Here is a 72089-nt window from a genome sequence, read left to right on the forward strand (position 1 = left end):
AGATCGTTGATGAGAGTAGAAGAATGCGTAGCCAGCCAGGGAATCCAAAAGTAGACAGTGGCACTTGAATCAGAAATTGGTGTGAGATAATGGGATAATGGACAAAGGATGACAAGATAGGGATGGCCTTAATAGAAGCAATAAAATCAAAGGTTAGGAATTCTGGAAAAGGAGTAAGGAACTGTACTTATACATCACTGTAAGATTTATTAGGAATAAGGATGCTCATTCAGTCCACAAATCATTGGTGTTAGTAAAAGAACATTAACAGAAGATAATGTATTCACAGGAGTAGAATGTGATGGTTTTAGCATTTTTCAAAAAAGACAGAAAAGATAAAAGGAGGTGGGGTATTTATTACTGATGATTTCAGAAGAGTTATTTCCTTATAGTATGGAACTTGAAGAAAACAGTGACGATAATTGCTTTGAGGCCTTTTGGGTGTGAAGTCGAGGTTAGCACAACTTTTAGATATTCAGTAGGAGATGCTGCTGCAGGCTAGGGAGATGATTCTGAAATGTTCAGACAGATTAGACTGATGCGTGACAGGAAGGTGATAATGATGTGTGACCTGAACAATGGAAGCAGGAATGGATGAGATACATACATACATACATTGTAAGAATCTGTGAAAAAGTTGGCAGTGCTCTTGACTTGGCTCTTCAACAGGTCTGGCAACAGGAACAATCCCAGAAGACTGCTAAATATATGTGGGTAAGGAGAATGAATTCCTTGAACTGCTTAGTGACAACTAGCAAGTAGTCGAAGCAACATGTGGGTCTTAGATTTAATAATATCGTATCATACAATCATAATTGAAGATGCCACCAACTGGGGGAAGAGTTATCATGTGGCAAGTGGACTAGGCAGGTACAAGCTTTATGGAATGAGAGCAAGAGAGAGAGATTAAAGAATAGGGGACTATTGAAAATTAAGGAAACTTGAGCAGTGGCTTTATCAGTTGAAGAGAGAAATCAGCAGTGCCTGGAACTTGGGCTGGAATCATTTGCTTTTGGCATTATCAGATTGTGTTCAAAGGATAAAGTAGGAATGAAATAAATGAAACATGGAATTATGCAGGAGCTTCTGAGAAAGTAGAGTGTTATGGAGGAGATATAAAGAACAAGGTATCCCTTAGCAGCATAAGGAGTATAAGGTGCTAGGAAGATGAGGTGTAATAAAGAAAGAGAAATCGACATATGAAAAGAGATTGGCTGAAGCAGTAAAGTAAAACCATAAAGAATTCCATAGTTGTTGGTGGTAGAAATAAGGATTAATATAGATGACTTACCTTAGTTGCTGGAGATGATGTACAAATCAGATCTGCTGAAGATATAGTGGAAATGTTTAATTATTTTTGTATGGGCACCTTAATGGTGTCCAAAGACTCATCGTGGGATGAGTCTTTGGACTTAATGAGTATTTTGTTAGTATATATCATGTAAGGGAGGCTAAGAGTGGTGTTAATAGGAAAGAAGACAAAAGACTAACAGCTCAAGAATGGGAAGTGTTTAGAGTATTAAGTAACCTTGATGTGAAAAAGGCTGTAGGACTGGATGGGATACATACATACATTGTAGGAATGTGTGAAAAAGCTGACAGTGCTCCTGACTTGGTTCTTAAACAGGTCTACAGATCTGGCAACAGGAACAGTCCCAGAAGACTGCTAAGAAGGAAAAATATTACCATTACATAAGGGAGAGAGAATCCATCAGTAGTATCAAACTATAAGCTAGTGTGTATATCAAGTGTAGTGCCGAAGATGTTAGAGATAGAATACAAACTTGGATTGATGAGAATGGAAATTTCTCTAGAGCAGCATGAGTTTATTAAGGGGCAAAGTCTTGGTTTAGTAATAACTTAGTTACATTTTATAATAGGATGATTAGCGTTTTGGATTGAGAGATACTTATACAGTAATTTATTTGGATTTCCCCAAAGCATATGATTGAGTACTGCATGATAAAGTAAATTACTGTCGAAACAGCTGAAAGGGGGGGGCGCGCTTGGTTATTGGGATGGTTGACTAATAGGAGCTAGCAAGTTGTGTGCGGAAGTGAAGTGTTCAGTATCTACTTTTACACCATGGATTACACAACTTGCTGACTAATAAGAGCCAAGTTGTGTGTGGAAGTGCAGTGTTCAATATCTACTTTTACACCATGAACTATATCATTGATATAGTTCATGGTGTAAAAGTAGATATTTAGTTGTGTGCTGCTAATGCCAAGTTAGGAAGAGTGTCAAGAATGTCTGGCATTTGCTGTTACAAGAGGATTTGAATACATTTGGCTGAAGAATTGGAATATCATTTCAGTGTATAAGGTTTACCATATTGTTAGAACTTTGCTTCAGGAGGGTGAGGATGCAAGGAATATGTTAATCTTGGTGGATAGGGAACTGAACTTCAGACAACACGTTGCAAAAGTTGTAAGGATTACCTACCAACTTGCAGCTTTAATGCAAAGAACACTAACTTAAGGAAAAGGAAGTTCCATCACTTAGGTTCTATTTGGATTTCTGTGCACATATCTGGTCATCAAGCTGTATTAGTGATATGGAAACATTGGAGAGAGTGCAGGGGTAAATAACTAAGACTATCTTATGACTCTGGAATATTAAATTTGAGAACAGATAATGTGATCTTCAGAGCTATAGTTCATCCACAGATCCCTCGACATTTCTGTGCATGGCAAAAGAAGGCGAATCCATTACGATATTAGAGTAATCAGTCCATTTCGTCAGATGAGTATTTATTATTACATGTTGGAAAATTAGCTTTTCTTTTATGAACATTCTACTTTTTAAAGGGGTTAACTATTTTTCATGTATAACAGTTGGAAAATTTTATGCATTAAGCATGTGATTTTGCGTATTGGTGACGAATTTGTATATCCCTTATTCTTTTCTCCCCTTCAATATGAATTGACTCTTCTTGGCACTCTGCCAGCTATGGTTCTCTTAATTGTGGGCAGACTATTGACAGATAGGAAAATGGGTGATATGAGGGAGATGTGTAACTTGGTATGAGGAGTCTATCAAATAGCCACAAGAGAATTGTATAGGATAATGTGACGTGGAAACTGTACGAAGGTTACATGAGTAAGGAAGTGAAAAGGCGATTTTTTTTGCTTTGTGGTTGGTAAATGAGGGGAATTTGCCAGAGTGGATGATGAGTTCTCCAACATTGAATGTCTTCAAGCAAGGGTATGATAGTTATTGTGGTAGGTTACATGAGTAAGGAAGTGAAAAGGCGATTTTTTTTGCTTTGTGGTTGGTAAATGAGGGGAATTTGCCAGAGTGGATGATGAGTTCTCCAACATTGAATGTCTTCAAGCAAGGGTATGATAGTTATTGTGGTATGTGAATGTGTTTCACCTTCCATAATGGCTTTGAACTCTGTGGAGGCTTGGAAATAATTCCAAAATATGGACTAGGCCACTAGACTAGGGAGATCGAATATTGTCATCAACAAAATATGAGAAAGACAGAACATAATTTTAAAAAAGACTATTAATTTTTTAATTAATTTTATTAAATTTTCTAAATTTAATAAAAATAAACAACAACAACAAAACAACAGATTTACTGAAAAGTATGAATTAACATGTTCACTGCCACGGTCCTTGGGCATAGTTTGTTCGCGCACACCAAGTGCTTTCGCTTCACGGTCACTATGAGTAATCTCGTAGCCGGCTTATTAGACAGAATTTTGTTTCATATGCCAACTACGAGTAATCTCGTATCACCCTCACTTATATATTACATGTGCTGACGACTGTGTTTATTGCGTCTAGTCTCTAAAAATCTTTAGTTTCGCCATGACCAGTAAAAGAAAACTTACTGATAATGAATTAGAAGCTTACGCTAATATAAGCAATGATGAATTTAATGAATTCATCATCGCAAATGTAAGGATAAGAGGGAAGTTCTTTCCATTTCAAATATGCACAAATTTGAAATGGTTGAAGCGAAAAATCGGAATGGTAAAATTCAATTAAAACCAAATATTGTTAGGGACTATAATTTAGGTATGTCAGGCATCAATCTTTCTGATCAAATGCTTTCTTACTATTCTGCCTTATGAAAGACAATTAGATGGCCAAAGAAATTGGCAATGCACATTTTTGATATATACATTCAAAATGCACATAAATTTTATAATATAATTACTGGAAACGCAATGACTGCGTTAAAATTTAGAGATCAATTTATCTCAGTTTTTATTGGAATGGATTTGCTTACAGCATCACAGAATATCAGCAGGATTCGGGATCTTCGTTATTTGGAAATTTTACCACCTACAGAAAAAAAGAATTGCCCGACAAAGCCATGCTGAATATGTACACAAAACAAACAATGACGCAAAACATGTTATTATTGTCCTGTTTGCCAGGAAAAACCACCATTGTGTGTGGAAAATTGTTTTTAAGTGTACCATTCGTAATTTGAATAAATTGGTTTTTATTTTATTAATTTCATTATTTTTATTATCATTTTATTATTTTATTGATTTTATTAGTTTTAATTTGATTTACAAATTACGGGTTAACTCGTGCTTGGCATAGGAGGTCAGTAATCGACATACAAGTATATTCGTAGGTAGCTTCTGAGGCACATTTAATATACTATATTTTAGCTGAAATTATTTCCCTTCTACCAAGCCCCCAGACTTGCTCTCCGCTTTATTCACAAGTGAAGGGTCCAAATTAAGGTACTTATACTAAGGGTTAACTAGTGTTTGGTATAGGAGGTCGGTAATCGACATATGAGTATATTCGTAGTTGGCTTGTGAGACTCATATACCAACTACGAGTATACTCATAGTTGGCAGCGAACGTGTTAAGACTTAAAAATTATCCAAGAAAAGCTCTATTGAATAATGTGTGTGAGAGAGAGAGATTGTTGGAATGCAAGAAAACTAACTGAATAAAACCAGAAACCTTCGATACAGAAGAAACAGAGAGAGAGATGAAAAGAAATCTGGACATTATAATATAAGTAGAATTTAATTTTCTGAGCTAGGTGAAGCAATAAGGAAAATAGAATTACACAAATTAAAATTTTTAGAATCAAGAAAATCACACAAAAAAATATTAGTTCTCTAAAAAGATTGAGAGGTGAGTCCACTATATTACAAAATAAATTAATGGCTGTTAAAAATAGAAACTTTCTGTGCCAAATTATATGATTACTCCCAAAACTTAGACTATGCAAGCAAAAATGTAATGTTTCGAATAGAGAAGGACGAAATATGCCTGATAAATCAAAGGAAGATCAGTATGCAATGAGAAACGATATAATATACATATATATACAGGGTGTTCGGGATAAATTTGACATATTTATAATTAATTATATTTTTCCGTAAGTTACATGTATTAACACACACTTCTCTTCATTTAAAAGTTTGGACCCTTCTTCATTCATATACAAGATGTCAGAAAGGATGGATAGCTGGAACCCACCTGAATCATGGAAGAGAATAACTTGTATCATGATGATTCGTGCCCGCCATCAAAATAAGGATATTACGACTGCTGCCCAATGCTCCCTGAATACAGTAAAAACAATCAGGCATGAACTAGAGACTTGCAATGGTGACTACGAGGATGTAGCAAGAAGAAAGATCCCTAGCAGACGATCTGATTGCGTTCGTACAGCAGAATTCCTCGCAAATCTGCAGGAACAGGTGTTGAAGAACCCTGGCATTGGAATTCGGGCTTTGTTCGTGGAGTTGCTAACTGTAGTCAAGCCCTGGATAACAAGGGTAGGCCGTATGTATGGCAGCAGGATTCGGCCCCTTGCCACACCTCTGGGAAAAGTCAAAAATGGTTGTCTGAAAATTTCTACGACTTCACCAGTCCAAATGTTTGGCCTCCAAACTCCCCAGACCTTAACCCCATGGATTATTTTGTATTGGGCGCAGTTGAAAAAGACACCAATCGCACTTCCAGTAATACAAAAGCCCAGTTAATGGATAAAATTAAAACAGTTTTTGCGGCCCTTCCCAGGGAGACTGTAGCATCAGCTTGTTCGAGGTTCCGAAGCAGAATTGAAGCTGTGATCGATGCTAATGGTGGTTATTTTGAGTAAATCTTGTTGATAGTATTGTAATTAACTCTGCCTGTAATGTTTTTTTGTCAATTCATTAAATTTAATAGATACAAAGAAGATTTTCTTTTTCCTTACGAAACTGTCAAATTTATCCCGAACACCCTGTATGTATATATGATGTTCACCAGGTGAAAGTTAAAATCGGATTAATACTCAAAATTTTTGTTTCATATGTTCAGTTAGCTGAATGTCTCAAAGTTTGGAGTGTGTGTAATCCTTATATCCAAATTGTAGCATTGCTATAGAAAATCACTGATGTATAAACTCAATTTCATACTTACAAGGTGTGTATGTTATTGCATGCAGTACTCAGTACTGAAGTTTGTATTAAAATGTAAATAAATAAATGTAAATGTAAACACTCAGAGTGGACATCCCAATCTGCCTTAAAAGAAAGGTATTCAATAGTTGTATATTTCTGATCATGACATTTGGAAGTGAAACATGGACATTGAACAAAAAATTGACCAAAAAAGTTTAATGACTGCCTAGAGAAAAATGGAAAGGTATCATCATTCAAGATAGTCAGTGCAATACTTGGATAGACAAAGACAAGATACATTGTAACAGCCATTAAAAGATCCAAGTGATAATGGGCAGATCATACTGAAAAATACTCCTGCACTCAAAAATGCACAAAGATGATAACTGATTGATATCTCAGAGATCGAAATAGCTACAGGAAGATAAGACATCAGGAGAATGAGATTAAAGAGGTGGTTAGATTCAGTTGCAAAGTATAGTTCAAGATAGGACAGAATGGAGGAATTTGGGAGACGCCTTTGTCCTGGGATGGATGGAAAATGGCTGATAGTTTTAGTATCAATAATGTAATCAATACAACTTATTTCTTGTATCTTTGTGAATTTGTGCACACTTGTATGTTGGAGCATTGTGTTGTAAATGATTGATCTTTTTCTTTTAAATCTAGTAGATATTTAACTATTATTGGCTTCAAATTTTCTGCAGTTGTCTGACTAATTTCTTTCTCTGTTGTTTCAGATCTTCAGCAAGAACCAATTATGACAATTGCTGCTCTTAATGACACAAAAATTTCTCTTCATGTTAATGCTATAATTTTTGGGGGCACAAATAAGTCGCATTTTCATTTCCAATTTAAAAAAATGTTCCTACATCTTAGGCCATTGCGTCTCGGGAACATCAATTTGTTTCATATATTATTCTGTGAATATAAATATTGATAATATTCATATCTCCAGTTAAAAGATTAGATTTCTCTTTTTAGATCAGCTTATATCATAACTTTTTTTTTGACACAAATCAAAAGTCTCCAAAATGTATTGTCCTCACCTGGACAACTCTTAACACTATATAAATCTGCCCAACTTTAGAATACCATTCACACATTACAGGTTCTCTGCTAAAATCCTCCATTTGAATGGTGGATTCTATCTGGAAGAGAGCAGTCTGTTTAACAGAGGATACCTTCAAAAATTCACTCCTGTCACTTTCTTATTAAATTATTGTTATTATTATATTGGCATCTCCATGGAGTCATAAGGCTCATCATAGGAGACCTACACTAACCTACACACACACAATACTTATCATACCTCTCCTTAAGCTCATTCACTATCAGGGCCAATGGGGATAAAAGTAAATATTAAATAGATAGAAAGTCATCTCGACAATCTGAGTACAGTCATATCTCACTTAATGAGTCTCTGAAAATAAAACCTTGTTTTGATTATAACAAGGTTTTAATCAACTTTCATACAGTATATATATATGTAAATAAATTTTTTTACCTTGGGAATAATGTATATTAGTGTTACCAAGTAATTTTATAAACTTAGTTATTGACTCCTAATCCCAAGTAAGCAAACAGTTAAGTTTGCACCTGAAACGTAGTTAAGTCTAAAGGTGGTGCAACACCAGAGCAACTCATTGTAAAGGTGGGTAAAGCTCTGATCACTATTCTTAGTATTTTCTATAATGTAAAGCACATCTCACTAAGAGGTGTATACTGCAATACATTATGGGTGGGGTCACTACCCAGACTGGTTTCAACCTTTTTTGAGGTCTCCTCAGTGAATAGCTAGACCCTAAATACCAAGGTTTTAGTAATACAGAGCCTTATCAACTTTACCTATGCAGGTTACTAAAAGGTGTTTTTGTTTTTATTTTGAATAATCTCTGGAGGAGATATAGATGTAAATAAATTTTTTTACCTTGGGAATAATGTATATTAGGGTTACCAAGTAATTTTATAAACTTGGTTATTTACTCCTAATCCCAAGTAAGCAAACAGTTAAGTTTGTGCCTGAAACGTAGTTCAAGTCTAAAGGTGGTGCAACACCAGGGCAACTCATTGTAAAGGTGGGTAAAGCTCTGATCACTATTCTTAGTATTTTCCATTATTCCCAAGATAAAAAAATTTATTTACATGTATATCTCCTCCAGAGATATAGATGTAAATTATTCAAAATAAAAACACCTTTTAGTAACCTGCATAGGTAAAGTTGATAAGGCTGTGTATTACTAAAACCCTGGTGTTTAGGGTCTAGCTACTCACTGAAGAGACCTCAAAAAAGGTTGAAACTGGTCTGGGTAGTGACCCCACCCATAATGTATTGCAGTGTACATCTCTGTAATGTAAAGTACATCCTTAGTGAGATGTGCTTTACATTATGGAAAATACTAAGAATAGTGATCAGAGCTTTACCCACCTTTACAATGAGTTTCCCTGTGTTACACCATCTTTAGACTTGAACTGTGTTTCAGGCACAAACTTAACTGTTTGCTTACTTGGGATTAGGAGTAAATAACCAAGTTTATAAAATTACTTGGTAACCCTAATATATATATATATATATATATATATATATATATATATATATATATATATATGTGTGTGTGTGTGTGTGTGTGTCTTAATTCCTTTCCTCCTTGTCATACCTACTTCTCATCCCCTTGCTCACAGCCTCCTTATACAGCTTCCAGAGATGGCCTATCATTCCTTCATCAATGCTATTAAAAATTCTCATCCACATGAATCTGGTAATATAACCCTTTACCAACTTATATATGTCAATCATGTCTCTCCCTCCTTTATATTCACTAGACTGCAAATTCCTTTCCCCAATCTGTCTTCATACTCAACATTTCAGAGACCAGAAACCAACTTAGCCAATTGTCTCAGAACCCTTTCCAGCATCTCTTCATCTTTTGGAAAACCAGGCAAACAAATCTCTGCACATTAATCTATACAGTGGAATCATAATATCCTTAATTCTGCATATTAGTGTTCTCATCATTGCCTGGTTTTCCATAAGAATCTGAAATTTCAGATCCTTACCACCATCATTCCAAATCCCTCATCTCTTTTACCTCCTCTGAGATATTTTCAGTAGTCTTATACATTGCATCCCATGTTTGCTTAACAAATTTTTAAACCTTACACTTTGCTACATGGAAAGGCCTACTCCACTCATTCATCCATTCAATCAATTTGTTCAGGTCATATTGCAAGGCACATCTCTTTGTAGTTCTTTTCAATTTCACACTATCTGCAAACAACTGCATATTGCCATTCAAACTTTTACCAGTATCATCAATTACAAAGTTACGAATTTAGCTAAACAAATTAAACAGCAACAGTGCTAAAAAAAGACCCTTGAGGCACACAACTAGTGACTTTCCTCTTTTTGGATGTTGTACCCCCCCACCCCACCCATTATGTGAAAGACTATATTGTCAAAAATAGCACAACACAATTTTAGAATCTGAAATTTCCAGTTTTAAGAAGGACAACCTATAAATGGTGCAAGAAGTTAACTCTCTAATAATAAATTTAGTTTAATCCCTTATCCAAGTGTAAGCAAGCAAAGTTTGCACCTGAAGTATCTTCAGGACTGAGGCAACTCATAGTAAAGGTGGTACAAGCTCTCATCACTCCTTGTCTCAGTATCTCCCATAATGCAAAGCACATCTCATTGCAGACATTTATAATGCTATGCATTAAGGGACGGGCCACTACCCAGACCGGTTTCAACCTTTATTAAGGTCTTGTCAATGGGAGCCAGACCCACAAGTGGTGATATTAAGGCATAAGCAATGGAGAGGTCATATTTACCTATACGAGTTGCCAAAAGGTGTACCACCTTATTATTAAATTACTCTGGATTTAGAGAAAGATGTTGGAAGTTTATTTTCCACTTGGTTAGACTATAATAAATTTAGTTTAATCCCTATCCAAATGTAAGCAAACAAAGTTTGCTCCTGAAGTATGTTCAGGACTGAGGCAACTCGTAGTAAAAGTGGACCAAGCTCTCATCACTCCTTGTCTCAGTATTTGTTTGCTTACACTTGAATAAAGGATTAAACTAAATTTATTATAGTCTAACCAAGTGGAAAATAAACTTCCAACATCTTTCTCTAAATCCAGAATAATTTAATAATAAGGTGAAACACCTTTTGGCAACTCGTACAGGTAAATATGACCTCTCCATTGCTTCTCCCTTAATATCACCACTTCTGGATCTCACTGATGAGACCTCAATAAAGGTCGAAACTGATCTGGGTAGTGGCCCTTCCCTTAATGCATAGCATTATACATGTCTGCAAGGAGATGTGCTTTTCATTATGAGAGATACTGAGACCAGGAGTGATGAGAGCTTGGTCCACCTTTACTATGAGTTGTCTCAGTGCTGAAGATAGTTCAGGTGCAAAGTTTGTTTGCTTACACTTGGATAAAGGATTAAACTAAATTTATTATAGTCTAACCAAGTGGAAAATAAACTTCCAACACCAAGTTAACTCTCATAAGGTTGATATATGTGGCATGAAAATTTTTGGATGGCAGTGGGGCGCCTTCCTCTTTTTTTGGACTGACTCTTACCCAAATCTTTCTGGGCACAATTACATCACTTCTATAGTATCAGCAGCTTTGAAAAAAACTTGGTATCCTTTTCTGGTCAAGACAGTACTTCTCTGCTCAACAATTACTTACTCTGTTCAGATCCCAAATCTTGACTAACATTTGAATACCGCTATCATGTATGGGATGGTTCACCAAAGACCTCCCTAAAAATTCTTCATGCTGTTCAAAAAAAAAAAGGGTAGTCCAGTTGATAAATGACACTTCTCTTACAGACTCACCTCAGCCACTGTCCCATAAATGATCAATTTGTGCATTGTCTCTTCAACAGATATTTCCATGGTTATTATTCAGCAGAACTAGCATCCATTATGCCTGAAAAAAAGTGTATTAATATTATTACAATGGATCTCATGTGAGAGTAGGGTCAGGAATACTGTTCTACAGAATTGAGGTGGAAGAAATGAAAGATGACTGGGAGTAGCAGGTTCGGTGATTATGCAGTTTGGCTGTAAAAAGGATGCTGAGCAAGTGCTAGATCTACAAGAACTCATACTACAGTTGCTCAGCATCCTTTTACAGCCAGACTGCATACTTACTGAACTTGCTACTCCCACTCATCTTTCATTTTCCACCTCAATTCTGTGGAACAGTATTCCTGACTCTGCTCTCACATGAGATCCATTTGCTATAGACTCTATAGCAGATAGACTTGCAACTCTTTGCTATTGTCTTTCATGTGTGAGATAAATTGATTTAAAAAAAAAAAAAAAAGAATATTGAACTACAAGAGTTCATAGAAAGTCATGGATTCAACAGAAAATAAATAAAAGGAAGACTGGAATCAGATAAAGCATGTGTTGGAACAGTTTTTTTTTCAAATGCAGGTCATGACTAGCATTCCCCCCCCCCATGAAATAAAACAGAAAACATCAGTGGGTCTCATAGATTTCATAGCTATAAAACATAGATGCCTTACTTGCAAAAAATTTTGTTTATTTATGCTTACCCTAACAACTATTTCCCAACACTGTTGCAACATATTGAAGAAACATTACCTACCCAAATGGCTATATGGATGAAATCTGTTAAAAATATAAGTTTTGTATCCATGTTATTTCAATGGTATCCTAATGTTATATTAACTTTCAACAACCATCTTTAATTCAGAGTATTTTAATTTTAATTCAGAGTAGCAGGTGTCACACCTTTTGGCTACTCGTATATGAAAATATGACTTCTGTATTACTTCAACCTTAGAATCACCTCTGGATCTGCTCCCACTGATGAGACCTCAATAAGTCAAGTGATGCGAGATCATTATCTTCTATATATGAGTTGCTCAGTCCTGAAAATACTTCAGGTGTAAACTTTGCTTACACTTGGATAAAGAATTAAACTAAGTATATAATTTAAATACAGATCTGTTATATTCCAATGATTTCTCAACTGTTTGTCATAAAGTGAAAACCTGATCCAGACAGCCTCTATTTGGCATGAATCCAGCTTGTTTTTCACCAAGCTTTTCTTCCACAATCCTACTTCACCGTTTCTCAAGTATACTTGCATAAATCTTGCCAGGAAAGCTCATCTTTAATTCTCACATTCAGTTTTATTTCTCTTTTTATATATGGGTACTATGAGAGCTCTACTCCAATTATCTGGAATTTGTCCCTCTGTCCAGGCCTTCTGAACTATGCAGTGCAACCACTGTAAGACTTTACCTCGATACTTGAGGATTTCTGGTCGAATATCATCTACTCCTGGTGCCTTTCCACATTTGGGTCTGGCTCCTGCTGATGAGACCTCAATAAAGGTCAAAACCGGTCTGGATAGTGACCCTTCCTTTAATGTAGTGATGAGAACTTATACCACCTTTTCCACGAGTTGCCCCAGTCCTGAAAATACTTCAGGTGCAAACTTTGTTTGCTTACATTTGGATAAAGGATTAAACTAAATATATAATTGGTAGCATAGCCAAGTGAAAAAACATCCATCAACTCATCTCTAATCCAGAGAATTTTAATAATAAGGTGTGACACCTTTTAGAAACTGGTATATGGAAATATGACTTCTCCATTACTTCCACCTCAGTATCAGCAGCTCTGGGTCTGGCTCTCACTGATGAGACCTCACCTCAATAAAGGTCGAAACTGTCTGGGTAGTCGGTCCTTTCCTTAATGCATAGCATTATACATGTCCGCAAGGATATGTGCTTGCATTATGGGATACTAAGACAAGTGATGAGAACTTATACCACCTTTGCAACGAGTTGCTCCAGTCCTGAAAATACTTCAGGTGCAAACTTTGTTTGCTTACACTTGAATAAAGGATTAAGCCAAATATATAACTGATAGCATAGCCAAGTTTAAAAACTTCCTCATACAGGTAAAAAGGTAGTTCATGCTTAGCTTTTGGGCACAGGGTATTTCCTAATTTCTGTGTTTGTATTTAAATATATTCAGTGTATGTATTTAAACATTAATAAAGTCATATTTGATAATTTTTGTTATATTTTGTTTTTACTTTGTTATATATAGTAAAGGCATGTGTTGTTTTGTGAAACTTGTTTCGGTTTAGGATGTGTGTGTATATGTATGTACTGAGTCATCATGTAAAATGTATTTCTTATTGTTGGTTAATTATTGTTATTACCCATGACCCCCATGGAGTCAGACTCATCTAGGAGGTCCTTTTATTATACTGCACTTTAAACACACTCAATTTCTCTGCAGACACCACACTCTCAGGGAAGGCATTCCAATCAGTCACAACTCTGCATGCAAAAAAACCTGCTTCTCACTCCTCTGCTCACACTCTCTTTATACAGTTTCCAGGGATGACCTCTGGATCTCCCACTGTTTTCTGTAGAACCTCTCCAACACTGATCCTATAACAACCCCTTACTAACTTGTAGGTCTCTATTATATCTCCCATCTTCCTCTTATCAACTAGATTCTGTAAATTGCATCTTATTAATCTTTCTTCATATTCGACATTCCAGAGGTCAGAAACTACCTTAGTCAGTCACCTCTGGACCCTTTCCAACATCTCCTCATCCTTTTGAAAACCATGTGACCAAATCTGGGCACAGTAGTCCATGTGCGGCCTAATCAAAGCCTTATACGGTGGAACAAGAATCTCCCTACTGTTAAATCTGGAATGAACACTTAAATTGTCTTTAAGTGTTTCATTCGGGATTTAACTGAAATGCAACATCTTCCTGAAAAAAAAAATTGGCTTGTAAATAGATAACAGTTGAATCTTTGTAAGTCTTTGTGTTGTCTTCACAATTTGGCAATGTGTCCCCTAAATTTCAGATCCTTATCCGCTATCACCCAAAGGTTAACACTGTTAACAAGATTAACACTTAAAGTTTAACACCGTATCACAGAATCAACAGAAAATTATACGAACTTGGGCAAAGTAGTTTTGTGAAAAGAAATCTAGATAGCATTCAGTTGCTATGAAGACAGGTTATATGAGCAGTTGAAAATTAAACACTTTATGATAAATTTATTTTTGAGAATGGGGAATGGCGGTATACAAACAGAATAGTAACTTAAGGTGTTTGTCCTGCAGTAAGTGTTCTTTATTGGGCAACAAGTAGGGCTAGCATCTTGCTTGTATGCAGTAAAAATTAAATTTTCAAAGAAACAAGTACAAAATGTACTTGAATTGTCCAGATAAATTTGACCAGGAAAGAACAGCAGAAAGGCATTGGAAATGAAACATTAAGAATTGCATGTTGGAATGTTCTTTCCTTAAATTAGAACCAATTGACGAATTAGATAAGAAAAATATTAAAATAGCACACATACTATTTCATATACAACATCAATATGCTTAGATTTAGTTTTATTGATGTTGACCAGCAGTTTTTGTTTTTACAGGTGTAAATTTGCAGGAAATTGGCTAGTTTTGTGAACTAGCACTCATAAAAATGACTATAAGAAAGTGATTTGTGTGAGAGAAGTAAGGATGATCATTTATTCCCCTGTTTCTTTCACATGGTATAAAAAGATTAGTAAAGATAACATCAATATCTATCCAGTTAGTTTGTTATTACAACTGTACAAAATTTCTATATCCATTATTGTAAATAGAATCAAGATTTTGGGACGATGCATAGCCACTTGAACAAGCAAGATTCTGTGTATTCATTATATCCGCACTATTACCTTTATATTGGCCTTTTTTTTCCTCTTATATTTCTAGCCAAGATTCTTTGATCTAGTGGTGAAGATATTTTGTTTTCTCTCCAACTTTTTTTCTTTGTCTGCTATATCCTATAAAAATGAATAATTCAGAAACAGAATGCTGTGAGAAAGTGACTGGTGAGAGTGGAGAGTTACCTATTAGGCAAATTGCTTTTTCAGAATATAATCAATAATTTTGAGGAAGGTTTTTGGTAAATCACCCCAAATGTGAGAATATCTAGGGTTGGTTAGATTTCAGATTTATGAGGTTTTAGGAGTTGGGTGAAAGAGTACTTTGACGAAAAAAAAAAAAAAAGAGTACTAAGTTTTTAGAGGCTGAGGAGGGTTGGGTGTGAAAGGCAGTTCCCCCAAGGTGGGGGTGGGAACTGATCTTAAAAAGGATATTGAAAGATTATGAAAAGTAAGAGAGAAGTAGGATTTCTCTTGTGGTTGTAATAGCATTGTTAATGAAAAGGAGGACGAGTGGGTGAGAGTACAGAATCCTTGGATAATACTCCAGTAATGATGAAGAAATCTGATGAGAAGAATTCATCCATTGTGACATACAGTGGACAACCATGAGGAAGCTGACAATCCAGTAACAAAAAGAGAAGCCCATAAGATATTAGTTTGTTGAGAAGGCCTCAATGCCAAATGTTCCTAGATGGTCAAGGAAGACCATATGGTTTTCTTCAAGTTTTTTACAGCCTGTGTGCAAGTGGGTAAAATTAGCTAAAAGTGTGCTGTAGAACAAGAATGATGGAATCCATATTGATGATTGCTAATTAATTGATACCTATTTGGTTAGGGAACAAGCAGGTTGTTGATGACTTCATCACTTTTGGGACTACTAAAGAGAGTAATGGGATATGGGATGATAGTTTGGCTGACTTTTATCCCCCCTTAAGGTGGTTAAAGACTTGCTTCTGTGCTGTTAGGTACATGACAGCTTGTTTAGGAGGTTCTGGATGGATGTTAATTCCAGAGCAAAAACTTTGAGCATAGTTGAAGGGATGCTCTCTGAAACCAGAGACATTAGCATCAAGACTAATTATACTTAAGACTTTTAATAAAGCAGTGTCGTTTGCACCAAACAATGAAATTCATCTTCTCTAAAGAAATATCTGTCTAGAACAAGGTTTGAACCAAATGAGGAAGAGGGAATTAATTGTCCATTTAATTTTAATTTTATTTTTATTTTTACTTCAGAATGGAAGTTATTTTCAATTAGTAGATCCTCATGTCTTTCCTCCATATTTCATATGAAACTTTCATAGTTTCTGCATTCGGATTTGAAATAATGCTGGATTTAATATCCACTTGATTTATATAATTTTACATTGCTGAAATGAAGCCTTTTGGCTCTTTATTTTAGTAAATACATGTTTTTTTTTTTCTTATATAGTGAAACCTGTGCAGTATCCATAACTATAGAATCACATGTATGCCACAATTATCAAACAACAATAGGAATTGAATTAAAAAAAACAGTAGTGCACATACTTAAATTGGAATCCCTCTACATATCTATGTATACAGTCACTTGTTCATGGATTAAACCTAATGGGCTGAAATTAAAACTAGCTAACTTAACATATAGCAGATGATTCTGTAGTTATATATAATAATAATGATAATAATATAAGCTAATGCCTTTTTATTCCCTTATAGGGAGTAGGCAAGGCCTTTTAACCCTATCTAGCTTTTAGAGACTGAGTGGACAGTTCAATCTCCAAGTAGCGATCAGAGATAGCTGGCCTGTGACTATCACTAATTATAAGCTGTCACCAATGAAGAGACTGGCAAGCAAGTGCTGCCATCTCTTGGTACCTAACCATAACATGATATGTTACTGTCCGAATTAATGTGGGTTCTACAGTCGATTTTCTTCAGTTTCTTGCAAAAAAAAACCCAGCTTGCCCATGTCAGAGATCAGCTAACTCGGGAACTGGTTGAAAATAGGCTTAGAAAAAGTTCCTCCATCGGTGACTAGACTTGAACTGAAGTCTCTCTTTGGGCAGGCTAGTGCAGAAGATGCAAGTGTCACTTCCAGTGAGCTACACAGGCCTATAGTTATAACTCGGGAACTGGTTGAAAATAGGCTTAGAAAAAGTTCCTCCATCGGTGACTAGACTTGAACTGAAGTCTCTCTTTGGGCAGGCTAGTGCAGAAGATGCAAGTGTCACTTCCAGTGAGCTACACAGGCCTATAGTTATAACTCGGGAACTGGTTGAAAATAGGCTTAGAAAAAGTTCCTCCATCGGTGACTAGACTTGAACTGAAGTCTCTCTTTGGGCAGGCTAGTGCAGAAGATGCAAGCGTCACTTCCAGTGAGCTACACAGGCCTATAGTTATATATGTATTTTGTATTTGTTTAGTTTCTTAAATTGTCATTATTGTAACACTTTCGCCTTACTTATCTTCTGATGTGTCGTAATTTTGTAGCAAGCTAAAAATATCTCTAGAAACTTTTGTTTCTGCCCTGCAGTTTAGAAAACTTTTACTGCTGATAATTCATGTCAAATAATGATAAGTTGATAATCAAATCTGATAATTTTGAGATAAGAATGCATGTTTATGATTCCTTGCTAGATTTGATTGCGAATGAATCCAACTGCTGAGAGATATACGTTTCTTGAGTGGAAGTCTTCATGAAGGAAGGTTGTAGTATTAAACTTTGTTTCTTGACACACATAATTGTCCGCTATGTTTCTTATTCATGTGAGTTTTATTTTCCAGTAGTAGAAGTAACAATCTTCTCTTCCAACTTCAGTATTTTAGTCTACTAAGATTTTCATGAATTATTAATGTTATTCTCTATATATAATCCTCAAGAATACTTTCAGGGCTCTTTATGCAGAAAATATAAATTGTTGAGACACTCTGGAAAGATGTATTCTCATACATCTCTCAGATTTCCTCTTTTCTTACAGTAATTGTCTTGTGACTCTCAACTACTTCCGTCTCAACTGTTCCATTTTCATTCACATCACTTTATAACCTTATAATCTTGTGTAGAAAGTTTTACCACTGCTAAAAAGTACATTGTACTTGACAAGAAATTATATATTATTGTTTTAATCTTCCAAGTTTGCATAAAATTGAAGTACCTCATGACTTCTATACGTTTACTTATATATAGAACCTGCAACCTTATTTCAGTTGCTAACTTAATGCAAAAACATGATGGAAAGGCCATTGCTCAGATTATTTCACTATAAATACAGAAATAGCCACCTCAGACTCTGATTGTTCAGATATCAGAGTTACCTGAAAGCATCATTCTGGTTCATTATTTTCAATATGAATCAATCCTGCATGCTCACCAGTGTTTTCCCAGAAATCTGCCAAAATGTTGGTCCCACCTGGCGACAGGCAAAACCTACCACCAAGCGAAACACCAGCCTCTGCAAGCAGCCACTAAGAACTGGTTATCTTACCAGAGAAAACCCACTGAAGAGCCCTAATTGTGTGGAAGCCATGCCATAATCAGTCATCTAATGGAATGCAGTGATCAAGATCACATCAGTTGTAGCCAGATGCAGGAGCATTAAATCAATACAAAACTCGTTTAATTAATACGGTGCTACACCATTAAAATTATAAGATGGTGTCTCACCATGCCATTAATTCTCTTGATCAGAGATACATTTTACTGATCAAAAAGAAAAAAAAATCAGCTAACGCCTTTTTATTCCTGTATAGAGAGTAGGCAAGGCCATTTTAGCCCTATCTAACATTTTGGAGACTTGAGTGGGCAGTTCGATCTCCATGGGTAGGCAATCAGAGATAGCTTCCCCAAGGCTATCACTAATTATAAGCCACCACCGATGAAGAGACTGGCAAGCAAGTGATGCCATCTCTTGGTACCTAATCCTAACAGGATGTGTTATTGTCTGAATTAATGTGGATTCTACGGTCAATTTTCGTGAGATTACGGAATGAAAAACCAGTGTTCTCTTTCCACCTTCCATATAACAAAACATTTCATCAAACCCTATCCTATAATATTCATTCAAAAGTTTATAGACCTGTCATTTCACCTCACTTTCTCCTGTTATATCGCAGAGCTTTTTTGCCCATAGTTGACAATACCTCTAATCACTTGTCCACTCAATATATTCACTTCCAGAAGTCTCCAGTGGGCACGCTAAAGCCATTTATTTACAATTCACTTTTATGCAATTCCATTTATCCCTTGAATGCCATACATTGACAAGCTTTCTCGGTTTACCCTTGCTGAATTCTTCCAACATGCCCTTCTTAATTTCAACTACCTATCCTTCCATATTATCTCTCTCTCAAAAGATATATATATATATATATATATATCAGGGTGTGTGGTGCTCATCCACGTAATAGCAATATCACTGATTATATTTTTCCATTTATTCCTGTTAAAAGCTCCCTCCCCTAATTGTTTCCAGATTTCGCATGATTCCTAAAAGTAAACATAGACTAATGGTAAAAAAAGATGTAGAAAGGTAAAAAACTTTCTAGATCTATCCCTCATCCTGAGATTTTTATTTAATAAGGTCAAAGCACCTTATGGTAACTTGTGTTGGTAAAATATTTATAAGCTCTGTATTACTTAAAACTTAGTATTTCTTAGCTGGCTCCCACTGATGAGACCTCAGTAAAAGTCGAAACCTCAATAAAGGCAAGGGGCCACTACCACTGGGTAATGGCCCCTTGCCTTTAATACATAGCATCATACATCTCCTCCAGATGTGCTTTGCATTAAGGGTAAATATTTAAGAATAGTGATCAGAGCTTATTCTACCTTTACCACGAGTTGCCTTGGGCTTGCACTGCATACAGGATCAGCTAGACTTGCAACACTTGCAGGTGCAAACTTGATTGACTTGTCTGCTTGCTTACTTGGGAAATGGAGTAAATAAAACGAGGTTTATAATTAAAATAACTTGGTATCTTTAACACACACACACACACACACACACACACACACACATATATATATATATATATATATATATATATATATATGGAAAAAATTTCAAGAGAATGGAGGAAAAACAAAATCATAGGAATTAAAATAGGAAATGAAATATTAACCAGCATTCTGTGTGCTGACGATCAAGTTATTTTTGCTGAAAATAAGACCAATTACAGAAAAATCTACACGTATTGAACAAAATATAACAGTATGACATGAAAATCTCAATAAATAAAACGAAATCAATAGCATTTCAAGGTAAAGAAATTAAAAGATGCAAACTAGTCATCCACAACAAAATCATATCATACAAGTAAACAAATTTAAATATCTAGGAAATGACATAAGCCCCAATGGAGAAATCGACATTGCATATAAAAAGCAAAAATTCCTAGCAATCACGGGAACTTTGAATAGACACTTCAGTAAACACATGTCTAGAACATACCAAATAAAAACTATATAAAATAATAGCCAAACCAATTCTGAAATATGGACTTGGTGAGAATGAAATAAAAGACAAGTGGATGAATGAAGTTCCTAAGATCCCTCGCAGGCTATAAAAGAATAGACAAGATAAGAAATGAAGAAATAAGAAAATAGTTAACCATAATTAACATAACAGAACACATCCCAAATTATAGAATGACATGGATAAACCACATAGAAAGAATAAACGAGGACAGATTGCCAAATATTGCTTCAAGAGGAAGACCCAGGAGGAGATAAGCAGAAGCCTTTTTAAACCCTTGAAAACGTTATAGGCAAACAATTGACTAATACGGAAGGGAAGCCAAGAAATATATATATATATATATATATATATATATATATATATATATATGATTACTATTGACATGGAGGTTGGATATGTTCATTTTAATATAGACTGGCTAAAAATCCGAGAATTATAACAAATTGAGATTTATTTGAAAACGCAACATGTTTCGTCGGGTTTGACTTCAACAGGCGTTAAGAACATAGAAAGTTATTAAAAGACACAGCAAAAAAAAAAAAAAACATTGAGACACTCTAAAGCTGTATAATTATAAAGCTATAATATTCGACTGTAAATTACAGTTAAGAACTTGAGCTATAGTCCGTGTTAAAGTTCTATTGTTGTGCGTATGTGGAACCACGCGATCTCCAGTATCTGATAGTAGAGCTGAAAGCGTCAGCCAAATTATAGCTGAGATTATTGTTCATATGAAGAGGGTACAAGGTGATTTCTTTTGACTCGACAATGCGGCTTCCCGATGAAGAGAAAATTCTCGAAAAAAGGTCTAAATTTTGTATCGGCACCAAAATGCATTCCTAAAGAACTACTTTTAACTAAGATGGAGAAAGCAGCTTTGCTTCTTCCTACCGCAGACGCGAGTTTGCTTCGCATCAGGGTGACCACTCAGCAAAAATATTTCGTACTAACTTATGCAGGAAAAAGGTACTAGATCTCAAAAAAAAGTACTAAATTTTTATATGCTTTCGTTTCATTCACTCTATTTAGGACATTTTACGGTATTGTTACCTTATTATCATAGATGAACTCAATGTAAAAACCGCAAAATTAACACATGTATAACAAATATGAAAAGAAAAAAAGTCAAAACTAACCTCACTGTAGTCATCTATGAGTTATGATGATTGACAACTCCAAGAGCTGCAGTTGTCAATCATCATAATAGAAGTCTCAATTGTAACTCTAGCACTTCACGTGTGTATTAATTTGCCATATATAATTTTTAGTCTCATTTTAGTGTTTTTAAAATAATGTAACATTAAATTTTCAGTTATTTATTATTCTATTTACATATATACTGGGATTCCCACCCACAAGGAAAACACGAAGTATTTATTCATTATTTTTTATCAGATTTTGCTAAATTAACTCTTCAGAAACAGTAAAATCAATGGCTGTTGAATGTTTTAATTTTTCTTTTGTCAAAAGGAGTCCATTCATGAAAGCAGTTTTTTTTTTTTTTTTTTGAGATTTCATTGCGTGAATCTACAGCCAACGCATTTTTTATAAGATAGTTACATTCTGCGTCCACACTGTATTTTCTTAGCAATTTCACTATTAGGTGCAATTGTTTTCAATAGAGTTGGAAGAGCATCCATAAGCCACTAAAGCAAATTGTGTTCAACATCCAGGGTCGTTCCGTCGGTTTACGACTCCTGAGTGCAAAATTTTTGTGTCTCCCTTTCCGTTAAAAATTAAAGGATCGCGAAGTACAATAACACTTTACGAATCATTTTATTATATTGCACATTAAGAGGAATGCATATTAAAATAAAGAAAGACACAAATTGTAAAAAAAAAAAAAACTTATATTGTATATATAATCAACAAACATACTCCTGTAATATAACATGGAACACGACAAGAAAAGAAGAAGAGACTCCCAGAAAAACTCAGCGTGCAATGGAACGTAGGATTTGTAGCATCAACAAAATGGAACATGCTAGAATCAATCACGGAACTAAGAAAGAGATCAGGGATAAAAGATATGGTAACTGCAGTATATGAAAGCAGGATGAGATAGGCAGGTCACATCGCCAGATTCAGGAATAACAGAGGGACATATAGAATATTCCACTGGCAACAAGAATAAAGAGAAAACCAGGAAGACCACCTACAAGATGAGAAGATCTACTAGTGAAATCTAACTAGTGAAATATAACCTGGAACAGAGAGGCTCAAGATCGAGATCGTTGGAGGCATCTTTGTGACCTGCACTCATGGAGAAATCCTGAGTGAAACACACGTTCATCAAGAAGAAAACTCAAGAAATTCCTAGAATATTTGTTCACTGTGCTGAGAGCAGCGATTAAAGTAAGTTGTGTTGAAGCTCGTACCATTTATTTAACTACCCAGCGACTCAGCCCTTCACTGAGTCTCTCACATTCGAAGGTGACAAATATGCACAAATAGTTCAGTGTATTATTTATTCCCTATTTTTTTATGAACGTGTTCGATTATATCACCCCTAAATTGTGCCGCCCGGGTTCTTTGCACCACTGTATGGATGGGACCTGTCTGCATCATATGCACATAATCTTAATTCTTCCTCTTTCATTTATTTTTCCGACTGATATTTGGAACTGGATTTAAACAACGACATTATAGCTGGTGAACTTCTTTTAGATTCTATATTCTGTTAGTGTTTTGGAGTGTTTGCATAACGAATCAATAGACAGTTGCTACCATTAATGCTTATATCACAAAATTTACAATAAGCATTGTGTTCTTTACTTTTACCTGAATAAATCCAGGATTTAAGAAAGGGATCATCCAACTATTCTTCTTTGAATTTTTGCTTATATGGTTTTTTTTTCATCTTTTTAGATGAACCTTGTACACCTGAATTTGAATCATAACTAGTATGTCTCTTTTATCTGAATTACGAGTGTGAGAAGTGGTTTCTTGGAGTGGGAAGGGCTGGCATTGATATCTTCACTTTCAATGGCTCGTTTATGCACATTTTCTCCTGATATTTAGAATCAAATTTAAATTTAGAACGTTTTTCTTGTCACTTGTCCATGTTTAAAAGTAAAATCTAAATAATAATATTTTCGATGAAGAATTAAACAAGTTTTTGTTAATGAAAACACTCGACTTCTTATAATGCGCGAGAAGTGTTTGAACAACGAAGAATATATTTTCATTGGCTGATGCCAGTCGTATTGCCTGAGTACGGGATCGTGGGGAGGGGACAGAGAAGACTAGAAACAGTGAGAGGGGTAGGAAAAAAAGAGAAATCATATTCTTGTGTCACTGAATGTGACATATGGGGAGGTAGGAGAAGATAAAAATATTCAACTCATATGTCTAACTCTCATGTTGTTAGTATTATTCGGAAGGGAAAAAGTACTACATCTATTGGTGAACGTACTAGAACACTAAAACTTTATAAAACGTACCAGATCTAGTACGAAAGTACTAGATGTGGTCACCCTGCTTCGCATAGAAGCAATTCGTGCAATCAACAATGCAAAACCTTCTTCTGATAATATATCCCCGGGTGAGAGATTTGCAATTAAGAATCTAAGAATTAACAAGGACATCGTCATCTTAAAAGTTGATAAGGGGAATGCAACTGTAGTTCTAGATAAAATAGACTACCGAGAAAAAATCATAACATTGTTAGAGTCAGATAGTTATTCGGAAATTGAGAGGGATCCGACAAGAGAAATACACAATAAAACCAATAATCTCCTACAAAAGACCACAGAAATTCCACGAAATATACGGCTTTCCATCCGTTCTTTACACCCACTCATTCCAAGGTTATATTGGTCTCCCTAAGGTACAAAGAAAACTATCCACTGAGACCTATAGTAGACAGCATTGACTCACCCACATACAGGTTATCCAAATATCTGGCGTCATCGTTAAAAGCTTATGCTGGAAAATCATCTTATATTAAAAACTCAACAGATTTTCTCTCTAAAATCAAGGACTTAAATCTCAAATCTTCTGACATCATGGTGGGCTTTGACGTCGTATCACTCTTTACCAACATTCCGACACAAAAAGTTCTCCATATTTTAAATAACAAGATTTCAAATAAAATGTTATCTCTGCTATCTCACTCTGTAAACTCTTGCTATTTTGAATTCGAAAGTAAACTTTATAAATAGGTCAAAGGATTAGCTATGGGAACTCCCGATCTCCTATATTAGCGAACATCTTTTTCGAGGATTTAGAACAAAAGGCAATCTCCTCTTTTAGTTCAAAACCAAGAATTTGTCTTAGATATGTGGACGATATATTCCTCATATGGCAACACGGTATTGAGAATCTTCACAGGATTTTCAGCCACTTAAACAACCTCCATCAGGATATCAAATTGACCATGGAGATTGAAGAAAATAGTTCCCTCTGTTTCCTAGATGGTAAACTCACCAAGACGCCACCTGAATCAATAAAAGTCTCTATATTTAGAAAGCCAACACACACGGACAGATATTTTCATGCCTTCATCCAGCGCAAAAGTTGGGTATTATATCAACTCTTGCGAATCGTGCAAAATCTGTACTGTAAGTTGGAGAACAACAACAACAACAAAAAAGAAGTACAAATCTTAAATGGACCTTTAAAAGCAATGGCTACTCTTTAAAAAGTGTTAACAAACAATTATCCCACCATCAACGTAGCAACGTAGAGACACTGGACGACTGCAAAGGTTATATCTCCTTGCCATATATCAGCACACTATCCAAAAAACTGAGTAGAATCTTAAAGAAATTAACCATACAAACGTGCTTCTCGACTCTTCCAAAAATACGATTAAGTCTCAGCAACTACAAACAATCTCACAACCTTCTACAAATCTCAGGTATATACAAAGTCACATGTGAGTGCGGAAAACCTTACTATGGCCAAACGGAGAAATCTATCCTCCTACGTCTCGAGGAACACCAGACAGACAGTTCTTAGAAGAGAACCAGAGCTACTCCAGAGCTACAAGCCATGACCTGTTTTCAATAAACACGAACAACGAAAGCCGCCAACTCGAAATAAATTGGACAACAACTTCAAACCTTCACATTTCCCACGATGAACTAGAACGCCGCATTGTCGAGTCAAAAGACATCACCTTGTACCCTCTTCATATGAACAATAATCTCAGCTATAATTTGCCTGACTCTTTCAGCTCTACTATCAGTTACTGGAGATCGCGTGGTTCCACACACCCACAAGCGTACAACAATAGAACTTTAACACGGACTATAGCTCAAGTTAATAATAACTGTAATTTACAGTCGAATATTATAGCTTTATAATTGTATAGCTTTAGAGTGTCTCAATGTTTTTTCCAGTGTCTTTTAATAGCTTTCTATGTTCTTAAGGCCTGATGAAGTCAATCCCGACGAAACATGTTGCGTTTTCAAATAAATCTCAATTTGTTATAATTCTCGAATTTTTAGTCAGTTTATATTAAAACGAATATATATATGTATATATATATACAGTATATTCCTTTATGTTCATTTTTCTAAATTAACTGACTTAAAACCCTAGAATTATAACACAATGACATTTATTTAAAAAAACGCAACATGTTTCGTCAAGAATGACTTCATCAGGCGATAAGAACATAGAAAGATATTAAAAGACACTGAAATTAACATTGACACACTCTAAAGCTATACAATTATAAAGCCATAATATTCGACTGTAAATTACAGTTATTATGAGCTTGAACTACAGTCCGAGTTAATGTTCTATTGTTGTACACCTGTGTGTGTGTGGAATCACGCGATCTCCAGTATCTAATAGTAGAGTTGAAAGAGTCAGGCAAATTATACCTAAGATTGTTATTCATGTGAAAGGGGTCAAAGGTGATTTCCTTTGACTCAACAATGCGGCGCTCTACCTCATCATAGCAGATGTGTAGGTTTGAAGTTGATGTCCAATTTATTTCATGTTGGTGGCTTTCGTTGTTCGTGTTTATTGAAAACAGGACATGGCTTGACAAAGCAGTTGCTCTGGTTCTTTTATAAGCATGTCGCGATGGTGCTCTTCGAGACGTAGTAAGATAGATTTCTCTGTCTGCCCATAGTAAGGCTTTCCGCATTCACAAGTGACCTTGTCTACACCTGGGAATTGTAGAAGGTTGTGAGGTTGTTTATAGTTGTTGAAGCGTGATCTTATTTTTGGCATAGTCGAGAAGCACGTTTTTATGTTAAACTTCTTTAGAATTCTACTCAGCTTTTTGGATAGTGTGCCGATATATGGCAAGACGATATGACCTTTGGAGTCGTCCTGTGTCTCTACGTTGCTACGTTGACGGTGGGATAATTGGTTGTTAATATTTTTTAGAGAGTAGCCATTGTTTTTAAAGGTCCATTTAAGATGTTGTAATTCCTTTTTCAGTTCTTCTTCATCCGACAGTACAGATCTTGCACGATTCGCTAGAGTTGATATAATACCCAACTTTTGAGCTGGATGGTGATGGGATGACGCATGCAAATATCTGTCTGTATGAGTTGGCGTTCTAAATATAGAGACTTTAATTGATTCAGGCTTCTTGGTGAGTTTAACATCTAGGAAACAGATGGAACTATTTTCTTCAATCTCCATAGTCAATTTTATATTTTGATGGCGGTTGTTTAAGTGGTCTAGAAACTTGTGAAGATTCTCAGTACCATGCTCCCATATGAGGAATATATCGTCCACATATCTAAGCCAAATTTTCGGTTTTAAAGTAAAAGAGGAGATTGCTTTTTGTTCAAAGTCCTCGAAAAAATTGTTGGCTAACACAGGAGAGAAGGGGCTTCCCATAGCTAATCCTTTGACCTGTTTGTATAATTTACCTTCGAATTCAAAATAGCCAGAGTTTGCACAGTGAGATAACAGAGAGAACATTTTATTTGAAATCTTGTTTTTTAAAATATGGAGAACGTCCTGTGTCGGAACGTTGGTAAAGAGTGCTACCACGTCAAAGTTCACCATGATGTCAGAAGATTTTAGTTTTAGGTCCTTTATTTTAGAGACAAAATCTGTTGAGTTTTTAATATAAGAATAAGATTTTCCCGCATAAGCTTTTAACGATGACACCAAATATTTCGATAACCTGTATGTGGGTGAGTCAATGCTGTCTACTGTAGGTCTCAGTGGATAGTTTTCTTTGTGTACCTTCGGGAGACTATATAACCTTGGAATGAGTGGGTGTAAAGAGCGTATGGAGAGTCGTGTATTCTCTGGAATTTCTGTGGTCTTTTGTAGGAGATTATTTGTTCTATTGTGTATTTCTCTTGTTGGATCTCTCTCAATTTCCGAATAACTATCTGAATCTAACAGTGCTAAGATTTTTTCTCGGTAGTCTATTTTATCTAGAACTGCAGTTGCATTCCCCTTATCAGCCTTTAAGATGATAATGTCCTTGTTAATCCTTATATTTTTAATTGCAAGTCTCTCACTAGGGGATATATTATCAGAAGGAAGTTTTGCGTTGTTGATTGCAAGAATTGCTTCGATGCGAAGTAAACTCGCGTCTGCGGTAGGAAGTAGCGAAGCTGCCTTCTCCATCTTAGTTAAAAGTAGTTCTTTAGGGATGCAGTTTGGTGCCAACACAAAGTTTAGGCCTTTTTCGAGAATTTTCTCTTCATTGGGACTTAGCACGTATGACGATTTGTTAATCACCAAATTTTTAAGTCTGCTATGACAATTATTTAAGGTAGATCTTTCTTGTTTTGTCTCGAGAAAGTTGAATTTCCTGATTAGCTTCTGTTTGTTTAAGTTTTGATATTGTAATGCACGGTGTGTACTTAAATCTCTAATGTGATTCAAAGAATCCAGATCTAAGCAGGCTGCTAATTGGTTTTCTAAAGATGTTTTTTCTGTGAAAAGCAAAGATAAATTGCGTTTTGTATCGCAAATCCTCTCTGTTAAAAGTTCAAGTTTAGCTCTAGTGTAAATACGGTACGCCCTTTCTGTAGTAATGATTTCTTTAAATTGTAGGAACTTTGGAATAATTGAGGAAAACTTACATTTCTTCAAGAAGATAAGTCTGTTGATATTAATTCCAATGCTCTTTAGTGTCTTCTGATATGCTTTCGTAAGTGCACAATTACCCTCGTCAGAAGGGAAATAATGATTAGTACTATTAACTCGGGGTTGGGATATGTTCATTTTTCTAAATTAACTGACTTAAAACCCGAGAATTATAACACAATGACATTTATTTGAAAAAACGCAACATGTTTCGAGAAGAATGACTTCATCAGGCGAAAAGAACATAGAAAGATATTAAGATACACTGAAATTAACATTGACACACTCTAAAGCTATACAATTATAAAGCCATAATATTCGACTGTAAATTACAGTTATTATGAGCTTGAACTACAGTCCGAGTTAAAGTTCTATTGTTGTACACCTGTGCGTGTGTGGAATCACGCGATCTCCAGTATCTAATAGTAGAGTTGAAAGAGTCAGACAAATACACATCTGCCATGATGAGGTAGAGCGCCGCATTGTTATCTCACTGTGTAAACTCTGGCTATTTTGAATTTGAAGGTAAACTATACAAACAGGTCAAAGGATTAGTTATGGGAAGCCCGCTCTCTCCTGTGTTAGCCAACATTTTTTTCGAGGACTTTGAGCAAAAAGCAATCTCCTCTTTTACTTTAAAACCGAAAATTTGGCTTAGATATGTGGACGATATATTCCTCATATGGGAGCATGGTACTGAGAATCTTCACAAGTTTCTCGACCACTTAAACAACCGCCATCAAGATATAAAATTGACTATGGAGATTGAAGAAAATTGTTCCATCTGTTTCCTAGATGTTAAACTCACCAAGACGCCTGAATCAATTAAAGTCTCTATATTTAGAAAGCCAACTCATACAGACAGATATTTGCATGCGTCATCCCATCACCATCCAGCGCAAAAGTTGGGTATTATATCAACTCTAGCGAATCGTGCAAGATCTGTACTGTCGGATGAAGAAGAACTGAAAAAGGAACTACAACATCTTAAATGGATCTTTAAAAACAATGGCTACTCTCTAAAAAAATATTAACAACCAATTATCCCACCGTCAACGTAGCAACGTAGAGACACAGGACGACTCCAAAGGTCATATCGTCTTGCCATATATCGGCACACTATCCAAAAAGCTGAGTAGAATTCTAAAGAAGTTTAACATAAAAACCTGCTTTTCGACTATGCCAAAAATAAGATCAGGCTTCAACAACTATAAACAACCTCACAACCTTCTACAATTCCCAGGTGTATACAAGGTCACTTGTTAATGCGGAAAGCCTTACTATGGGCAGACAGAGAAATCTATCTTACTACGTCTCGAAGAGCACCATCGCGACATGCTTATAAAAGAACCAGAGCAACTGCTCTGTCAAGCCATGTCCTGTTTTCAATAAACACGAACAACGAAAGCCACCAACATGAAATAAATTGGACATCAACTTCAAACCTACACATCTGCCATGATGAGGTAGAGCGCCGCATTGTCGAGTCAAAGGAAATCACCTTGGACCCCTTTCACATGAATAACAATCTTAGGTATAATTTGCTTGACTCTTTCAACTCTACTATTAGATACTGGAGATCACGTGATTCCACACACACACAGGTGTACAACAATAGAACTTTAACTCGGACTGTAGTTCAAGCTCATAATAACTGTAATTTACAGTCGAATATTATGGCTTTATGATTGTACAGCTTTAGAGTGTGTCAATGTTAATTTCAGTGTCTTTTAATATCTTTCTATGTTCTTATCGCCTGATGAAGTCATTCTTGACGAAACATGTTGCGTTTTTTCAAATAAATGTCATTGTGTTATAATTCTAGGGTTTTAAATCAGTTAATTTAGAAAAATGAACATATCCCAACCCCGAGTTAATATAGTACTAATCATATTTGTTTATATATATATAAAAGAATATATATATTCGTTATATATATATATATATATATATATATATATATATATATTCGTATATATCCTGCATATATGTATCCAAAATACCATAAAAGAACCTCCTTAGCTCACTTGATTTAACATCGCCTTTTAATTGCAAAGACCTGGGTTAAAATCCCATGTACTCTCTATGTCTTTTTCTGACTTCTCTTTTAGCTATGCTCTTGTTCTTTTATATTCTATTTCATCTTCTAATATTTTACTGCTTAACCATTTATGATAGGCTTTTTTTTTTTCATTTTGATTATTTCTTTGATTGTATCATCCCATTTTTCTTTTTATTGAATTTTTCGGTATTTTCTTTCCTAAACTTTCAGTTCCTGCTAAGCGCACATCTTTTGCTTGCTTACATGTTTGGCTAGGAAGTATACCTACAAATTGATACTGTTGTTTATATTTTGGTGTATTGGAACCAATGCCATTTCTAAATTCCTAAATATTAAGCTTCGCGTGTGTGTACACACATCGGAATAAGATATAAATACCTTAATGAAAAAAAAAACTTCATAGTAATTACATAAGACCTTCAGATGTAAACACGAAAAGTAGACATACAAAAAAAGACTAACAAAGATAACAAACCACTGTGTGGTTGTACAATCTCTTGATTTAAAAAATATTTTTAATTATTCGCTGAATTGTTGAGCACGTTGTGCCTGCTAACGCGTTCAAGTTCATGCATTTGACTAGCTATGGCTAGGATAAAATCCTGGGTTAAAATCCCGACAAGTTGATATTAGGGTTTATATTTAAGCAATTTTGAATCAATGCCATTTCTAAAGATTCCCAAAACTTCTCTTGGTTATATTATAGTAAAGGTGTATTAGTTCTCACTCATTTCATAACACTTCATGTTTCACTGCTGAGGTATCTTGTGGGTCAGCTGAAGAGAATGCATGTGGTGAGAAAGCAGAGCTCACTTCCTTGGTATTCGTTATGTTTGATGTATTCTTCAGTGAATTGCTCAATAGATTTTTTGTAGTTTCATAGTCCAAACGCGTAAATATTTTATTGGGTTATGTTCAGGTTTTATGAATCGGAGTAATGATTTCATCCTGTTAAAATGAGTGAATATCATTTTGATTTTATGTTCTCTAAGTATTTTTGCAAGTTTTATGGAAATAGAACCAATATATGGACAGGTAATAAAGCTTTTGATTCTTCATTAGGAGTTTCGCTAATCACCTGGTGGCTAAGACATTAAATGCTACTACAATGAATGCATTGTCTTGAGACAATGCATTCATTGTAGTAGCCCCTTTTAAAAAGTGTTTTTTTTTATTTTTTTAAATGGAGTGCTTAATTAGTTCATCTAGTAATGAGGGGGCCCTTGTTCCTACTCTTGAAATAACGCCCAATTTTTGAGATTAGAAGAAGCATTTAGATATCTGGCAGTATGTTTTCCTTAGTTGAAGATGGTCCACATGGGATTGAACCACTAGATTCTAACTAGTAAGTAAATTTTATGTTATGATGTTGGCGATTGCGGTGCTCTTGGAAATTCAAAAGTAAAGGTAGTCCATAGTTAGAGAGTAAAAAAAAAAAAAAAAAAAAAAAAAAAAAGCTAACTTCTTTTTATTCCCGTATATATAGGAAGTAGACGAGGCCGTTTTTAGTCCTATCTAACTTTTGAAGTGGGAAGTTCAATCTCCACTGGTACCCAATCAAAGATAGCTGGCCCAAGGCTATCGCTAATTAGGCGTCACGCAGTGAAGAGTGACGGCTAAACAAGTGCCCCCATCTCGTGGTCCCTAACACTCGTATTTAATGTGTGAGATACTGTGGGTTCTACGGTCGATTTTGTTGAGTTTACGGGACGAAAAACCCGAGTTTCCGGGAGAAAAAACCCGCTTGCCCGTGCCAGAGATCGACTAACTCGGGAACCGGTCGAAAAAAGGCTTAGCAAAATTTCCTGTAGTCGCCGACTAGACTCGAAATCAAGTTTTCCTTCGTGCAGCCAAGCGCCATGGTGTGTGCAAACGCCACACCACGGCGTTTGCACACCACGCTACGCAGACTACTCAAGTTCCAGAGTAAGAATATATCGACATACATTTTCCACAATTTAGGTTTAGGGTGGTATTCTTCTAATACCCCTCTTTTAAATGTTTCCATATCAAGATTAAAAAAAAAAAATGGCGAAGGAAAATTGCTCATGGCTAAACCAGAGATCTGTTTGTATGTTGAGTTATTGCTCTTGAAATACGCAGAGGAGATGCAATGTTTGAGGAGTGTCATGATTTTTTTTTAAATTTATTTTGTATCCGGGACAAGGACTTACTTGGTTGGAACTTTCGTGAACAGATTTACTATACCGATGCATGCTAAACTGTCATGTTCATCAAGGATGATGTTGTTGATGCTGGAAAGAAACAAATTGCTCAGAGATTTTCCCTCCTGTCAGGCCTTTTAGTAGCTATAACTAACTGCAACTTCAGTAACGTCATCAACCGCCCACCACCACCACTAGTATTTCCACAGACAATCACAAACATCCATTCTCACGACGGGATTCGAACCCGCAGCCTTTTGACTGGAGAGCGGATACACAAACCATATACTAAAACTATGTGCTAAAAATCACAAATTTAAGTTAAAATTTTCTTTAATCCACTGGATTGCATCCAGGGTAGCCTGGAATAGGTCCATCAATGTGCCCTGAAAACTCCCCAGTGGGCAGTCCTGAATAATATGATTGACATTCTGTTGATCAGCACCACAGTCACATGTTGGGGATTGATGTAGACGCCACTTGTACCTCATGGCACATCTGGCATTGGAGCACACTCAACCGCCTGAGGACGGACCATGGTCAGAGCTAGGGGCCTCTATTGTGGGATCTGTAATGAGGTGTCCATTTTTTACTGTTGAAGTAAGCCAGCGATTCTTCCATTCAGTTTCAGGAGTCATCCTGTAAACTCAAGAAAATCGACCGTAGAACCCAGATTAATTCAAACAGTAACATATCCAGTTAGGTATACCAAAAGATGACATCACTTGCTTGGGTCTCTTCATTGGCAGGGGCTTATAATTAGTGATAGGCACTGGCCAGCTATCTCTGATTGGCTACCGGTAGAGATTGAACTGCCCACTCAGTCTCCAAAAGCTAGATAGGGTTCAAAGTCTTCGCCTACTCCCGATAAGTGAATTAAAAGGCATTAGCTTAGCTGCCAGCTTTCCTCCTTATGTCTGGTGGTATGATGTTAGAGAAGGTTGGTAGCCACTCAACAGGTATAGATTTTATGCAACCTGTGATGATTCTCATGGTATCGTTGCACGTCAACCTTGCTGACATGGTGACTCGAATACCACACTAGAGCACAGTACTGTGCACAAAAGTATACTAGGGCGTGGGCAGCAGTTTTCAAAGTTTTGGCTCATGCCCCACCAGCCCGAACACACGAGCTTCCTGATTGTATTATTCCTAGTTTTATGCTTTTGGCAGACATTTTTCAGGTGTTTCTTGAAGGTTAAAGACCGATCCAAGGTGACCCCGAGATATTTAGGCATAAGACCAGCATATTCTAAAATTATTGTTATGAAAACTAATCTTATTATCTTATTTAAAATATCATCCAAAATTATTGGGCATTAAAGGTCTGTGAATGCCACTTTTATTATAATTATTATTATTATTGATGTATTATAAAATGTATTCATTCTTCTTCTTCATTTCCTTTATGAGCATTCATAATATCAAAAATTTGTCTAAAATATTGGATTTGTTTTAATTATTTATTTTTATCCTAATATAACAGATTGTTGTAACTTGTGCCACCGTAAATAAACAAAAAACAAAGTTCTCATCTCCGAAAAATTCTATCTCCGAGTTGCCTTACTTCTTGCAGCATACGAAGTTTCAAGCTTGTACTATTGCATTTTTTAAAAATCTTCTGCAGCTTGTCCCACTAAAGTAGGGTCGCTGTTTTTAGTGAGTCTCCTTCACATACTCTTGTCTTGGGCTATAACCACATCCATGTTCTTCATCCTCAAGTCCTCCTCCACCAGCTCCCTCCATCTCCCGCGCTTCGTCATATTGACCTAATAGCCCTGCACATCCATCTGCATGACCTTTCTTCCCACATACTCGTCCTCCTTCCTCATCACATGACCAGACCATCTCAACCTTGCTTCCTGTATCTTCGCTCCTAAATTCGTAACTTTCACCCTTTCCCTTACATAGTCATTTCTCAGACGATCCTTTTTGGTCACACCGCATATCCACCGAAGCTTCTCATCTCTATTACCTCCATCCTGCTGATGTTATTTTTCCTCAGGGTCACAGTTGTCATAGACTACTGTCCTATAGATTTTGCTTTTTACATTGATCGGTACCCTCTTATCGCCCAGCACTCCAGCCATCTCTCTCTCTCTCTCCAGTTCCTCCATCCCGCTTGTATCCAGCATCACCACTTCCTTCCCGGTCTCTCGATCCTCTTTCACTGTTGATCCTAAGTATCTAAAGTATTTTGTTATTATGAATGCTCATACAGAAAATGAAGAAGAAGAAATAATACATTTTATAATACATCAATAAGTATATATATATATATATATATATATATATATATATCCCGTTATAATAGATAACTATTTGCCTAATATAGGGGTCGTGGTATCGTTTAAAGCTATCCAAATTAAATTAGAGGTAACGATTCGATTTTACTGGTTGTCAGTGTGATTAGCATTATACGTTTAATGTGCAGGGTTGGAAAAGATAAATGAAATATAATCTGAATTAAAATGTTGATGAAAATAATTAAAAGAATTTCATTTAAAGGGAAGATTGTTATAGTGTGTTGACTGTTCAGTAGAAGATAAAGAATTTGTGTGCGTTTAAGAAAATGAATGAATCGTAAGTAGTCGAGTGTTTAATAATCATTTAATTAGTGTAATAAACATTAGTTGTTATTTGCGTGCTTGTGTTTTTGCTCAAGTATATGCCCTGATGGTGGTCGTTTCAGACATAACTACAAAAGGACACTAGTGTTACGAAAATTATTAGCATTCAAAAGAACTATGTTACAAGATTACTTTTAATTTCTCTCAGAGACCATATACAGACCTGTTGTTTTTTCTGGTGACCAGGCGGAATCAAAACTACCACGTTAGCTCTCATCTTTGTAAGATGTGTTTTTTTGTAAGTGAAACCTTGGCATCTGTGGATGCCCAATGAACATATATAGACATTGAAGGAAAAAAGAAAAAAATCGGCTCTGGCTTTCCATTGAAGATTATTAAAGGAAAAGACAATCAAATATCCAGTATTTATTATTTTATAGTCTAGTCAAACAAGCTTTGCCTATTGAAACTTTAAAAACCTTTCAAAAGTAATCAAGCTTACAAGAATACAAACTGGAAAAATGTTACTTTGATATTGAAAAACTGTAAATGAATATGGACTCTATATGTGAAGTGCATATTGACCTAATAGCCATACAGAGGTGGTAGGATATTCCCTCTGAAACTCATTTTCTGGAGGGAATATCCTGTTTTTGAATCTTGTGAAACTGGGTGGAGAACACACACACACAGTTAACAGATGTCATGTACTGACCTTATTGACCTGTTTGCTTTGGTTTTCATTCCAACAAATGATAGCTATTTTGAAATGCTGAACCTGAAATCTGTAATAAAAAGATTCATGTATTTCACTATGTGCATGTACAGGTCACTGGGTAGAGCCTAGTGAAATAATACTAATACCACCTAATCCTAAATGTTACTTATAAGACACCAAATTAAACATATTAAAATTCTTGTATGAACTAAATTGTTGGCTTTCATGTCAAGAATCATGCTTAACTGAATATTTAATGATATAAACATTGTGAATACAAATCATATCACTGTACAATGTTATCCATGTATAACCAAATACCAGTTATTATTATTATTACATCACACCTCCAGGGAATCCAAAGACTCATCGAGGGAAGGCATCTACTCTACAACTCTTTGTCTCACTACTCCACCAACCTTCAGCATCTAACACCAACGCCATCTACCGCTGACTACCACCACCACTAGTATTTTCACAGACAATCACAAACATCCATGCCTATGGCAGGATTTGAACCTACAGCCTTTTGGCTGGAGAGCGGATACATTAACCACTCGGCCAACCAGGCCAATAATGTCATATACCAGGGAAGAAATGTAAGTATTATCAGCTTCTTGCATAGATTATATTAACATACAGGCACCACTAAATATATATACAACAGAAGTCATCAAATGCAAAGTAGTACACCATTACTTCACAGATCTAAACTGTGGAAAAAATGCTAAGACATTGCATACTAAGACAGACTCTTTGCAATGTTCTGCATCTGAAAAGCAACAGGAAAAAAAATAATAGATGAAGAATAGTCAACCAAGAAATCAGAAAAAGTGACTGAAACGTATGGTATTACTGGATTTGTTGATATTTTATACAGCAACATTAAACTCACTTTGGCAGATATATAAGAAAACTACAAAGGAAATCAAAATCAATTCAGAAACATGCCAAAATCCTTGGATTACACAAATGTTAGAAATACATAGAAAGGATACTTTGGGATCAATTAAAGTGATATCCAAATAACGCAGTTTCAAAAACCATTTATCAAATTAACCTTTGCAAATTAATCAGCAAGAAGCTAGAAACCACTGCTTTTGAAACCATAACACATTCTTGAAAAGTGCTAAATCTTGTCAACAGTCAGCAGATGATTTCAACAAGTACTTAATAAATGCCATCCTGAAATTGCAGGGAAAGATTCTTGCACTCACAAAGTGCAATTCCCTACTCAGACCACAAGTAAAGCAGACATGCATCTCAACCATAAGAGAAGCCGAACTATTGTTTGTAATCCATCAAGCTAAACAAAACAAAGGTCCATTAATTGATGGTATCAGACCCAAAGATATTAAATAACACACAGCTAACCTAGGTTCCATGTTACCGAAATTAATAAATAAAATCTTTCAGTAATTACACACTGAAAGAGCTTCATTACCAGGTATCTACCAAATTATGGAACAGATCATTCTTAGCAAATTTGAAACACATGCAAAAAAACTTTCATATAATTTCGAAAACACAGTGTAGTTTTCAGAAGAATAAAGGAACATCTGTCTCTCAGAAAATTTTACAGATACGATTAACACTCTTGGATAAAAAAACAAAATTGTCATAGTTGCCTTTATTAACATTACTGAAGCATTCAACACACTCATATGTAAAGCATGTTGGAATAGATGGGCCTCTGTACACATGGTTTAGAGATTACTTTCAAAGAACAAATCATATGCATTGGATCAATTGGTAGACAGTTACCAATAACCTGTGGAGTTCTTACCGGTAGGTATCGCTCTCCATCTCTCTTCATCTATATGCATGATAATAACCAGCTGCTTCTCTAAGACATTATCTTCCAATACTCACATGAAACAGCTGTGGTATCCATCCATAATAATATGAGTATTGCCAAAGAAAACATGCAACCTGACATAAATCTCCTCACTCACCAAAAACTCCATACACTTAAAAAACTCTGATAAGACAGAATTAACGATATTCAAAAATCCACTGAGCGAAAGAGTTGATAATAGTTATATAACAATCTACCAACTGCTGTCCAACATCCAGCACATATGCAGCATTGAAATAACCACTCATTCAGGTTGAAACAATACAATGCCTTGAATTTACTTTGCTGCAGATATGAATTGGAACGCTACATGAATCATCTACAAAACAAACTCCAGACATAACTATCAAACTCTACAGCGGGGGGTCTCAAACTTTTTCAAACTGCAGCACACTTGATAATGCAAATTTCTGTTACAGAACACCTGTATTCTTTGCTGGACTTTCTTCTAATTAACCGTAAGTTCATTGTATTTTACAGTTCACATAACATTGACTACAGTGCAGTCCTTGGTACTTGATGAAATCACTGTTGTATTGCTGGTGGTTGATTGTTGTAACTTTAGTTCAGCATTTGGAGCAAAATATAGCAATGTTACATAAATATTATTATTGTTATTAACATCTGATTTCCATGGAGTCAGAGACTCATCGTGGAAGGTACACACTATCACACACAATGCTCATCTACCCATGCCTTAAACTGATTCAATGTTTCTACATTCACAAAACACTCAGGCAATGCATTCCACTCACCAACCACTCTCCATGCAAAAAACCTTCTCCTCACTCCTCTGCTCACACCCTCCTTATACAATTTCCAGTGATGGCCTCTTGTTCTATGAAAAACCCTTCTCTATGTCAACCTGATAACAACCCCTGTCTAGCTTATATGTCTCAGTCACCTTCCCATTCACCCTCCTCCTCCTGTTCATAAGGCTTTCCAATTTACATTCTCTCAATCTGTCCTCATGCTCCACTTTCCAAGCACCACTGACCAACTTTGTGAATCTTCTCTGGACCCTTTTCTAATATATTCTCATCACCATGAAAACCTGGAGACCAAATCTATGCACAATAATTCATGAGGCCTGATCAAGGCTTTATACAATGACATCATAACCGCTTTGTTTCTGCATATCAGAGTCCTTAGCATCATTGCCGTTATCTGATGTGACGTCTTCACAACTTGTGCAATGTGGCAAGTAAATTTCAGGTCCTTGTCCACCACCATTCCTATATCTCTTATCTCCTCTACTTTAAAGTTTAGTCACCAAGTGCATACTTTGCATCCCATTGCTGATTACCAAATTTAAAAACCTTACACTTTGCAACATTGGACTGATAGTTCCACTTACCTGCCCATTCATGCAATTTATTAAGTCCTGTAAGGTCATAACATCTGCTTGACTCTGCATTGCTCTCCCCAATTTTCATCATATGCAAACACCTGCATATCACTAGTTAAACTCCTCCCAATATTATTAATATGCAAAATGAACAACAATGGTCGCAAAACTTGGTTGAACAGCGGGAAGGAGTCATGACAAGGGGCCATCCCTGGAAGTTACGAAAGGAAACTGTGAGAAAGAGGATGAGGAGTGGTTTCTTTGCATGGAGGGTAAGTTGAGCCATGGAATACATTGCCTGATGGAGTGGTGAGAGTGAGAACGGTCAATGCATTTAAGGAGTGGTATGATAGACTTTGTGTTTCCTAGGAGGGACCTCCCCCGATGAGTCTTAATAGACTTGTGTTTCTTAGAAAGGACCTCCCATGATGAGTCTTTTGACTCCATGGAGGCTGAATAATAATAATAAAAACTGACCCATGCGGTACACCACTAGTGACTTTCCTCTTTCAGGATACTGTACTGCCATATACAACTTTCTGATACTAATCTGACAGGCAGTCACTGATCCAACTCAGAACTCTATTATCCAATCCCATCTGTTTCAATTTATTTAACAGCTTGTCATATGGCAGTATCAAAAGCTTTTGTAAAATCCAAGTACACCACTGTATATGCATCTCCCCTGTCCAAGGTATTTGTTACCTTGTTATAATACATAAGTTAGTAAAACATTTCCCTTTTAACAAACCCATGTTGATAACCACAGAGAATACTGCAGTTATCAATCCATTTCTGTATCTTACTTCTCACCAATCTCTCTCTCTCTCTCTCTCTAGTACTTTCACCGCTTTTTTTGCTGGTAAGCTGCCGAGTGGCAGATTACCAGCAAAAAAATCAAAGATAATAGCCATCCTGAAACCTGGAAAGCCTGCTGATAAACCCGAAAGCTTTAGTCCTACAGCACTGTTCAGTGTCTGACTTAAGCTATTAGAAAGACTTATTTACAATAGAATTAGTTCTATTATTATTGACACTCTTCCTCATGAACAGGCTGGGTTCAGGCAACTGTGAAGATAAATTTTGTCCCTAACAACTCGTGTAGAATCTGGTTTCGAAAAATGCCTTAAAACTGCTGCAGTCTTTATAGACTTGATGGCCGCATATGATATTGTATGGATGAATGGCATGATCTACAAGTTCCTTAAAAATACTGAAATGTAAAAAAATAACCCATCTAATCAATGCTATTCTGTCTAATAGAACAATATGGGTAATTATAGATGATGATATCAGCAAGCCAAGAACATTTAACAATAGACTCTCACAAGGGTCAGTTCTGGTCCTTCTTCTGTTCAATTTGTATATTTCTGACCTTTCAAGGACAACATCTAGAAAATTTGTGTATGCTGATGAACTATGCTTTACATTCCAACACCAGAACTTCTGTACTATAGAGCACATACTAACTGGTGACCCAGAGGAGCTAAACCACTTCTTTGAAGTGGCATCTTATTCCAAGCACTACCAAGACTGAAACATGCTGTTTCCATTTGAACAATAGCACATGACATCTTAAGAGTGCCACTAAATGGGAACATACTACGGCATAACCCTAGACAGAACCCTCTCCTTTAATAGACATCTCTCCAATATTGCTGCCAACAGGACTACAAATAACACTGCATTAACTTGCCGGAACAACCTGGTGGTGGTGTGGGGGGGAAGAGCTTTTGCTTCCACATTAAGGACATCTGCTCTGGACCTCGTTTACTCAACTGTTGAATACTGCTCAGCTGTCTGGCTATACAGTGTACACATTAAATTAATTAATTAATACTGTCCAGAATCAGACAACATGTATCATTTCTGGAACAATAAAGACTACTCCATCATATTGGCTACTAGTTCTGAGCCACATACAACTGCCATAACTAACCAAGACAATCTGATTCGCAAATATAACAAAATTTACTGAAATTCACTGCTTCCCATACACTTTGATATTGACAGCTTTAATTCACAGAGGCTCAAGTCAAGACACCCACCTATTATAATGGCACAACAACTTGTCACTGAGGGCTATGATGCAACAATAGCATGGCAGATGGAATGGACTGCCCAAGCCCCTGTTATCTGGCAGACTGTGTTTAACATAAACAGCCCTCCATCAGGGTTTGACCTACCTCAAAAAATATGGACCTCCCTAAATAGGGTTGGTACCAACCATGGTAGATGTGGAGCTTCCTTATTTACTTGGGGAATAAGGCCAAACTCATCTTGTGACTGTGGTGAGGATAACCAAATTATACAACATATGATGTTTGACTGCTTGGGAAATAGATGCTGCTTGGGAACTGACAAAGAAATACACAACAACATCAATGTGTGAACTGACTTTATAGCAGTTTCTACAGATGCTATTGATTGACTGTTGAACTTAGACTGGCTTGTTCTTTATATTCTTCATGTAACATTATTACCATTATTCTTCTTGTACCACCTTCAAAGTACCTTCTTCCAGATTTCATGCTTAAGCCCCTCATTCATCTATTTTACACCTACCTTATTCAGCCTTTTGGCCTTTGGAATACATTCACACATTGATGTTGTTGTGTATTTCTTTGTCAGTTCCCAAGCAGCATCTATTTCCTTACCACTCAACTCCTCATTTCATGCTCTAGCTCCAAGCTGTCTCCTAAGCTTGTCATAATCGCCAGCCTTGTACTTCCACATATATCTTTTCCTCACATAAGTCTGCATATGGCTAGCCATTCGATATTAGCTGGTGAAAGTTTACAAAAATATAATCTTATAAATAGACAAAAGTGCTCCAATATATATAGACAAAAGTTCTCAGTGTTATCAGAAGATGCCCTATATACACTACTACATTTTTCGACAACCTATTTGTGCGAGCAGGGATTTTTCACATTGGCCAACATTAACAGTAAGAAAAGGGAGTGATTTCTTTTTCTTCATCAAGAATTAATCACTATATGTTTATCTGAAATTTGATCCCGTATTAAACAATTGTGCAAAAGTAAACATGCCAATATTTCTCATTAAATAATAAAAATGATATAATTATTAACTCATTAATTTTAATCATTCCAGTTTGTACAGTTTGCTTGTTCCTCTTGTATTAATAAATAACACTGTTGAAAATATTTAATACTTGTTTTATATTTCCTGTTATTTTCCTGTTTTAATAAAAATACTTTTTGTTGTTTTTTCTCATGTCATACTATTTGAGAAACACTGCTTTACAAGATAAAGACAGTTCCTGCATGCATAAAAACACTAATATACGAAGCACTATGCCATAACATACACAATAAAAACATGTGTTTTGTGCAGACTATAAACTAAATAGATTAATATCGTTATGCTATAAAATGATGAAACTGATCTTTTGGAAACAAAGAGAAGATACCAGCTTTTAGACATATGTCACTCTGCATCTATGCTAAAATATTACTTTGATGCCAAACTACAGGACAGCTAGAACTATACATTGTATGGCACGACCCCCACACAACCCACTTTATCACATATGAATATAACAATCACTATGGAAAAGTCATGCAGAGCTTCCATATCCAGAAATGTGAAACAACCTTTTTAAACTATAATATCCTAAAAAATGGTCCTCTGGGTCTTATGAACAAGAAATACATGCCCTACATGTCGTATAGACTTAACCACCCAACCGGCCATAACGTATATATATGTCCAAATTGCCATGGATGCGAAGTGCATATTAAAATTGTAATATCATTGATATTACATTAAAATATATGATGGATACGAAGTGTAGAGGAGTGATGTATTTTATCCATATTGACGTGACGTGGTTAATGAGATCATTATACTAGTTTGGGCTTTCCAGTTCAGTATTGCATTATGTTATTCCCTGGGAATTTGTGCTTGTATATCATAAGTGGTGTAGCAAATATCAAATCTATTACCCCCCCCCCCCCCAACCAGCCATGACATCTATAGATGTCCACAATCGTATTGTGTATCACCTATTGAATAACATGGATAAGAAGTGCAATTTGGTCTCACTATTTCATCCACCTCGATCGGTAGGGAGGTTAAATGCCAGTCTACTTCCAACACTGCAACAAACCCATCAATAACTAGCCAGTGTCATCCTCAGATAAGCTTAACACAATCTTTGAGGTTGCAGACATGTATTACACCTCAACTGGGATCAATATAAATAAAAAAAAATTCCTTTATTATAACTATAGTATTGTAAATTTAAAAAATGCAATATATATATATATATATATATATATATATATATGAAGAACATGAAAAACTAATTATTATTGTATATGTTCAAATTACTGCAAAATATAATACTTTAAATTCTGAAAATCATGAAAGTTATGACAGTTTTATTCAACTGTAACAGTAATTTATAATTATTAATGTGTGTGTGTGTATTAATTCTACCCACTCTAGCAAAATGGAAGCCATACTCAGCACTGAAACTTGTATTACAGTATTATGTTCATGTTTATCTTCTTTCTGTTGTAGTCAAAAGCAAAATACTTCCAAGGAGTCAGGAACTCATCAAGAAAGGCCACATATCACTCACACCATCTGTCATACCATTTCATGAATTCTTTCCTTCTGTATCTTTTCATGAAACTTGCCCAAAAGGATCATAAACCTATAACACATTATTAGAACCTGGACAGGCTAAGCAGGTTGGGAAAGCCTGCTCTAGACACTAGACATTGAATTTTATTTTATTTTATTTTTAAACCACTTTAGACCTCTGATAAGTAGGATGGTGTTCTTGCACCGGATGATGATAAATCTTCTATCGTTTGCCTAAAAATATTCACAAACTTAGAATTTAGATTCACAACCCATAAGTTAGAGAGCAGAGACAACCAAGTAGACTCTCAGTTTTGCCAGGCATATGGTTTTGCATATTGGACTGAGGAGATTGCATACTGTGTATCATACTGATCAGATTGTGTTTAGGTGATTGAGATAGCTAGAAACCTGGCATGATAGATGACTGCATGGTATTCTGTGGACATATTGTAATGGTAGTATTAACAGTGCAGAGTATAACTGCTATGATTGATGTGTCTGCATCTAGATTGCTGTGTGCATTACTGATCACCTGGGTTTTCGGGAAGATGTGGATAGTCGAGGTGAGTACAGAAGCAGATAACTAAGATGATATTAGGATGTAGCAGATACAATGAATGCATTTACACTAACAAATAGGTAGAAAAGAGGACAGTTCACAAACAAATAAACTTGAGATTTTTCTTGTGAGTTTATTATTTTTTCTAGGGAAGTGGCAGTTGCACTGACGGCAATTGACATTGTTAATAATATTATTATTGTTATCATCCAGGCATCTCCATGGAGTCCAGAGGAAGCTCATGCTAACTTTTATTTACACAGTGCCTGTCATGCTTCTTAAACACATTCACTGACAAAACTCATGACTACTTTTGGTAACTAATTTTACTTTGCAAGCAAAAATCTTGTTCCTCTTGCTACTGCTACCACATCCAGACTGTAGTGCACTACTTCCTGTGCACAAAGCTTTGATGTGGCAGAGTCCATGCTTATGAATTTCTTGTAGACCAGTTCCATCAGTGTAATACACAGTGTGTATATCATCCTGCAGGAGATTTACATCATCTTTCCTATATAGTGAAACCTGTGGAGTATTCATAGCTAACAATTCACACATATGTTACAGTAATTAACTTTTTAATATGTAAATATTTTGTCTTAAGTATCATAAGACATTATCAGTACAGTTATTAAACAACAATAGGAATTACATTCAAAAAAACATTAGTGCACATGCTTACATTGGAATCCTTTATGTATACAGGAACATGTTTAAAGATTAAAAACTATTGGTCTGTAATTAAATTAAATTAAAACATAACTGATAAATTTATTTTATAGATTGAGGATTACAATTTCCTGGACTTTTGGAATAGTGGGACAGTCATTCCAGTTAAGATTGGGTCTATGATGTAAGGCTTCAGCACTTTCTTTGTACAAATGCTCATGTTTATATATGGATCTATGTAGTAACTTGGTGTTTTGCCATTGGATTCTCAAACATCAAGACCATATCTGTCTTATCAAAGCTCACAAATCTGGCCTCACACAACATGGATTTGATAACACTAACTACAGGAACTAACATCATACTGGGCAATGAAATTCATCTCCCACCTAAAGACAATCACAACATCCTAATCTAACATCCTACTGTTAGTTTGGAGAGTGAGTATGCTAACTACTCAGCTATCCAGGCTGGTAAATCAAGAATGGCTAAACAACTAATATATGACAAATCTTGAAATAGTTTGTCATACCAGTGACAAACCATATAGTACATCTATTCATTGGACATCATCAAATGCTGTATGGTCACTCCATTCCTTGGTGATGTGCCACCCCTGGTGGACCTGTTTCAACTTTCTGAAGATCAGTCATTCTAGACACACCATCCATCCATCTCATTGAGGGTCTACCCTTCTTCTTTTCCAGGAAGTTTACTTCTGTTATTGTTTTTAGAAGTCCTCCCTTCCATACTTTTAATGTGTCCAAAGTGTTTCAGCTTTCTTTCTGTCAATATCTTTAAGGAGCCTTAAAGTTCTACCAATCCTTTCTAGCACCCATCCATTTAACTTCCTTTCAATATATGATATCCTCAACAGCCTTCTGTAACACCACATCTCAGAGGTGGCTATCCTTTTCCTATGAGACTACTTTAGGTTCCAAGTCTCAGTTGGAAAAACAGCTGTATCCAGAATCATCAGCTTTGTTCCTGTGCAGATAGATTCCTCCATCTAGGTTTTAGACGAGTCTTGAACTGCTGTTTTAGCCATTCCTAATCTTCTTCTGAATAGCAGTGCTTCACAGTAATAGATCCCAGGTACTCAAACTTGCTGACTTCCTTGATTCTTTCTCCATTACTTGTTTCTCGGGTGCTTCACTGTCCATATTTCCTTTGAGAACCATGACTTTGTCTTTCTGGGATTGATTTGAAGTCTTCTGTTCTTACTGACTCAGATTACTGATCAATCTACCACCTATCCTAATTTCTGTGTTAAGCTCATCCAATGCTATGTGCATGATGTCCTCACCATAGATAATAAACAGGTGAGGCAACCTTGTCTAATTCCCTAGCCAACCAAAAGCCAGTTATTTAATCCAACACCTGTTCTTACCATGGGTTCTTGCTCATTGTACTAGTTAGCTATCAAACTAATAATGTGTAGAGGAAAACATACTATTTTCATTACCTTCTGCAGTTTCATATGTTGAACACAGTCAAAAGCTTTGGAGTAGTCTATGAAACACTTCATCATAGGGAATCTGAATTCTTTATAATTTTCAATGATCTGCCTAAGGCAAAGGATCTACTTTCTGGTACCTTGCCTTTTGTAAAACCTGCTTGTTCATCCTGTATCTCTGCCTGAACTTTGGCTCCAATCCTATTTAGAATGATCTTTAACAAAATCTGGCTTGCATGAGAGATTAAACCCTCATGCAAGTTCTATAGTTCATATAGCACAGCATGGTATAAAGACAAATGAATGCATGCTTAAATATTGTAATAACTGTATTTGTGTGCATTACTGGAAATGGAGCATGATTTATGATGAACTGACTTCCACTGAAAATAAAGGTTTCATAGGCTGGTGTATTAATAATCACTTTGTGTGATTGCAGCAGAGTTCAAATATTCAATATTAACTGTATGATTAGATGATGGAAACATTCATCCAGCTCTCAAGGACACATTCTGATATTTTTTAATAGATATTTATATGACATAGTATACAATTAATGTAATTTTGTCTTTTAGATGTGTACTGTGAAGTGTATTTAAATTAGTTATATTTAATATCAATCACTTTTTCTTTTTTTTTTTTAGAGCACAGCTTATTGATCCAGTAAAGCAGACCATACCCATTTGTAATCAATGGACAACATTTCTTTTATTAGTATAGTCGGTTGTGTGAGTTTTATCATGAGATAGATACTGCACAAAAATTATTGCTGAGTGAAATGATTTGATTTCAAACAACTATTCAGCTAAAGAAAGAAGTACAAGACCTGAAGTCAAGTCTGTGAAACAAAAAATCCATATGAAACTTTAGAGAACTAAGCTGAACATTTTCAATCTCAAAAATAGCACACACATATTACTGATCCCATCAGAGAAACTTCTCACCTGTAACAAATGTGCCACATCAAATCATTTTCTTGCGTTATAGGTTTTAAACTATATGTAGAATTCACACTGATAAGGAATTGTTTATATATGCTACTTCTGGATAATTCTTCATACAAATGGGAGGTTGTAAGTTGTATATGAGAATTCACACACTGATGACAAAAATTAAATGTGAAACATGTGGTAAATTATTTTTAAGACATGAAGATCTTCTCCAACACACAAAAATTCACGCCAATGAGAAGTCTTTCAGCTGCGGGATATGTGGTGAAAAATTTGCACAACTAGAATATCTTAATGTACACATAAGAATTCATACTAGTGAGAAGAAATTTACATGTGGAACTTGTGCAAAGTCGTTTTTAACAAATGAGCATCTTTCACAGCATGCAAGAATTCACACTAACAAGAAACCTTTTACTTGTCGAATGTGTGGTAAGTCATTTTTATACAGTTATAATCTGAAGCGTCATACAAGAATTCACACAAATGAGAAACCATTTGGCTGTGAAATTTGTGGTAAACACTTTGCACAACTGGGACACCTTAAGGTACACACAAGAATTCACACTAACGAGAAACCATTTACATGCGAAACTTGTGCAAAATCATTTTTAACCAAAGTACATTTAAAACAGCATGCAGTAATTCACACTAATGTGAAACCTTTTACATGTGGAACTTGCGGTAAATCATTTCTAAGAAATAATGATCTTAAGCGACACACAAGAATTCACAATGGTATAAAACCCTTTCACACCAAAGAGAGACGTTTTTTATGTGTAACTTGTGGTAAATCATTTTTTCAAAGTTATGATCTTAAGCGACATACAAGAATTCACACTAATGAGAAACCTTTTATTTGTGAAACCTGTGGTAAATCATTTATACAAAATATTGATCTTCAGAGACACACGAAAATTCACACTAACGAGAAACCTTTTATGTGTGAAACATGTGGAAAATCATTTTTAAGAAATCATGATCTTAGGAGCCATACAAGAATTCATGTTATCGAGAAGCCATTTCTGTGTGAAACTTGTGGTAAATCATTTTCACATCCGGGAAGTTTCAAAACACACATAAGAGTTCACACTAATCATAAGCCTTTTACCTGTGAAACATGTGGGAAATCGTTTTCACAAATTGGAACTCTTAAAAGACATACTAGACTTCATACTAATGAAAAACCTTTTCCATGTGAAACTTGCGGTAAATCATTTTTAAATAATGATAATCTGAAGCGGCACATAAGAATTCATACTAACGAGAAACCATTTACCTGTAAGATTTGTGGTAAACAATTTGCACAGTTGGGACATCTTAATGTACATGCAAGGATTCATGCTGATGAGAAACCATTTGCATGCAAAACTTGTGGAAAATCATTTTTAAGAAATAAAGATCTCATTAAACACACACGAATTCATATCAGTGGCAAACCTTTTCTGTGTCACACTTGTGGTAAATCATTTTCACAACTGGCATCTCTTACAAGACATAATGGAATTCACACCAATGAGAAACCTTTTGCATGTGAGACTTGTCATAAATCATTTTTAACAAATTCTGATCTTAAGCGACACATAAGAACTCATACTAATGAGAAACCGTTTACCTGTGAAATCTGTAATAAATCATTTTCTGAACAAGGAAGTCTTAAAGTACACATTCGAATTCACACTAATGAGAAACCCTTTGTCTGTGAAACCTGTGGTAAGTCTTTTTCAGTACAATCGTATCTCAATGTACACACAAAAACTCACACTAATAAGAAACCTTTTGCATGTAAAACATGTGGGAAATCATTTTCACAATTAGCAAATCTTAAAACACATGAGAATTCACATCAGTGAGAAACCTTTAACTCTGAAATTTGTTGTAAATGACAAATCATAACTCACTCTAAAAATTATTTTCACTAAGGAAAAATGTTTTACTGCAAATTGTATGATATATCTTCATCTCACTAGGAATCATAAGTCATACATAATTTCATATTAATATAAATTTAATCTGTGAATTGTATATAAATCGCATTCTACCAGAAAATCATCTTCACATTCAGAACATTTTATTACATACAAGAAGTTACACTAATGAAATAATATGAATTTTGAACACATGGGAATATGTTACCTTTGAAACTATTTTAAAAGAATATGTGTATACATCATCTTAAATTGAAATAGCCAAGTTTTTTTGTTTTTTTTTTGCATAAACTGTGATGGATCATTTACACTGAATTCATAAGTGACTCAAGATTTCATTTATTCATGAGGACATTTAACCCATGCAAAGTATTATTTTTACTAACTTATCATAAAGTACAATATCTTAATTCACAATTATGCAGAAAGAAATTTTGTAGTTGGTGATCAAAAAAAGTTCAGTTTTTTAAGATAAAGTAAAAACTTTTGTGGAAAATGACAAAACCACTGTGGATAAAAAAATAAACACCTTCAACATATAACTTTATAAACTTTCTTTTGTAAATAAAGTAGTATTTATTTCCAATTTTGCTTCCAAATTTGTTTACAATTTTTAGAAGAAGGATAAAAGAAAAAAATTCAGTTTTCAGATCCTCTTCATTTTGAAATTGTTGTTGGTGTGTATGATTGTCCATTCATATGTAATCAGATGGGAAGAAGTCTAGAAAAAATGATAAATTCGGGTGGAATAGAATTTCTTAACCAAATCTGAACTTGGTTAAGCAATTCTTAACCAGTCACTCATATTATGTGAAGTTCTTGGAACACAGCACTTTTGCGGTTGACCAGTGCAAAATATCATGAAACCAATTGTAGGTTGTGCATGAGTAGACATATATCACATACATTATTGGATAATGAGCAATAACATAATCGTTTGGATTGCCTATACGTAACCTATATTTTGTCGTACATCGACAACCAGTCGAAAAATGATTCATTATTGTGATGCATAAGCAGTAACAAATAAACTAATAGTCTGAAGTTTCTTGTCGTGTATGAGTTTATATGAAATCCGTTTAACTAAGTTTATACATCTTTCCCAGTCAGTGCAAATGAATAATTTTATCACTTGCATTAAATCTTTCTTTTCTTTTCTTTTTCTTTTTTTGAAATTAAAGTACCTATGTATGTTAGTCTTGCTGACTCAGTGGCTTCCTTTAGTTTGTCATCAGTGATCATCAGTCATCTCTCACAAAGCGCATATCCTTGACTCATCACCTGACAAATTTTTGAACCATTTATGGGCTATTCTTTCATTCACTGCATATCTTCTTTGAATGCCATGCATATTCTTACTGGTTTATTGTTCAGCATTCATCATAAAAGAAAGATACTTATATATTTGGATAGATATATTTGGAGAAGCTATTTTTGGTCACTCTTTACTGGTTTACCAAACTACTCTTTATGAAGTATGAGCTAGCTACCTTAGTGTTGTAGGTTACTTTCAAGTACATTGATGGATATACACCATCTTATGTGTTCAAATCACATGGTAGAAGTGTGTGCGTGCGTGATGTATTAATGAATAGTGAGATACCAGTGAATGAAAGTTGAAGGTAGTGTGAATGCATCTGTGGTGAAGAAGTATTAGAAAGAATGAGTGCTTATTTTTGAGTAAGTAAAAATTAATAAAGAGCAGTGTGCAAGTAGTAAAAAAAAAGTGAATTACTGATCTTGTTATGAAGAAGTCCAGAAGAAATATCATTCACCTTGTCAATGATATCGTAATTGGCTGAGTGATTAGCTTGTCCACTCTCCAACCAATAGGCTATAGGTTCAAATCCTACTGTGGGCATGGATGTTTGTGATTATCTTCAGGGGATGATGAATTCATCACCTAGTGTGAGACCATTACCTTGCTTATTGCAGGCTTGAATGAGTTTCATGTTTTGGTTCTAGAGCACGGTTCCTGAACCAGATAAGTAAAAATGAATAAGAAATACACAAAAAATATAAAATTAATAAAAATTAGAAAAAAAAAATCCTTAGTCCACCAGTCTTCTGTAGATGAGAGTGATAAAAAATGAAACAGCCAGAACAAAAATAGATATCTTGGCTGATTGGTTGCTTGGATTTATATCAAAGCAACTAAGGCTATGAGACAGGATATTGTCTTTAAATTGTGTGTTCTTCTGGCCTGTTTTGTAGGAGGAAAAATCCTGATTTTTCCTCTTCACCTTCAGCTAGCAAAAGTGGAACAGAATAATGTGGTTGATGGTGGTGAATGATATAGAAGATTGAGGAATAGTAAGAAAGAGTAGCAAAGAAAATAAATTGGAACACTGGAGAGATGATTGAGGTGTGATCATAAAATTGGTATAAAAAATATGAAAATAGGTGAGGATATCTGTAAATAAAGAAATATTGGGAGTGAATTGATGAATTAAGGTGAGTGCAGAAAGATAAAGTATTAGAGGACATTGGCTATTGAAAGTGAAAGGGTAAAAAAGAGAGAGTATACTTTTGTGTGGGGCTTTTTTTATTTATTTTTTCTTTATATTTTTATTTTTATTAAAATAAATTTTTATTTCTTTTTTTATTATATTTTGAAAGATGTTTAGTTGTTGAGAGTGCATTTGTGTGTGGGTGGTAGTAAAAATTTAGGAGAAGAGCAGCTATACATCCTGGCTGTTATGGCATAACAATAAATTTGAAAATTAGGAGAGCTCCATGCAGGAAGTGGTTTTTATTTTGAATGAGAGTGGTGGTGGGGTGAAACTTGTTAGATTGTTATTGAGAAGAGAAGAAGAATGCATTTTCAACTAGGGAAACAGGTGATATAAGATGATATAAGATATGGTATGAAAGATAAGTCTTTTGGAATGGTTTCAGTGGGAGCTGGTGGTGAATAATTGTGATAAGCAAAGAGAGATAAAAAGCAAGCTTTTATGTGAAGCAATCTATGCAGGAATTCCAGATTTTTCCTGATTAACTCAATGCCACTATTACCTTATCTCTGCCAAATCCTTACTAAATATTTAAAATTACTTCTCACCTTACACAAAACCATATCACTGCTGCTTTCTTAATCCTCAAGACCACACAGATCAGTAATGTACCCCCACCCCCCCTTTTATCGCTGATCTTTTTGAAAAATACTGAATCCTTCATATTCTGTTCCATCAGTATATCAATCTGTCAAATGTTAGAAGATAATATACTGGCATCAGAATGACACCAGTGATAATTCCTAATACATTAGTGTATACTAGCACAAGGAGTATTACATCAAGAAAGCAATAGTGATAGTGGATTTCAGGCTGTTTAGTGTAAGGTTGAAGTAAGCAGGAATTTTAGATATTTAGTAGGCTAAGAAGACATTATCAGATCATATCTGAATTTATGTGCACAGACGTGTAAATCTGTGCACATTGATAAGGTATTAGAGAGTGCAGGAGCAAGTGACCATCTCGAGACTGCAATGGTGAGTGCAAGGACATATTTAGGCAATGTATTTACAGTAATATTTACCGAACTTGAGCTGCAAGAGTTATGTAGTAAACCAACAACTCCAGTAACAGAAAATCATCAGGAGGTAGCTGCATCAAACTTTGGATTTCAACTCGGTAAACATCAAGCTAACGACATACCTCAGAATGTTTTGACAGAAAGGCAGTGTAAAATGAAGTCAGGGATATTGGAACATATGAACTCCATAAATGACCGTATAAGACTACTACCATTAAAAGCTTCACAACAATCTAAGCTAAAACAGCTCCTCTTAGACGCAAATGCTGTAATTGAAACCATCACAACCAACAGTATAAAGGAAACAAATCAGCCCCTATACAGCACAGCCTATATCATTTCAGTGAAGCTTGGCTGCAGACCGAAATAGCAAAAGCCGAGGATGAAACAATCTGCACCATGGAAAATCTGGTTTGAAAGAAAGGACAACAGTCTTCGAGCTGATCTAAGCAACTTAAAGAGTTTTAAAGAAGGACAGTTGAAAAATAATAACATCAAAAACAAACTGATTAACACACATAAATATGGCCAACAAAACAATTACTGAAGTTACCGAAGAGCTAAAACAGAGAATTACAGCGACTGCACAGAAAATTAAAAGAGATGAAGCGAGGAAAAAACCAATATGTACAAAATATGTAATTTCGACAGAACCAACGTCAGTTCTTTCAGTCTCTCCAGAGAAATACAAATGCAAACCATCATTCACCTGGAAAAGAAGAAACGCTCAAATTTTGTAAGTCAATCTGGGATAATCCTATTGAACACAATAAAGATGCTTCATGGATTAAGGAAATAGAATCAGAAATGAAACAAAAACAAATGCAAAATGTTATTATCACTAAAGAAATGGTCAGTGCTCAAGCTAGAAAATTACACTGGAGTGCGCCTGGCAAAGACGAACTACATGGATTTTGGTTAAAACATCTAACCAGTCTACATGATCGAATGGCAGAACAATTTAATTATTTTTTGCAGTCAGGCTCAGTGGAAGACGATGATATCTGGGCGCACTTTTCTCTTCATGACAGATAAAGATAAGGGTGCAGACCCAAGTAACTATCTTCCAAAAACATGCCTACCAACTATGCTTACGCTGTTTGCTGCAATCATAGCAAATTCCATATACCTCTACTTATCAGATTTATCGGATTGAACAAAAAGGCAATTTTCAAAAATCTAGAGGAACAAAAGACCAGATCCTTATTAATAAAATGATTCTCAGAAACTCAAAAAGACGAAAAACTAATTTAAACATGGCATGGATAGACTACAAGAAAGCATTCGATTCCCACCCACACTCCTGGATCCTAAAATCACTAAAAATATTTGGAATTAACAAAAACATGTTCGATTCTGGCTACTGCTATGAAATCACGGAAAACAACATTAATAATGAATAATGAACGATTTGGAGATATCAGCATTAAACGTGGAATTTTTCAAGGTGATTCCTTGTCACCAGTGCTCTTCAACATTTCTTTGATACCTTTGTCTATGATTCTGAAGTAAACAAAACTTGAATATGAAATTCCTAAATGTAATATTAAAATTTCCCATCTGTTGTATATGGATGACTTGAAGCTATATGGAAAATCGGCCCAGCAAATAGATTCTTTATTGAACACAGTTCGTATTTTTAGTCAGGACATCAAAATGGAATTTGGTTTAGATAAATGCACAATTTTATCTATTAAACGAAGAAAAATTAATGACACTAGCAATTTTAATTTTGATCAAGAGAAATATATAAAAGCAATTTCAGCTGACCAACACTATAAATACCTAGGAATATTAGAAGCCAATGATATTCTCCACTCGAAAGTTAAACAACAGGCAGCATCAGAATACATTAAAAGAGTTAGAAATATTTTGAAAACAAAACTAAATGGATTAAACACAATTAGTGCAATGAATTCTTGGGCTATTCTAGTGATCCAGTACACACTGGCATAATAAATTGGAAAAAAGGAAGACCTAAACAAACTAGACCGCAAAACTAGAGAACTAATGACTATTCATGATGCATTACATCCACGAAGTGATGTTGACTGGTTGTACCTACCGAGGAGGATAGGTGAACGAGGTCTGCTGCAAGTAAGACAGGCTGTGGAAGAAGAAGAAATTGGTCTAAGAAATTACATCGACAATAGCTCTGAGCCAGTGCTTCAACAAGAGGGCCTTTTCAAAGTAACAGGAAACAAATCCGATTACAAAAAGGAAATATCCGTTATGTGCGCTGGAAAAATAAACCCTTGCAAGGCCAATTTCTTCGAGATACTGAGGACAAAATTGACGTGAACAAGACATGGCAATGGCTTCAATACGGATACATTAAAAAAGAAACAGAAGGATTTATTCTAGCTCAAGAACAGGCCTTACAAATTAATGCAATCAAAGCAAAAATTTTCAACATCAATAATAACAGCAAATGCAGATTATGGAATCAAAAAGATGAGACTGTGGAACATCTAATCAGTCCCTGCAGCAAAATAGCTCAACCTGACTATAAATACCGCCATGATCAAGGAGCCAAAATAGTTCATTGGCATGTATGCAAAAAATATAGCTTTCCTACTTCTGATAACTGGTGGCAGCATAAAATAGAGACTATTGGAAAACGAAGCAGCAAAAATTCTCTGGGACTTTAGAATACAAACCGATCTGCATTTGGAACACAATAGACCTGACATCACAATTATCGAACATCGACAGGTTTGGATTATCGATATTGCAGTACCCAGTGATAACAACATTAACAACAAAGAACTGGAAAAAATTACTAAATATCGAGATCTGGCAATCGAAGTTGGCCGACTGTTGCGTAAACACACCAAAGTCATTCCAATAGTTATCGGTGCACTTGGTGCAACTTCAAAGAAGCTGGCCAACTATTTACAGCAATTAAAAATCAATGAAGCAAACCAATATGACCTACAAAAAAACAGCATTACTTGGAACAGTCCATATTTTACGACGCTACCTGACGGACTATTCTTAGATTCTTGGGTAGAATCTGAATTGTTCTGAATCACCAGTCATATTTTTATTTATATGATATCTTGTTTTGACTGTATATCAATTATATAATAATAATAAATCTCAGCTAACGGCTTTTATTCCCATATAGGGGGTAACGAGGCCGTTTTAGCCTTATCTAACTTTTGGAAACTGAGGGAGAAGTTCAAACTCCACTGGTATCGAATTAGAGATTTACGCATGGCATTGGTGAAGAGAGGCTGCTGACAACTGCCGCCATCCCGTGATCCCTAATCCTAACGCTATGTTTACTATCTGAAAATATTGTGGGCTCTATGTTCGATTTTGTTGAGTTTTCCGGGAGAAAAAACTCGCTTGCCTGTGCTAGAGACTAACTCAGGAACCGGTAGAAAAAAGACTTTGTAAAAGATCCTCTAGTCGGCGACTAGAAATGAATTTACGAAGCTCTTTCTTTCGGTGATCTATCGCTATGGCCGGTACACACCTCTACTCTGCTACACAGATGCTTGCATCATTCTTCTAAGTTTTTATTGATGACACTTAGCACATTCTTTTTGGTATCAACTGCCAGGTATCCAACTTGAAAGCATATCATTTGAACATTTTTTGGCTTACGCCTTGTCCTCGTTCTGTATCATCTACCTCTTCATGCCACTGACCAGTCAATATTTTACTTCATTTCATTAATGAAAATAATATACTGTATAGTGGCAGTGACCACGAGATGGTGTTTGTCAGTTAAAGTACTAATGGTTTTGGATCAGCTATTCTGTGATTGGCTGCAGATGAAGACTAGCTGGTTGCTAGTATTAATAAACTTTGTTATAGCTAAATAGTTTTGCCTACTTCCTATGGGGAATAATCCATGGCTGTAAAGTCTTGTGGAAACAGTGTTAGTATCTATTGTGCCATTCTAAGTTCGAATCTGGTTGCCAACTAGAATTCTTTAAAACCCTTTCTTCAACTGGTTCCTGAGTTAGTTGATCTCGGGCAAGCGTGTTTCTCTCCCTCTCCCCCCAAAAAAATTCGGATTTTTCATCCAGCAAAGTCAAGAGAAAATCGACTGTAGAACTACACTATTTCAGACAAATATCACTGTTAGGGGTTGTGGATCACGAGACGGCAGTACTTCTCTGTCTCACTTTGCCGCATGTCGTTTATAATTAATCATAGTCTTGGGACAGGCATCTGTGATTGACTATTAGTGGAAATTGAACTTTCCCTCTCACTCTCCAAATATTAGAGAAGGCTAAAATAGATTTCCTACCTCCTACAGAAATAAAAGACCACAGCGGATATTTTTCTTATTAATTCTAAATCAGTCTTTCTTAATTTTGAAGTAATATTCCTTATACAATTTAATTTAAATTGCTACTGTCCTGATCCAGAAGTGTAATGTACCAGGGTCTTTTGTCATCACAAATGAAGAAACTGTGCTGGACGTCAACGAAAGTTGTAATCCCTCTCCAATAGGTCTTGGTTTCTTTATGAATAAATCCTTCTAAGTATATTGTTTGTCATGTAGACACTTCAGGTTGTAACGCACTGTTGATTTCTTCTTCATCAGGAACATCACTCCAATATAACAACTGGCTTTCATCAAAATCCACCCCTTGTTTCCTGTTCACACTAAACCTCAGTTGCAAGAAAATCAGTTGCATCTGCATGCTGTGCCAAAATCGTACTTCGACCTCTTTTCAACTTTAGAAGTCCCATTACGTTATTATTCCAAAAAAAAAAAAAAAAAATTAATATCATGGATTTTGTCAGAAAGTTTCTGGTATCAAGACCACATGCTTTTAAATAAATAACGAGTTTAAAAAAATAAACAAATACAATGGAAATATTACAATAACGAGAGAGACAAATACATATGGAAACTGAGGTAAATGCAGTGGAGCTGCATAGTAAATTACAGAACTTTGATGTGAATACAGCTATGGGATTAGATGGTATGGTATACTGGCTCGAGTATTAGGAGAAGGTGCCAATGAATTGTCAGTTACTTTGACCATGTGGTTTAATCTAAGCCACAACTCTGGGAGAGTAACAAGGGGTAAAAAAAGAGGAAAATAGTTCCATTGCATAAAGGAGGCTCCAAGAATGGTGTAGCAAATTACCAACTGGTTAGCATATCAGGAGTTGTCAAGGTACTAGAAAAGTTGGTCAAGAGCAAAATGAAGAAATGGATAGATGGAAATGGGATACTGCATAGCGGCATAATGGTTTTGTGAAGGGCAGGTCATGACTCAGTAATTGCTAACGTTGTATAATGCAATGGCAGTTGACCTGGATAAAGATAATGATTTACAGCGATACTTCTGATCTTTGCAAAAGCCTTTGATAGGATACCGCATGGAATTCTAATTAATGTGCTGCAGCACATGGATGTAAATTTGGTGAAGTGGATAAGAAGGTGATTGAATGAGAGATGTCATAGAACAGATTATTCTGGAGTGGGGGTCCAGAAGAAGGCCTGGGATTCCTGGCGTGCCACAGTGCTTGTAACTGTTGCTCCACAATTGGATGGAGCAATAGTTAATATAGATTATATTAAAATTTTGCAGGATTATGGCAATATGGGCAAAGGAGAATGGATATCAGTTTCATATAGCAAAGTGTAAGGTTATGCATTTTGGGATGAAAAGACTACCAGCTGTATTCCACATTGATGGAATAGTAAACAAAGAAATTGAAGAAACCAGAGATTTGGGATGTTAGTGGATAGGGAGCTATAGTTTACAGGGTACATAGCAAAAGTGGCTAAAGCAGCTCATTGGATTTCTTAGTTACTGAAGAATACTTCGAAGAGCAAATACAAGCGACTTATTTTGCCTCTTCATCTAGCCTATTTATTATTATTTCTCTTTATCTAGCCAAGACCCCATCTTGAGTACTGCCAAAGATCTGGTCATCTGGGTTTGCTGGTTATCAGGAGAAGGTGAAGAGGATCCATAGGTGAGTGGCCAAATGGTAGACTTCTGGAATTAGCCTTATGATTACATATTGAAGATTTGTGGGTTACAGAAATTGGTTGACAGGCGAGAAAGGGGTGTTATCATTGAGGCATATGGATTACTGAAGAGTTTTTACAAGATTAATTTAGAGGAAAATTTTAAGAACAGGTGTGGTGGCAGGAGAACTAATGGCCATCATTGGAAGCTGAGCAAGAGTTTAATACACAAACCTGCTAGAACTAGATTTTTTGCTTGAAGAATGGTGAATGAGAGGAATAGGTTGCTAGAGTCTGTTGTGGGTGCCATGATTCTGAATGAGTTCAAAGCAAAGTATGACAGATATTCCGCAAATGTTGGTTAGTGCTTGGCATGATGTTTAGGCTCTCCCTCTATGAGTCTAAGGACTCCATAGAGTAGCCCGTAATAACCCTACAAGTTTTATGTCATCAGGTTTGCATCGTCAGGGTTATTAGCAAAAGATATATAGATATAAATTTATCTAAATCACCTAACGCATTTGATTCCCTTGCAGGGAATAGGGGAGACTTAGTGAAACTTTGAACAACGTTTGAATCCTATCTAGCTTTTGGAGACTTAGTGGGCAGTTCAATCTCCACCGTTAGCCACTCAGAGATAGCTGGACCATGACTTTCCCTAATTTTAAGCGGCAACAGATGAAGTGACAGGCAAATAAGTGCTGCTATTGATGTTATGTGATGAAAAATCAGAATTTCCTGGAGAAAAAAATTATTTTTTAATAATATTATGGTTAAGTGCTATATAGGGAATTAATGCACTATGATACAGTTGGACTTTGATAAGGCATTTATAGGAATACTGCATGAAAGGTTCGAATAAACTAGTGTTTGGAATAATGATATGGATAAGTGGGTGACTGACAGACAGATATCAGTAAATGATCTGGAACAGTCGGGAATGGCAGTTTAAGGAGACTACTAGTTTACTCCGTAGATGATACCTTGTACCATTGTTTTTCAAGCTCTACATTAATGACATTGTGAGAGACTTGAGTGGAAATGTTCAATTTTTTGCTAGTGATGAAAAGAAAGGCTGTGTAATCAGGATATTACTGATTTACAGAACTTACAGAATGATTTGAAAGGCTAGAATGGGCAAATATAAAATGAAAATAAATGTAGACTTATGTACCTTGTTGTCGCGAGAATTTCGAGAATTTTATATTAGTAGAATTATGCTTTGTGCTTGATGAGACTAGGAATCTTGCAGTTATGGTGGATAATATTTTCTTATATAATTATTGTGGATAATAATAATTATTATTAAGACCTGAAACTACCATTGAAGTGTAACCATGAGGTGGTTATTTTGTCTCTTTATAAGGCCTAGATATGACCACACCTGGAATATACTTAGGAAGTAAGGAAAATGGGAGGGAAGAAAAGGATTTTATGCAGTTACTAAGGGATAATTACCTGAGAGCGCATGCGATGGAATATACTAGGAGTTCGAAAGTGCTCGATCGAGTATTTGTATCTTAGAATTTGTCTATAAGAAATATGACCGCGTGGCCACCAATTGATGAGAGTGATCATATGATCTTGACATGGGAGGCGGCTTAATGTGTGCAATTTTCAGTTAAGATGAGGTATATATGGTATTACAGGGTTAATAAGAGTGACACTCTTTGGAGTTTGCTTGGATCGGTACCTTGGCATATAAAACTGCAAGGGTTGAGTGCATGGGAAGTGATAAAGTAGTGTTTGAGGGAGGTAATACAGACTACATACCAAGAGTCAGGAGAGTAAATCAAGCGGGAATTAAATGGATGAATAACACCATTAAGCTGAAGCTGCAAACAAAGAAGCATTTGTGGAGGGAATTTAAAGAAAAGGTGACCAGCAGGCACATGAGCAGTACAAGGCACAGCCCAGAATGGTAACCAGTGTGGTAAGAAAGGCAAAAGCAAGATATGAAAGGAAATTAGTCATGCAAGCTAAAGAGGATCCCAAACAGTTCTTTCAATATGTTGCAAGTAAAAGAACAAATGTATATGGCAGAATGATTTTAAGGAATACCAAAGGTAGGAAGGTAACTGAATCAGTTGAAATAGTAGTATTCGGAGTGAGCACTTTGCAAGAATATATCATCCAGGTGGTGATATTGCAGGAACGATTTCATTTACCTCAGTTCCCATATGAGCCTTTGGCTCATACAGGAACTGAGGTAAATGAAATGGAGGTGCATAGCATATTACAGAATCTTAATGTGAACACAGCTGTGAGACTGGATGATATACCAGCTCGAGTCTTATGTGAAGCGGCAAAGGAATTTTCAGTGCCCTTGACCATATTGTTTAATTTCAGTCTCAGCTCTGGGTTAGTCCCGAGGAGGTGGAAAAAAAGTGGGAAATATTTCCATTGCATAAAGGAGGCTCCAGGGCTGCTGTTGCAAATTACCGACCGATCAGCTTATCAGGAGTCGTTGTCAAATTATTGGAGAAGTTAGTCAAGAGCAAAATACAGGAATGGATAGATGGAAATGGGATACCGTATGGGGGCAACATGGTTTTATGAAGGGGTAGGTGATGCCTCAGCAACTTGCTCTCGTTTTATAATATAGTGGAAGCTGAGCTGGATAAAGGTAATGGGTTTACAGTGATACTGCTGGACTTTGCAAAAGCCTTTGAGAGGATACCACATGGAATTCTAATAAGTAAACTGCAGTACATGGGGATGGATATAGGGTTTGTGAGGTAGATAAGATAGGATTGATGGAGAGATATTAGTGTAGTTTATTCAGGAGTAGAATCCAAAAGAAGGCCTGTGACTAGTGGCGTGCCGCAGGGTTCTGTTCTTGGACCGCTACTGTTTAATTTGTTCATTAACGATATAGGAAAGGATCTGAGAGGAAATGTTCAGTTATTTGCCGATAATGCAAAGTTGGGTAGAGCAATAGTTAATACAGATGATATAAGTATTTTGTATGACGATTTGGATAGATTGGTAGACTGGGCAAAAGAGAATGAATATCACTTTAATGTGGTAAAGTGTAAGGTTATGTATTTTGGGGTGAAAAAATTGCCAGCTGTATACTACATTGGTGGAACTGTGATTCAGAAGATTGACGAAGCCCGAAACTTGTGAGTGTTAGCAGATAGGGGTTTAAAGTTTAGGGGACACATAGCAAAATTGGCTAAAGCAGCTGATCACATTATTTTGTTAGTGAAGAATACCTTGACGAACAGAGACAAGCAGGTTATTGTTCCTCTTTATCGTGCCTTGATCCTTCCTTTCTGTGTGATGTACACGGCCGTAATTCCCCCTTTACGGGGAGGGATGGCACCATCTGAGTCCTCCAAATTTTATCCGGCTCCGGAACCGGCATAGGCTGACGAATCAGGCCTATGGCTGGGTCAGTATTCCTTACTGTAATCCGTGTGTGTTCACGAGACCAGTTTACGAGCTTGCGGGATGAAAAATCCTAAATAAACTGGTGAAAAAACCCTGTTGTCCACGCCCAAGACTGGTTAACTTGGCTATGGCTGAGGAAGATCCTTAAGCTCCTCGCGTCGTCGACGAGAATCGAACCTAGGACACTCGTTCCCCAGGCATAGCCACTAGGCTAATCACACCGACCGTTCGTTGATAAGACTCCATCTCGACTACTGTGCCCAGATTTGGGCGCCACGGTTTCTTCTTGATGGGGAGGAGGTAGAGAGGGTCCAGAGGTGACTGGCCAAGATGGTAGCAAATTTATGGAATGAATCTTACAAGAACTAGTTATAGATTTGTGAGTTACAGAAGCTGTTTGATAGCCTCCAACCCCTTTTCCAGGCTGAAAAGGGGTGAGGGGCTTTCACAATATTAATTCAGAGGAAATTTCTCTGAACAGGTCAAGTGGTGAGAGAACTAGGGGCCATCCATCGAAATTCAGTAACAACATGGTTAGCAAAGAGTGTTAGAACGAGGTTTTTTTTTTTTTTTTGCTTAGAGAGTGGTGAATGAGTGGAATATATTATCACAGTCTTTTGTAAGTGCCATGAGTGATTTCTAAGAAAAACATAGTAGAAACTGCACAAATGTTGGACCGTTCTTGACATTCGTTCATTTCGTATGGTGATTCAATGGTCGTGAGCCCCTTTTACGGGGAAGTATAGCACCACCTCATAACCCCCCTATTTTTATCTTAGCTCGGGCCGGCATAGCTGAAAATTCAGACCTATGGAATAGTGGGAAACCCACTCAACCAACAACATGTCTATCATAATGAGTTTCGAATATTTACACTCGCTGTATTCACAATGCACTGTGGAATGCATTCCACTCACTAACAACTCTCAACGCAAAAAAATCTACTTTTCGCACCCTTCTTTGCCAATAACTTTATACAACTTCCAGGGGTGGTCTCTTCTTCCTTCTTCTTCCCGTCTTAACATCCACTCTTTTTATAATTCCTTATATATTAATCTGATAAAATCCCATAATTATGGCTTTTTTTTTTTTTTGAGAAAAAATGCGTTTATGGATTTCTTTAACTATGAAACGCATGCTTAAGTATTCCACTGAGTGCGAGTTGATTCCACCACAAGCGATGAAGTTTATATTCTAAAGAGACCTACAAATATCCGTGTTCAAGATTCCAACTCGCTGCTCAGGAGATATGCTATCCGCTAGGCCAAGGGTATTCAACGCTTGGCCCGTCGGACATTTTTGAAAAAGTAACTACTTAACATTTAAACGCGATTAAAAAAAAAAAAAAATTCAATGAAGCCCGCGGGCGACTAAGTTATACTGCGGTATTTAGAATTGTAAGATGCTTTCCAGATTCATAAGGAACGCTGTGCATTTAATACTTTACATAAAATCCTATAAAAATAAATATTAAATATACATGCTTCTTCAGCCATCTACCAGCGCCAAGCGGTACCTAAGTACTGGTACTAACGTCGCAGGTAAAGTTCGTTCGAGTGCGCTATCTAGTGCCTTCCAGATACATCTCGAAGGTTCTCGATACTTCGTTATTTTCATATAAACACAAGAGGATCTCATCCACAGTCAGTGAGTCATTCAGTCGTGAACGGTGTAATATTCGTGTATAAGCGCGGGCGCTGGTTCGTTGTGTCAGCCATAGCCTATTGTGGTTTTATATTGCCGGACTTTTTTCATTAGTGCGAGACATATTCAGTGGATAATAACCGTTTCACGGCTATTTTGGATTATTTTTTGGGTTCACCTTCCATCAATATGGCGTCTACGAGCAAAAAGCGTAAATCAAGTGATTCTTGTCGGGTTTTTAATGAAAAGTGAACCAATTTGTTCATTTTTGTGCCGATCAACGATAAGCCAATGTGTTTACTTTGTCGTGAGTCAGTGTCAGTATCAAAAGAATACAATATACTATGAGACAAAGCATGCATCCAATTTCGATAACTTTTAAGGACGGCTTCGTGTGGACAAAGTGAACCGTCCCAAATTGATTTAAAATGCCAGCAGAGTACGTTTAAAAGGCAGAGGGAAGAGAGCGTTGCGTGCGTCAAAGTAAGTTATGTAGTAGCTGAAAAAATTGCAAAAATCAAAAGCCTTCTTGGACGGCGAGTTTGTGAAGGAGTTTCTCATGACTGCTGGTGATATTCTGTGCCCAAATAATAAGAACGTGTTTAAAAAACCGAGTTTGTCTGGGGTAATTGTAGCACGACATGTCGAAGAACTTGCCAATGACATTGAAGAAACTTGAAAAAATCAGTCGTCCGAATTTACGTCATATTCGCTTGCTTTAGATGAGAGCACAGATGCGAAGGATACAGCACAACTGGCTATCTTTTTCCGTGGCACTGATCAACAATTCAACGTGACAGAACTGCTAGCACTCGTACCTATGAAGGGATCTACGAGAGGCACTGATATTCTTGAAGCCGCCAAGAAAGCACTCCAGCGTTTCGACCTCAGCTTAACCAACCTCGAGGGTGTGGTAACTCATGGTGCCCTTGTTATGGTGAGAAAGAAGGAAGGGTTTGCTGCGCTGCTACGGAAAGAATCGGAACTAGAAGGGAAAATTTTCGTCCATTATCACTGTTTAATCCACCAGGAGAAGTTGTGCGCGAAAACTTTTGGATTTGAGAATGTCGAAGTTATTGTGACTGTCGTCAACATTATTAGGGCAAGAGGATTGAATCATCGTCAATTCCAAGAGTTTTTAACACAAAGAGTCTTTGACTTAAGGAGCGAAATACAGCAGTTCATGCAAATGCAAACCAAGGGGAACCGATTGCTGAATTTAACGATCCGAAGCGGATGACAGACTTTGTCTTTGTGACCGACATCTCATTGCATATGAATGACCTAAATACGTGGCTATAATCCAAAGATAAACTGGTGCACACTCTGTTTGATCACAATGCTTTTGTAGCCAAGCTCAAACTTGGTGAGGCACAACTCGCAAAAAAAATACATCTCATTTTCAGCTTCTCGCGGAGTCCAACTGTTCGTCTCTTGATGAATACCCTACAAAATTAGCCATGTTGTGAAGTGAGTTCGATGAGGGAGAGATTTAGTGATTTTCGTAACCAACAGTCTTCTTTAGTTTTATTTTCAATGCTGCAGAAATGCCATGCTCAAAACAAATGGAGCTGCTTGAACTCCAAAACAACTCTTCTTTGAGAGAAAAATTACTCAATGTGCCCTTTCTTACATTTTACAAACACTGCATTTCTGAGGATCCATTCCCTAATCCTCGCCGGCATGCTTTGAAGATGTGCGCTTTGTTAGGAAGCACATACTTATGTGAGCAGTTCTTGTCCAGAATGAAACATGTGAAGTCCAAGACAAGAATTCAGATTTCGGATCAACATCTCGAGAATACTCTGCGCATAGCGACTTCCAACATTGATGCCAACAGAATGTTTGTTTTCTTCATTAAATTATCTTTTTTCAAGTATTGATTGCATTTACTTATCATGAACCCGAATCCTACCCACGCTCTTAAAACTGAGTTTGTTTATTTTTATAGGATTTTATGTAAAGTTGCAAATGCACAGCGTTCTGTGTGAATCTTTCAATTCTGAATACCGCAGTGTAGCTTAGTGGCCCGCAGGCTTTATTGAAAATTTTAATGAGGTCCGCAATATCTGAAAAGTCGAATACTCCTGTATTAATGCGTCATAAAGTGGAACAATAACTTCCTTATTCTTGCTTTTCAGTGTGTTCTTCAACAACTATGTAATTTGATGTGATGTTTAGGCAATTTTTGCAATATGCCCTCTAAACTTAAGTTCCTCTATCCACAATAACTCCCAAGTTCCTTGCCTCGTTACTTCTTGTAGTTCAGTTCTATTTATATAGTACACAGCATGTGATCTCATCCTCCCGAACGAAGTGCACCTTATACTAAGCTAGGTTAAATTGACAGCCGTTTATCTTAGCCCATACCGTCAGCCTTCAAGATATCTACATCATTTCAAATGACTATCGCTCTTCCCAATTTTGCGTCATCAGCAAACAAGTGGATATTTCCTTTCAAATTATTTTGCATGTTCGTAATAAAGTAGCTAATTGTGGGTATAAACAATCAGTGCATTACTGATTTTAATTATATACTACTGATTACTGATTTTGAGTAACATTTAATGTAATGTTGTGGTTAGTTAAACGATTCTAAATATAAATACCGTAGTCCCAGTGGTGTAGCTAGAACTTTTGCCGTCCCTCTTGATACACACCAAAAATATGGCAATTCCGATATGCCAAAGGGAACCGTAAAGTGCTTGTTCTAGACTTCATAAAATAATAAATAATAATAATAATAATAAAGTATGCTGAGGGTGCTAATATTCCATTCACATAACTTTTATTACAGTATGTCGTTGTAATTGTTCCATTTTATTATTATTACCTGTTGTTGTTGTTCGCTTACTGTGCCTAATTTATAAATTTAACTTTCAATTAAATCATAGGAAAAAACATAGTATATATAGGGTTCGGTACTATCCGCAGGGTTGTATTGGAACGTATACCCCCTCCCCCCCGTGGATAAAGGGAGACTACTATAATAAATAAAATAAATCCGCAAACGCCTTTTATTCCCAATTAGGAAGTAGATGAGTGGCTGCCTCTCAGTCTCCAAAAATTGGCAGGTAAATGGTCCTTGCCTAATCTCTGAAGGCGTTGGCGGATTTATTTTTATTATAGTATTTATAAAATAAATCCTATAACACGTTTTCAATACCTAAACGGTGTAGTCAGAATTCACTTAGTCGCAGCTTTTGGAACCCTTAGTTATCACTGATAGCTGAACATCACATCCTCAGGGGTGTACTCCTAAAAGAAATAGCGCCTTAATCCAGAGCACGAAGTGCGCCATTATTATTATTATTATTACCACTGTTGCTCTGACCATACTGCCGGGTATTCTACATTTATAGAATTAGTGTCAGTTGCATTACCTGCATGTTCTTGATGTCCTGTGATAGCTGAAGATACACTCGCAACATTGCACAAATTATCAGGCATTTCCGGTTTTCCTGAAAGCATCGAAGAAGGAACACGCTCGCATTCATTGTTCTTAATTTTCGGCAGAAATTTGTATCGTAACTTATTCCGAACTCGTACAAGAATTTCTTCCAAGTTTTGAGAAGTAATTGGTTAATTTTTTTCATTGGTTCTCTTCATATTATTGATACACTATTATACTTTTCTTCTTAAAATACTTTCTCCAACACCATATAGCAAACTACAGCGAGGACACAGTTTCACAGAGCACACTACACGTTTTAACTTGTCAGGTCCATTGAACTTGTTAGGGGTGTAGGGATGACAAACGACCAACTGCGATGTAGCATTGGGTGGGGGTGCAATATTGTCAGTTTTCTTTGGTTTTGAAACTTCGAAACGAACATAGACGCAGGTCATTGCCTTGTTTTCTCAAACGAAATGAACAAGAGCGGCAAGCTGCTGTTTTTGACCTAAAGCTGGAAATACATTATTATAATTCTTATAATTTATTATAATGAATTTAAAAATTTTGATAGTTTTAAGAAAGTATTGGGCATGGCCCTGGCCCGACCACACCCCTGCACATCCTACCGGATTTTAAAAGGTATCACAGTGAGAGTAGGACAGACAACTGCCATTTTGTGATCTTAAATCCTAACTCACGTTACTTCTTAAAATGGTGAAAGTTTCTAGGGTTTTTTCCCCCAGATCATTTTTATTTTACTCGGTCTTAAAAAGCTACAGGAAAGGTTTTCAAAGTTGCAGAACATAATCAAACCCGTCTTTGGTTTGTAAGTAAAGCATTGTTGGATTCAGTGAAATTATCACACAATTACATTGGACCTATTCATTTATTACTAAGCAAATGAGCATTAACACATTCTGGTTATTATTCCTTAAACACAGCCCTCTCAATTTCTGACACCATTATAACTTATTGGTATGACAGTACTCACATTTAAGGTTTTTATTTAATAATGAGACTAATTAAGAAAAAAAAAAGTGGCTGTAGAACTCGCACTATTTCAGCCATAATATACACTGTTTAATGTTTAGGTCACGAGATGACCGCCTTAACCCCCCCTCCTTTCTCTGAATGCCTTGATTCTTTGATATCTGTGAGTACACCATCAATGATGGCTGAAATGTGGAGACTGGCTACCTAGCGATCTCCAAAAAAAAGTTAGGGCTAAATGAACTACGCTACATTATTTGGAAATAAAAGGCTATTATTATTACATGACACCTCCAAAACGTCCCAAGATTCATCGAGGGAGGGAACCTGCTCTACAACTCTCTGTCTCCACCACTCAAATCCACCAACTACAGTGAATCACATCATCTACTTCCCACTAGTAATTTCACAGACAATCACAAACATCCATGCCCATGGTGGGATTCGATCCCAAAACCTTTTGGATGGAGAGCAGATTCGCTAACCATTGGCCAACTGGGTTGGCTAAAAATTGAAAGCAGCACCCAGGGTTCCCAGGTACCACCTGGGAACCCTGGGTGCTGCTTTCAAATTTTTTTTTTTTTTTGGGGGGGGGGGACCTGGGAACAGGTCCCCCCCCCAAGTTCTATCTGTGGTCAGGTTTACGTAACTTCAATGATCAGACCCGTGCAGTTAGTCTAGTGGCTTTGCGCTTCGCAACCATATGCCTGGCGAAGAAGTGTCCTGGGTTCGATTCCCGTCGCAGACGTGAGGAGCTTAAGGATCTTCCTCAGCCATAGCCAAGTTAGCTGGTCTTGGGCATGGAGAGCAGGGTTCCCCCCCCCCAGATTATCTGGGGGGTTTTCATCCTGCAAGCAGGCAAACCGGCTCCGTGAACACACACGGATCTACAGCCATAAATACTTACCCCCCCCATGAGGGGGCTCAACTTGCCCCAATAAGGATGGAGAAGAAAAGGGAGGAAACTCCATATGAATAAAAAATAAACGATCAGACGAGCATTGGTACTTTCAAAACAATCAGGCTGCTGACAGCTATTAATAGAGGATTTATTTTCCATAAATATCCTGTGAAGTGAAGCTTGTTTTGAAATATGCAATTAGACCAAAGTCTGGTTACATTTGCTTCAACAGAATCTCATCAGGCATTCTTTGTGTTAATATCCTTCTAAACATAGTTCGTAAGTTAACCTCTTCACTCAGAACATATGTAAATGCAATTTAAGCTTAAATATTAAGTGCAATCTCAAAAACAGTATTCCTGAAAAGATGAACATTAAAAAACCATTGAAATCTCACAAAAATACCCATGACTGCCCATTTATCAAATGTTAGAAAAAATTTTCTTGAATACTTCGATGTTTAACCCTGCCACTAAGAAGACTAACCACAGACCTCACACTATTTCAGATAATATCTAAATTTAGCATTACAGAGACGAGTGACCAAGATGATAGCAGGTCTGTGGAATGAACCTTATGAGAACAGGTTGAAGATTTGTGGGTTGCAAAAATTGGTTGATAGGCGGAAAAGGGATGATATGATTGAGTACTGAAGGGTTTCTACAAGATTAATTCAGAAGATATTTTTGAGAACAGGACTGGTGGTGGGAGGACTAGGGCCATCCATGGAAGCTGGGCAAGATTGTGGTTAGCAAGGGTGTTAGAGCTAGGTTTTTACTTGGAGAGTGGTGAATGAGTGGAATAAGCTGCCAGAGTCTGTTGTGGGTGCTATGACCGTGAATGAGTTCAAGGCAAGGTATGATAGATACTGTGTGAATGTCGAATAGTTGTTCTTGACATGATGTTAGGGCCTCGCTCGATGAGTCTGTCGACTCCTTGGAGTTGCCGTGATAATAATAATAATAATAATAATTAGGGACTACAAGATGACAGTTGCCTGCTGTACTCTCCTTCTTGCCTTGAGCCAGCTGGTAGGTAGGAAACAAAATTGTGTCATAAAGTCATCAAAGTTGACTTAAATGCCTGGATAATTTAAACTACAGCCAAGCAAGTTTTAAATTTTGATTTTCTGTGATACAGGAAGTTGAAGAGGTCAAACTGATTTTCAGAATTTAAAAAGTGGTAAAAACAACAATGAAAGATACAGATAGAAGAAAGGATATGATAGAGAAGGTGAAGAGAAATTCTGCATTTAAGATTTTCTAGCATGGTTACTGTAGTGGCAGAAGCCATCACAAAGTGTAGTGTGATAATGAAAATGTACAGTGGTTGTTGTAGTTTTAGTTTTACACAGGATATTTATGTTTATGGTAAGAAAGGTTGGTGAAGCCAACATAACTTTATCTGTGTGTATTTTTTAGGGATGCTTTGTTACATTGTTATGTTATGTTCCATCGAGTCGTTTACGACTTCTTGCGATCCCATGAACATACGTTCTCCATTCAGATTTGTCCCTGACCATGTCTTTCAGAATTTCCAAGCGCACTCCAGTTGCTTCTTTAATTCCATCCACCCATCTAATTCTTGGTCTTCCTCTTCATCTTCTTCCATCAACTTCAGCAAGTATCACCATCTTCTCCAGACTGTCATTTTCTCGCATATGACCGAAGTATGGCAATTTTTGCTTGATGATCATAGCTTCGAGGGAGCAATCTGGCTTCATGCTGTCTATCACTGATTCACTGGTTTGCTTTGCAGTATTTGCAGTAAGCGTCTCCAAACCCATAATTCAAATGCATCTATCTTCCTTCTTTCACTTTTTCTCAGGGTCCAACTTTCACATCCATACAGTACCACAGGGAATACTATTGCTTTCATGATTTTGATTTTTGTTGCAAGGCTAATATCTTTATCTTTAAAGATCTTGCTTAAATTTCTCATCGCTTTCTTTCTGAGTAATAATCTTTTAACTTCTTCAGTACAATAACCATCTTTATCAATTCAGGTTCGTAGGAGCATAAAATTGTTAACTGCTTCCATTTTCTCCCCATCTACTTCAAAATCATTAAGTTCACGTGTCACCATAACTTTTGTCTGAGGTTAAGTTTAAGACCATATTTATCACTTTCTTCTTTAACTTTCATAATAAGTTCCTCCAAATCTTCTTTGCATTCTGCTAGTAAGATGGTATCATCAGCACACCTCAAATTATTAATATTTTCCACCAATTTTAATTCCAACTGAAAACTCCTCCAGCCCTGCCATTGTTAAAATGTATTAGTTGTACAAGTTAAACAGGTATGGAGATAAAATACATCCTTGTCGCACCCCTTTATCTATTGTGAAATACTCAGTTTCTCCAAGATCTGTTCAGACAGTAGCTTCTTGTTCATAATAAAGATTTCTCATAAGAATAATGAAATGCTCTGGGACTTCCATTGTTCTTAACACATTCACAGTTTCACATAATCTACAGAGTCAAAAGCCTTGCTATAGTCAAGGAAAGAAAGGTAGACATTCTTTTGATATTCCTGTGCTCTTTCTATCATCTATCTCACATTGGCGATTTGATCTCTTGTTCCTCTGCCCTTTTGAAATCCTGCTGTTCATCTGGCATTTCTCTCTCTCTCTCACATGAATGGTTCCAGTCTTTTCTGAATGATCTTAAGACTTTACTTGCATGAGAAATCAATGCTATAGTTCTGTAATTTTCGCACTCTCTTGCATCGCCTTTCTTCAATAAAGGTATATAAATTGATTT

At 36.2% G+C, this 72089-nt stretch overlaps 1 protein-coding gene across 1 annotated transcript; it reads left to right on the forward strand.

The window, feature by feature from the left end:
- The first annotated feature begins 35216 nt into the window (after positions 1-35216).
- LOC150099155 (uncharacterized) lies at positions 35217-50022 on the forward strand. The gene is made up of 2 exons (XM_090403897.1): positions 35217-35420; positions 47280-50022. The coding sequence occupies exon 2, from the start codon at positions 47699-47701 to the stop codon at positions 49436-49438; it is 1740 nt and encodes a 579-aa protein (XP_090260023.1). The 5' UTR covers positions 35217-35420; positions 47280-47698; the 3' UTR covers positions 49439-50022.
- The last annotated feature ends 22067 nt before the right edge of the window (positions 50023-72089 follow it).

Source organism: Typopeltis vanoorti, chromosome 14 (assembly GCF_054136105.1).
Source record: "Typopeltis vanoorti isolate ZY-2024b chromosome 14, IOZ_Tvanoo_1.0, whole genome shotgun sequence".
NCBI classification, from domain to species: domain Eukaryota; kingdom Metazoa; phylum Arthropoda; class Arachnida; order Uropygi; family Thelyphonidae; genus Typopeltis; species Typopeltis vanoorti.

Bases quoted from the DNA above. Each gene is read 5' to 3' on its own strand.
- LOC150099155 (XM_090403897.1), top strand. From the start codon at position 47,699: ATGGGAGGTTGTAAGTTGTATATGAGAATTCACACACTGATGACAAAA.